Here is a 72,089-nt window from a genome sequence, read left to right on the forward strand (position 1 = left end):
TTTCTTCTTCGTGAAGAAAAAAGGCGGGGAACTTCGCTCCTGTGTCGACTATCGGGGGCTCAACAACATCACCATAAAGAATCGTTATCCATTGCTTTTTACCAACTCAGCCCTGGACGCCCTCTCTGATGCCACCATTTTCACTAAGTTGGACCTTCGGAGCACCTACAACTTGGTGCGCATCAGAGAGGGTGATGAGTGGAAGACGCCCTTTATCACCCCCAACGGACACTACGAGAGCTTGGTGATCCCTTTCGGCCTTTGCAACGCCCCCGCCGCCTTCCAACACTTCATCGACGATGTCCTCTGGGACATGTTGGGGCGGTCGGTGTTTGTCTACCTGGATGACAAACTAATCTACTCACGCACAGTCGACGAGCACATCCAACACGTCAGGGCAGTTCTTAAGAGATTGCTCGCTCACCAGCTTTACTGTAAGTTGGAGAAGTGCGCTTTTCACGAGCGCTCCACCACGTTCCTGGGTTTCGTCATCTCGCCCCAGGGTGTGGCCATGGACCCGCACAAACTTGAGGCTGTGCGTCATTGGCCCCTACCCAAGACCCTCAAGCTGCTTCAACGGTTTCTCGGGTTTGCGAACTTCTACCGTCGCTTCATCCGGGACTACAGTACAGTTGCAGCACTCCTAACTGCTCTGACCCATCCATCTTCTCATCACTTCACCCTCAACTCCACCGCCATCTCTGCTTTCCAGGAACTCTGCCACCGATTCACCACCGCACCAATTCTCCTCCATCCAGATGCTAGCCAACCCTTCGTTGTAGAGGTGGATGCCTCGAATGTGGGCGCCGGGGCTGTTCTCTCGCAGCGAGGTCCAGACCAGAAACTACACCCATGTAGTTTTTTCTCCAAAAAGTTTGACCCCACTCAGCAGCCATACAGGGTAGCGAGCTGCTGGCCAAAAAGTGGGCTTTGGAGGTATGGCGTCACTGGCTCCAGGGCGCCAGGGAGCCGTTCATTGTCTGGACCGATCACCAGAACCTTATCACCATCCGAAACATGAAACAACTCAACCCCAGACAGGCGCGGTGGGCCTTATTTTTTGAACAATTTAATTTCCACCTTTCCTACCACCCGGGGTCCAAGAACACCAAGGCCGACGCCCTCTCCCGACAACACGAGAAAGACGTCCCCCGGGCGGATCCCGCGCCTGTCCTCCCAGCATCCAAAATCATCGCTCCGCTCCACTGGGATTTGGAAACGAGAGTCCGCCAGGCACAGGCCGAAGAGACCACACCGGCAGGTGTGCCGCCTGGACGACTGTACGTGCCACACTCCAGGAGAGTGGAGGTTCTTCAGTGGGGACATTCATCTCCACTCTCTGGACACCCGGGCACTCACCGCACCCTTCAATTCATTTAGCGCGCGTTCTGGTGGCCATCCATAAGAAAGGACGTCGGGGGAACTCCAACCACTACCTGTCCCACGTCGTCCCTGGCGACGTATCTATTAATAGCCGTCGATTTCATCACGGGCCTGCCGGTCCCTGAGGGGAAGAACACCGTCATGACAATCGTGGATCGATTCTCCAAGGCCGTGCACCTGGTGGCTCTCGCCGGACTCCCATCAGCCAAAACAACAGCCGAGCTGATACTAGAACATGTAGTCCGCCTGCATGGGTTCCCGAAGGACATCGTCTCGGACAGGGGGCCCCAGTTCACTGCCCGGTTCTGGAAGGCCTTCTGCCGTCTGATCAATTCAACCTGCAGTCTATCTTCTGGTTACCATCCTCAGACCAACGGTCAGACGGAGCGGACCAACCAACAACTGGAGCGCTACCTGAGATGTTTCATCGCCGATCGCCAGCGCTCCTGGGCCCGCTACCTCATTTGGGCAGAGCTGTCTCACAACCTCCATGTCTCGTCAGCTACCAACCTAAGTCCATTTGAGGTATGCCACAGTTTCCAACCTTCCATGTTCGAACACCAGGAACCGGAGGTTGATGTACCGTCGGCCCAACAGGTGGTTCGCCGGTGTCGACGGCTGTGGCGCCAAGCCAACCACGCCATCCAACAGGCCAATGCTCGCTACACCATTCAACATCGCCGTCGACACCCTCCGGGACGATTGTACAATATAGGTGACAAGGTATGGCTATCAACAAAAAATCTTCATCTCCACTCAGAGGCACGGAAACTTTCACCCCGATTCATCGGCCCATATCGCATTACCCTCCGGATTAATCCTGTCACCTACCGGCTCCAGCTGCCTGCGGCGCTCCGAATCCATCCGGTCTTCCACACTTCACAACTAAAACCCTTCACCACTTCACCTATGATTCCACCCTCCCCCCCTGCTCCTCCTCCCCGAATCATTGACGGTGGCCCTGCCTACACCGTGCGCCTGATCCTCGATTCGCGACCGAGGGGCCGGGGCACCCAGTACCTGGTCGACTGGGAGGGCTACAGTCCTGAGGAGCGATTGTGGGTTCCGGCCCGGTTCATCCTCGACCCCGCTCAGAGCTCATCAGGGATTACCGTCGTCGGGTATCCTCCACCCCAGGACCGTCGGGAGTCGGTCCTGGACAGGGGGGTACTGTCACACACACCCGTTCCGCGAAACAGGAAGCATAAAAGGAGCCAAGATGGCGCCTCACACTCGCTCAGTCATTGAGTTTCGCCCATGTTGGTCCAGATTGTCCGTCAGCCAAATCGTGAGTACTCATTTTCTTGGGTTTGCTTTCTGATCCGAGTTTGTGTTTATAGGACGCGGGTTAAATTTGTGTTTTTCCCTTGCTCCCCTTGTGTGAGAGTCCTTAGATAAAATCGCGTGGTTATCCTGCCTATTCTCTTACTTCCGCGTTTGTGTTTACCATCCACGCTACAAAGGGCTAACCGCTAGTGCTAAAGTCTTCCGATCATCCAGGTTAGTTCGTGACACACACAATATGTTTGCAAAACTATTTCTTCTGTCTGATACCAAAATGAGGATGGGTTCCCTGTTGAGTCTGGTTCCTCTCAAGGTTTTTTCCTAATTGCCATCTCAGGAAGTTTTTACTTGGCACCGTCGCCGCCGCCCTCAGCTTGATCATCAGGGACAATCAGCTCATTATGATTTATACATTATTTTTTCTCACTCATACACGAGAGCTTTTATCATTATAACATGTGTAGACCTAAACCATATTAAAGTCTAAAAAAAAGTCTTCATAGCAAATACGTTATAAAAAATTTAATTTTTATATTTTATTTGCTTAGGCTTCTGTTTTGACATCCCAGAAATCCCCTTTACATAGAACGCTTAAAGCTGGGGATCTAAATCAAACTGCTATTAAAATTTAATCATAATAAAAAATATAACAATGACATAAAACATTTAAAGATGAAAGCCCAAAGGTGGGCCACTACATTATGTACTATAACAGCTCCTAGCACAGCTAAAACAGGCAGCATGTTCAGCACCAAGGCCAGCAACAAGGCTCTTCAGAAAGAGGCAGGGCATTTACTATATGAAAGGTACATTTACAATATAAAAAAGCAAACAAGAATACATTGCATATTGTTTTAAAATATAGTAAATTACACTGGCCAAAAAAAAAATTTGCTTTGCTTAACTTTGACTACAGCAATTACTGTAGACCTTATACTGATGACAGATTTGTTAAATAATTATGTGTTAATCTTTCCAAATAATCTCAAAGTCCCTTAAATTCCAAAAAGTTTTTTTTTTTTTAAACAGTGTGTGTGTGTGTGTGTGTGTGTGTGTGTGTGTGTGTGTGTGTGTGTGCTTAGTTGGTTAGTTAGTTTTAAAAGTGGCATATACTGCAGTATCTTCTGATGCCACTAGAGTGTGTCCTGTTCTCAGTGTTACAGTGGACTACAGTTGAGCATATCACATCATCCTGCAGGAATAGAACATGAATAACATGCTATCATACACACACATACACAAATAAATGTATATACATGACTAAAACCACAAATCATCAAAACATATTATCCTGCACACTCAGACACACTCACCCGTCTGTGTAATGCTGCATAATTAGGTTCAGAGCTGGGTTTAGAGGGTAAAAGACCTACACACACACACACACACACACACACACACACCAAACGTACTGTAAATCTACTTATTAAAGAACATCTCATTAGTGAAAGAGAGTGGTTGTGTGTATTCACCTGCTCCGTCTTCTGTGTTTTCTGTCCTTTTTTACCATCACTAGTCATGGTTTGTTCTTGTCTCTGTCCTATAAAATAAAAGACGGGTATGAGATCTGTGTGTGGGTCTGTGTATGTACAGTATGTATTTATATACAGTCATGGCCAAAATTGTTGGCACCCAGACATTTTTCCAGAAAATCAAGTATTTCACAAAAAGGTTTTGTGTGTTGAAGGTGTGTGTGTGGGAGGGTGTTTGTATACCTCTGTGTTTCCAGTATATGACTCCTCCAAGTATAAGCAGCAGCATCACAACAATGCTGATGCTGATGATTATGATGATGATGAGGAGGAAGATGTTAATGCCGTAAGGGTGCCTGTCTGTAAGTCATTGTGAACAGATACTGTATTGATTAATTTTCTATTAAAGCAGCTTGATAGTAGCTTTTTGGTTCTGTAGGACAGATATTCCAGAATATATACAGTAGGTATAGAAAATCACCCCCGTTAAAAAGAATAACATTTTGTTGCTTTGCAGCCTGAAATGAAGAAATGCACAGTTTTTGTTTTACTCAGTACAACTTTTAACAACCATGGGGAAGATAACATAGAGATGTCAGAAAAAAAAGACTGATTTGGAAAAGAATCACCCCCTTTTAAAATGACTAGTAAATTCAATCAGGTGAATCTAATCACCTTCTTAAGGGCACAAAAAGGCATTTGATTTTCAACGGTGATCAGCTGGTGTCATTTTATAGTCAAACTTTGGCTTATGAGCGTAGTCATTCCAGAAGTGTGCTTGTATATCAAGACACTTATTTATCGAAGTGAATTTCCCCATAAGAAATAATGGAAACCCAGATTATTTGTTCCACAACCCCAAAAACCCATACAAAAATAATTAGTACAAAATATAAATAAAAATAAAACCAAATTTTACTGCACTTTACTTTTGAAAAGAATCCCAACAGAGTAGTGTTTCCATTAATGTGTTTGTTTATGCACAGTGCGCGCTGTGTGTGTTTGTGTGTGTGTGTGTGTGTCTGTGTTTGTGCATGCTTGTGAAGCAGAATTAAGACCAAAGGAGGAAGCTGAAGTAAGACCAAACGACTCTCTCCCTCCCTCCTTCGTCTCATCTTATTTGAGAGGAAGCAGGGGGCTACTGTGGACTTTTACACACACACTAACGGAAACACTGGTCTGTTGGGAAATATCTTTAACAAGGAACCTTTCTAATGATACTCGCACGCGCACACGGAATCACTGTTGTAAAATAAAAATAAAACAAATTAAACTGCACTTTACCTTTAAAAAGAATCCTGACAGAGCAGTGTTTCTGTTAGTGTGTGTGTATGTGTGAAAGCGAGAGAAGAGAATAAGGGAGGGGGCTACGGGGTAGGACGACTTTCACACATAAACACACTGTCATGCAGAAACACTGCTCTGTCGCATGTTTACTCTTGTCAGGATAGAAGGAAAATGGATGGGGCAAAAAAACATCAAATTCTTGAGGAAAATCTGCTGCCCTTTGATGGAAAAGGTCTACCTTCCATCATGACAATGTCCCAAAGCACACAACAAAACTAACCACACAGTGGTTAAAGGGGAAAAGGTGGATGTCCTTGCATGGCCAAGTCAGAGCCCAGACTTAAACCCTATTGAAAATCTGTGGAATGACTTGAAGACTGCAATTCACAAATCATCAAATTTAACTTAATGTGAGCAGTTCAGCTAAGAAGACTTGGCAAATATTGCATAGTCTAGATGTGCAAAGCTTTGTGTTCCATTAAGAAGGTGATTAGCTTCACCTGATTAAGTTCACAAGTCATTTTTAACTACTACATTTCTAATCAATGTTCTTCACAAGACATTTGCATTAGCTTCACATCCTTTATATAAATCATATTATGTTACCTTTTACTTCAATTGAGACATCTTTAAAGTCATTGTTGCTTATCCGACACCTGTACCATCCTCCATCTTCTACAGTCAGGTGTGATATGAGCAGAGAGAGATTTCCTGAAGAGTGATCATTAACCAGCTGAAATCTGTCTTTGTACTGATCACTCTTAGGAGATATATCTACCCAATCATCTACATTTGGGTATTTCTTCCATATCAGTGTCCCAGGTGTGGTGTGGAGGTCAGTGCAGGAGCAGGGCAGCAGTACTGAGTCTCCTGTGTATGCAGTGATGAGTTTTGCATCACCATTTCCTTCCAGTCTGCAGCCTGTAGAAACATGCCAGTTACTGATCTGTTAATGCAACAACTCGGGACAACTACACACAACCTGTAACTCCAACACTCGCTAAGCCAATCATCTGCTAGCTGCATAGAGTCATCACTTAGGTTTGACTATATTAAGACTGCGTCTGTTCCCCGAGCTAAACAAAAATGTAGAAAGACTCAGAAAGTCTGTTTTTAGTCATTTAAATAATATAGAGACAAAAAATTCAAAACACACTAAATACACAACCAGCACTTCTAATCTGAAGGTAGGACTGTTAAATATTAGATCTCCCGCATCTAAAGCAGTTATTGTTAATTAAGCTATCACAGACCAGAATTTTGATATATTGTGTTTAACAGAAACCTGGATTAAACAGGACGAGTATGTAGCACTAAATGAAGCTAGTCCTCCTAGATACAGCTGCGTACACCAGCCTCAGCTAACTGGTAGAGGAGAAGGCGTCGCAGTTATTCACAACGATAATCTGGCTATCGTACAAAAACACAGATTTAAACTTAATGCATTTGAAGCTCTCTATAGTAACATAAAGTCAGCTCTGTCGATTCCGCTAATCATCATTTACAGACCTCCAGGGCCGTACTCTGAGTTTCTCTGTAAATTGGCAGATTTCCTCTCAAACCTTGTCGTTTCTGTAGACAAAGCATTAATTGCTGGAGACTTTAATATTCATTTTGAGAATCCAGAAGACCCTCTGAGAACAGCATTTATGTCCATACTGGACTCAGTAGGAGTAAATCAGTGTTTAGTAGGACCCACTCATAAAGCAGGTCACACTTTGGATTTAATATTATCCTTCATATTAAGTATAAGAAATATAACCACAATTTCACAGTCTGAAGCTCAGACCACTGTCTTGTCTCAATTAAAGTGTGTTACAGTAATAATGTATGCACAGTGCCACACTACCACATTAAACGTACATTCACATCAAATACCACACAGAGCTTTATCAATAGTCTCCCTGAGTTATAAACTTTGATTGGATCGCCATCTGACCCCACAGAACTCGATCTGGCGAATGAATATTTAGAGTTACCATTTCATTATACCTTAGATAATGTAGCTCCAGTAAAAAAAAAATAATTAGAGATAAGAAACTCGCTCCTTGGTATAACGACCACACGCACTTTAAAACAAACCGCTCAGAAATTAGAATGCAAATGGCGTCTAACAGAATAACAGAACCCATGTTGAAAATAATTAACTTTTTACTCTGCAGTGGGTACATTTTCAAATCTTTTAAATTAGCAGTTATTAAACCACTAATTAAGAAACCTGACCTTGACCTTTGTCAGCTGTGAAATTACATGCCGATATCAAACCTCCCCTTTATCTCTAAGACTCTGGAAAAGTTAGTAGCACACCAACTATGTCCATATCTACATAGGAATGGCATAAACAAACTGTATCAGTCAGGATTTAGGTCTCATGACAGCACAGAAACAGCACTCGTTAAAGTAGTAAATTACCTCCTATTGGTTTCTGATTAGGGTTGCATCACTATACTTGTGTTACACGACCTCAGTGCAGGTGTGTTACTTCTATTTTAGTGACACACCACCAAAGAGGCCAACTGCTGCTGAAGGAAGTGTGAACACACCACATTAATAAGTCATTCCATGACATCATCCTCACATTCTGTAAACAGTGTACACAGCTCAGTATTTCAAGCATCTTTACAACGAATGGCTTTCAACCATGTGGTCAACCTCAATGAGTAACAGCCAATGAGAGAGCAAAAGGGAAACTGTAGGGGGACGAGGCAGGAACAACCAGAACACCAATCATGATGAGGGAGACTTACAAGTTCTTGTTTAATAAGTTAAAGACATTTTTTTTTTTTTATGTCAATCATAATTTTCTCATGTTTATATTTATATTTGGTTAGATGGTAAACAGGAAAACTCCAAAATAAATTCACTTTTTTAGTGAGTTTTTTAGAGAGAGAAATAGCAGACTCACCTTCAGTGACATGAAGCTGTATGAGAAGGAGAAGAAAACACACCTGCATTCTTACTGAGGACCCAAACACACATTAATTCAAAGAGAGAATTAGAGCTAAACACACACTGACCAACTGCTGCACTGTGTCTCATAATAATGAACACACTCTACAGATCACACACTGCATGTTCATCCACACCTTCACAGGAAGTCCAACCACAGGAAGTACAAAATTAGAAGAACGTCACTGACCAACAGAACTGAAAAGTCTCTCATGTCTGTTGTACAACATAACTAAGTTCATGCTCTAAAGACAGCTCTAAACACAGACATCCAAACACTTTCTATTTAATCAACAACAAAACGTTCCAAAAAAAAAAACAAAGACAGAGTAAAGATATTTAATGTAGTGTACAATTAAGTGGCATTTATTGTCATTTATTATAAACTACATGGTTCATATCCTGTGTAGCAGGGGACGGAGACGGGGGCAGAAAAGCAGCCTCTGTGGAGCCTGGAACAGGAGTGACATCATCAACAGACACAATTTCTACAAGCCTGGAGGGACATCAATGCAAATACATGAGAGAGATATTTAATATAAAATCAAGAAATCAAGAGACCAAGAACTTTTGGATTTTATAGGCTGGAGTGGTTTTATTTATCAACTTGCCTTGCACCACCAGGGTACGGGGTCAGTTCCAGACTAGGTTCAATTCCCATCTCTGTGTTTATGGAGTCTACATGTTCTCCCCATGCTTGCTGGGTTTCCTCTGGGTACTCCGGTTTTCTCCCACAGTCCAAAGACCTACAGTACACTTTAGGCTAATTGGTGTTCCCAAGTGGCCTGTAGTGTGTTTGAGTGTATGTGTGTGCCCTACGATGGATTGGCACCCTGTCCAGGGTGTTCACTGCCTTGTGCCCTAAGTCTCCTGGGATAGGTTCCAGGCCTCCCATGTCCCTGAATACAGGATAAAGCGCTTAAGACGATGAGTGTGTGAGAGAGTTATCCTAGCCACAGGTGCAAGAGGTATTAAATCCGCGTAAAATTTAAAATACAGCTGAGTATGTATTTTCAAAGCATCTCAGAGTGGGAAATTGCTCCGAAGCAGCAAAAAATTTCAGAATGGCGCCATTTAGGTCAATTTTCATTAGTAGGAGTAAGAGCTATTTATCAGGATTCTTAAAATAGGAAATCACTCCTATTGTATCTCCACTAAAATGTCGGAGAGCTCCGGAGGCATCTTTACTGGTTAGAAGTAGTGAGGAAATGGTGTTCAGGCAAAGACGTGTGCGGAGGAGAGATGTTTTCATAACACTGAGTGAAATAGAACTAAAAAAAAACACACTATTGGACAAAAATGAGATAATTTTTTTTTTTTACATTGTATGTGCTATTTAACTGGTTTATTAATGAACATCATCGTCATATGCTGTCTCCACAGGTTACTGATACTGTACGTTTTTTAGTAGCAGCTTTGAAACCGTGACACAGTGCAGTGGCGCAGTGGAAAAGTGCTCGCCCTATCATCCTGAGATCGCTGTGTGATGCTGTTACCTCTCACAGCCGGAGGCCTAGAGAGAGCTGATTGGCCAAGCTCTCTCAGAGGGGAGGGATGAGAGATACTTTGCGCTCCCACATTAATCACGGCTCTACAGTCAATCAGGGGCGTCTGTGAGCTCACGCACGCAAAAGGAGCGACTAGCGCTTTCCTCCGAGTGTGTTACTCCGCCCCTAATGTTGTGTGAGCGAACAGTTAGAAAAAAGATGCGGTCGGCTGACGTTACGCGGTTCGGAGGAAACACGTGATAGTCTTCAGCCCTCCCGGCTAAATGGTAGTAGTAGCCTTAATGTGGGAGCCCCCTAGTGACGGGGAGGAATTGGACACGACTAAATTATGGCGAAAATAGGGAAAAAATCCCAAAGAATTATAAAAAAAAAAAAAAAAAAAAGAAGAAGCTGCACTCATGGAGCTGTGGGCTTCATTCACGACACACACATTAAAAATAATAATAATCATACATACGTTTTACATACTAAGAGTTTATTCAATTATTTGAATTTAAACAACAAGATTCTTTGTTATAAGCAGCACTTCATCACTTCATTAACTCGATGCATCCGTGTGTTTCACACTCCTCAGAGGTACGTGCGGCAAACTGACAGGTGGCATTGATGCTTTCACAAATTGTCTCCATTTATCTTTGGTCTTTAGACGTAAGAGTGGAACAGAATATTGCTTTTAATATCTTTTTACATCTTACACCAAATAAGAGTAATATAAGAGCAAAACACTCATCCTATCTCCAGTTTCACTTACATTTTGAAAAAAAAAAATTAATTAGATTATGACAGTCCTGCACAGCTCTACTATAGAGGCTTTAAACAGTTGTGATTGGAGCAGTCTGATTAAGATAACGTCATGCAGCCAAGTCACGCATCTATATGTAGCCTGGTGAAAGTGAACCAGAAAAGGACACAGTAATGTCTTTTTATTCTGAAAATAAAAATTGGGGATCAATAAAAATAATTCTGGGAATTCTGGGAATTCTCCCCTATGAGAACAGTTCAAACATGTTTATGTTCAGTGTTCAGTTCAGTTAGTTTAACCTGAGTGGCTGTGCAACTGAGCCTCAGCATCTAGTACAAACAAATTCCAAATTTAGAACCAAAGTTGCTAGTACCAAAGAGTTTGTATAAAATGTAGTTTACAATTAACGCAGAAATTTCCCAAAATACTGACAGTTCAGTACATTTACCTAAGCACGGGTTATCTTGTGGCAGGACACCGTACAGACTTCCCACGAATGATACTTTAAACATATCTCGTCATATCTGGATAAAACAATTAGAACCACTTGAAACATCTAATTTCCTGTTCCCTTTCAAAGGCTACACTCGATGCTGCGTTAAAACGCTATGGGAAACATCTTGTCATGTTGCCGGTTGTGAAGCATGTGTGTATCAAACACGCCAAATTTTGGCTTATATAACCTCGGTCGGGTGACGTCATCTGATGAGACGCACCTGCAGGTTATAAATAGGAGTGAACTGGAAACATTCCTCAGATCTTTTGTCTTCACTGACCTTGTTGTGTTTGCGTGTGTGTTTAAACCAGCAAAATAAGAAAGTGTTTAACTCACCGATATGGTAGAGTTTTAAACGAGATGTCCCTCCGTGTGTATAATCCATATCGGAGGGCGATCTCTACACTTTACTGCTTCGATTAAGTGCATCCGGCAGAGCAGTGAGAGACGGATTTAAAACTCCTTTCTTTCGCGTTCTCATCGGATCGGGAAATCCCTCTGTCCGCTCGCAAGCGCGCGCCGTGCTTCTTGTGAATGGGCAAGGATAAACATCCTCTCTTGCTTTCGCGGAGATGATAATAGCCTCTAAGCACTTAAAAAAAAAAAAAAAAAAAAACCATAGACGGCAGGTTCTGTCGGGTGGCCGGGGGCGGAGCCTCAACGACGCTTTCTCCCCTTTTCTTAGCAATCTCCATATGAGTTAACCCTTTCATGGAGTAAGCTGTATTCATCCCGTGTTTTCCTGCCATCAACTTATTTATTTATTTAAATATAATTGAGGTAGAAACGCGGAGTTATATGATGACACCCAGATAGAAGAGACGCTTCCAGGCTATCTCTCTTCTGGGACATCATCCTTCCTGAAAAGCTATTACTTCCTTTCAAGCTGTGTAGACTTTTTATCTTACCTGGAGGGAAAAGCTTTTCAGGCAGCAGGTCAGGTTGGCGCATTGCACACCATGGCGGTTTTGCACGCCTACCAGGCTGACCTGCTGAGAGACTTGAGTACTGGCGGGGCTCTGCAAGGTAAGGCGTATTGGATTTACGCCGGGCCACAGACTTGTCTCTTCGTGCAACAAAGCAGACGGCTCGTGCTATCGGCCGTTTTATGGCTGCTATGGTCTCCGCGGAGAGGCACTTGTGGTTGAATCTCAGGGGCATTAAGGAAAAGGATCGTGTATTCCTCCTCAATGCCCCATCTCGCCTCCCGGCCTACTTGGCGATGTCGTTAACTCGGTCGCCACTAGGTTCATGAGGCGAAGTTATATAACAAGCCTTCGGGAAATTCCTTCCCCGCCTTGCTCAAGAGTCGGGACTGTCGGCCACCCAGTCTCGACCGGGTCTGACTGTTGCGAGGCATGAAACACACAAGGAGAGTGTTTTTGAGCTGGGCACCCCCTCGCAAGATTGGGGTGCGTCACGCAATCCGCCCCAAAAGAGGTCAGACTGGCATATTGTCTTCACAAAGAAGCCCTGAGGTTCATGTGCCCAGGATCGTGGGGGGTGGCCCCCCAATGGGGAGAGGCACGCAGAATTCATTTTAAAGAATAAAGTGTTCTCCCTGGCACCCCCAGGAGGTTGGTGTTCTTGCTCCGCCACCACTGGTGTTTCAGGCAACTCCAGTCTCCAATAAAATGTTAGTTTGTCGGGTTTTTCCTGCCGTGTTTCAGGATGCCAAACATCTAACATCCCCCCCCCCCGTTTAACCAAGCCGCTGAGCTTTGCCCCTTTCTGAGAAACTGGCAGCGTGGAAGCTACTGCCAAGTATATCTCCTTGGGCACTAAGCACTGTACAGAGAAACTACAGGATTCAGTTCTCACATCACTCTCCGCGTTTCAATGGCGTGGTCTCCACTTCCATGAAACCGGAAAGTGCAAGAGGCACGGGGGGCTGCGTCCAATTTTTTAGATTTTGCGGGCTTTACCGCTATCTAAAAACAAATCAATGGAAATATTGCCACAACACAGGAGGTTCCTGAGGTTCGCTTTCGGGGGCGAAGCTTACCAGTATCGGGTCCTTCCATTTGGTCTAGCTTTTTCACTCGCACATACACAAAATACATGGATGTAGTTCTGGCTCTTACGACTCCAGAGCATCCGTATTGAATTACATGACTGGCTGGCCCAGTCTCAGTAGCTAGCGCTTCGACATCAGCATGTCGTTCTAGCTAATCTTTGTTTCCTAGGATTGAGATCCAATGCCATGAAAGCATGCTCTTTCCTGTTTAGAGGACAACATTTTTGGGTGTCACATGGAATTTGAGCGTAAGCGGGCACAGCTGTCTCCCGCTTGTGTCGAATCCATTCTCAACACCATCAAGGAAATTAAGCTAGACCAGAAAGTGACCATCACTTTCAGAGATCCTAGCTCTCATGGCAGCTGTATCCACGGTGACACCTTTGGACCTTCTGCACATGAGAGCATTTCAGTTGTGGCTAAGAATCAGGGGATTTTACTCTAGGGCCAATCCCCAATAAGGGCTACGCGCCAGGTGCTTCGTACCCTTCCTACGTGGTTCAGACCCCGGTTTCTGGGTCCCACTCTAAGTTCGTCTTGTCGTCGCAGATGCTAACGACAGACGCTTCCCTCATGGGCTGGGGTGCGGTCTTAAATGACCGTCCAGCCCAAGGGAGCTGGAGAGGCCATCTTTTTGCGCGGCACTCAATTGCCTCAAAATCATGGCTCTATTTCAGGCCCTAAAGCACTTCCTCCAGCAGTTGAGACTACCATGTCCTAGTGCGGGTGGACAACACTATGGCAGTCTCGTATATTAATCGCCAGGGCGGACTGTGCTCGCGCCGCTAAATAGCTAGCGCACCAGATTCCTGTCCCTCAGGGCGATTTACATTCTTGGAAAATTTCATGTAGCGTAGGTGGACCTCTTTGCCTCGCAAGATCAGCAAATGTCTCCTTTACTACTCTCTGACTCTAAGTCAAGCTGGTCTTCCAGCCAGCGTAATTAAGACTATTCTAAGTGGTGTTACCTCTCTAAGAGGATCGGACAACTATTGCCCTCTCCTAGCAGGCGCGTGGGCTCACTTCGCCTCTAGGAATCAGGGCTCATTCAACCAGGGGAATCGCCTCATCAATTGCACTAGCAAGAGGTATTCCTTTGCAGCAAGTCTGTAATGCGGAGAGTTGGTCCTCTCCGCACACATTTGCCAATATGCATCCTATTGTTTTGAAGCCTTCTGTCCTCCGCCTTTACAGCTTTGGAGCAGGAGAGACTTCACTTACTGTGTCCAGTACGTGCTCTTCAGATTTACGTCCACCGCATTAGCCAGTGGCGTAAGTCAGAGCAGTTTTTACATGTTTTGAAGCCGCAAGCTACGTGAGAGATGCTATTGCCCTCTCCTATGAGGCGCGTGGGTTCACTTCGCCTCTAGGAATCAGGGTTCATTCAACCAGGGGAATCGCCTCATTAATTGCACTAGCAAGAGGTATTCCTTTGCAGCAAGTCTGTAATGCGGAGAGTTGGTCCTCTCCGCACACATTTGCCAATATGCATTCTATTGCTTTGAAGCCTTCTGTCCTCCGCCTTTACAGCTTCGGATCAGGAGAGACTTCACTTACTGTGTCCAGTACGTGCTCTTCAGATTTACGTCCACCGCATTAGCCAGTGGCGTAAGTCAGAGCAGTTTTTACATGTTTTGAAGCCGCAAGCTACGTGAGAGATGCTATTGCCCTCTCCTATGAGGCGCGTGGGTTCACTTCGCCTCTAGGAATCAGGGTTCATTCAACCAGGGGAATCGCCTCATTAATTGCACTAGCAAGAGGTATTCCTTTGCAGCAAGTCTGTAATGCGGAGGGTTGGTCCTCTCCGCACACATTTGCCAATATGCATCCTATTGTTTGAAGCCTTCTGTCCTCCGCCTTTACAGCTTCGGAGCAGGAGAGACTTCACTTACTGTGCCCAGTACGTGCTCTTCAGATTTATGTCCACCGCATTAGCCAGTGGCGTAAGTCAGAGCAGCTTTTACATGTTTTGAAGCCGCAAGCGGCGTGAGAGATGCTATTGCCCTCTCCTATGAGGCGCGTGGGCTCACTTCGCTTCTAGGAATCAGGGTTCATTCAACCAGGGGAATCGCCTCATCAATTGCACTAGCAAGAGGTATTCCCTTGCAGCAAGACTTCACTTACTTTGTCCAGTACGTGCTCTTTAGATTTACGTCCACCGCATCAGCTAGTGGCGTAAGTCAAAGCAGCTTTTACATGGTCTGGGGCCGCAACGGGGGGTGGCCCTCACTACACTGGGCTTATTGCCCTCTCCTATGAGGCGCGTGGGCTCACTTCGCCTCTAGGAATCAGGGCTCATTCAACCAGGGGGATCACCTCATCTATTGCACTAGCAAGAGGTATTCCCCTGCAGCAAGTGTGTGACACGGAGGGTTGTCCTTCCCGCACACATTTGTTAGATTTTATAATCTGGATGATCATGCCACTCCGGGCTCACAGGTCCTCGAGTCAGCTTCCCAGATATAGTTCTGAGACCTTTTCGGCCTTGTGCGCACACGCCACACAACCTTGGGGTCCAGACACTTGCAGTGCGGCGGCGTTGGTATTCTCGTTCCCATAGCGTTTTCACGCAGCATCGAGTGTAGCCTTTGAAAGGGAACGTCTCGGGTTACTTTGCTGTAACCCTGTTTCCTGAAAAGGCGGGAACGAGATGCTGCGTCCCAATGCCGCACTGCCTATGTGACCGGACGTCCGTTCAGACAAATCAATCTGAGGAATGTTTCCGGTTCACTCCTATTTATAACCTGCAGGTGCGTCTCATCAGATGACGTCACCCGACCGAGGTTATATAAGCCAAAATTTGGCGTGTTTGATACACACATGCTTCACAACCGGCAACATGACAAGATGTTTCCCATAGCGTTTTCACGCAGCATCTCGTTCCCGCCTTTTCAGGGAACAGGGTTACAGCAAAGTAACACGAGACGTTTTTTATTCACTGGTATCCCTCTGTATCCACAAGGGTGCCCCCAAATGGTGGCATACATAAAGATTGCATGTACTATTCCCACCAGCCTACATATAGGATTTGTCTGTGTGCATAAAGCTTTTACACAACTGCTGTTAATTTCACCAGTTCGCTAAAAATGGAACGTCACATGCTATCCTTGGCGCAGTCCTATTCCTCGCTGAAAAAAGAGTGAAAGCTTCATAAAGAGCTTTTATACCTAAATCTCTTAAATTAACTTTGAATCCAATTCCTGTGAGAGATTCTGACATGTTTAGTAAATACGGGCCCTGGTCTGATTTAGATTAAAGGGTCTGGCATGTTACAGTATTTTGTGAAAATAAATGAAAATGTCTGGCTAGTCTAGACTCTAATTGAATTGGAAGGTTCTAACAAAAATAACTGTATTTATCCACTAGGGGGCAAAATGTAGCAAAAAGCTCAGAAAGATAAACCCATACACTCACATATTATGCTAATGATTTAATTCCATATTAGCATGCTAAATCATAAATATGCTAATCAATGCAAACAACTTTAAAAACAGAAAAAGAAAAGAAACATCTAAGGTGTTAACATTAAACTATAGCAAAATAGTTTCAATGTGTGTCTCATCAAAGAAAAAAACAATGAATATGTTAACAATTAATATTGACTAGTGAGGATGCTGTATGTTTTTTGTAGGTCTCAGAATTTTCTTTTAGCATGTATTATTTATTTATGAAATAAACGCACAAAACATTGTTACAGTTAAAAGTAACAATGGTGTGATTTCATTCAAACCTGTTAGCTTTCATCATTTACAAATATGTAGACAAAATCCATCACATCAAAGAGATCTTATAATGTTTTCATATAAATGTAATTTGTTTTCAGGTTCAGTTTTTTCATCCCAGAAATCCCCTCAGCCCCAGTGAGACGGAGCTCCTTCAGCTCTAAATGTTTTCCTAAAACACAACCCATGATACACACACAGTTTCAGCAGAGAGCTTAAAGCTGGAGATGTGGATCAAACTGCTGCTTTAAAGATCTAAACATAACGCAAAATATAACAATGCTATAAAAAGTGTAAAAATTAAGCCACAAAAAATTATATATGATGATGATGATGATGATGATGATAAAGGAGTGTGTCTGTGAGCCATTCTCAGCAGTTAAAATAACACACTGTGAGATGACTGGCTGGACTCTGATTGGTCAGAAGGTGTTGATTAATTTCCTATAACAGCATCTCTGACAGAAGTGCAGCTGCAAATCCCAGTTTATATGAATGAGTTCAGTCACTAATACTCCTGTTTCCACTCAAGTGAAAAGAAAGTATGCTAAGTATATTAAATCCAGGCATATTTAAGTATGCTTGCAGCAGACTAATAACTAGTATACTTGAAGTTTGCTATTTTGGAACAACTAATTTTGTACTAAGTGTATTTAAGCTGTAATTAAAATGTACAAAAGTACAATTTTAAGTGTATTAAGTATACGTTCATGTGCTAAAGTTGAACAACTTTAAGTATACCTAGTACACTTAAAGTATATGCCTGTGTGTGTACTAACATATTGTACATACCTGAGAGTAATTAATACAATGTAAGTATATATTCAATGTATTATAAGTACATTACAGCTATTTTTATTGTGTTACAAACACATGATTAATATACTACGAGTATATTCTTATTGCAGCAGTAACATGCTGTTATACTTCTGGCCAATTACAAATACTAAAAAAGTACACTATGTGGTTAGTACAAATATACTTAATTATATCATACTTTGCACAACCTTCTATATTACAGTATTGCAAATGTATTACCAGTACACTAAAGGTGTTTAGGATAATTTACAAATGCTGAATGCATTTTCTACACTATAACATGTTTTTAAAACACATTACATCAGTTATTATGAGGCAGATTTTATTCATGAGTTCAACAGATTTAATTTGCACAAGGTTACAAAAAAGCACTACTGAAGTTTATTTGTGTTTAATAAATTTGTTTACAAACTACAATTTAAACCCGGTGTGTGGACACAGACAGACATTAGTATTAGAGTATACAGATACAGTATTAGTTTAAACCTGGTGTGTGGACACAGACAGACATCAGTATTAGAGTATACAGGTACAGTATTAGTTTAAACCTGGTGTGTGGACACAGACAGACATTAGTATTAGAGTATACAGGTACAGTATTAGTTTAAACCTGGTGTGTTGATTCTGTTACACAGAGACTGAAAACAGGCCGAGAGCTACGGAGACATTATACCACAAGCAAAGTACATGAGATTTAGCAACAACACATTAAACTATAGAATGTATTGTCTAAAGTATGTACTTAATTTTAAACTACCTAACAAAAACTAATAAATTCACTTTATGTCGATAAAAATAAAATAATAAGTATTATTCACATTATCATTTATATTATTATTATCAATCACAATAATAATAATAATATGAATATGAATATGAATATGAATATAGATAATAATAATAATAATAATAATAATAATAATAATAATAATATGAAAAATGTCAGTAATAATAATAATAATAATAATAATATAAACAATGTGGTTGAAGTACATATGATTTGTGTGTAGAATTGTTTATCAATAGATTAGTTTCACTTAATACAGTTTATTTTAATATAACGTTTAATTCATATTGTGTAAATCATACTTATAATGATAATCTCCCTCTGTGTTTTGTTTAAAAATGCAAAATAAGAAAATAGTCTGTTGTGAGCTTTACAGCTTTTATTATTTATTTATGAAGGAAAGAGGCACAAAAATGTTACAGCAAAAAAAAATAACAATAAGGTTTACTTTATCCAAAGCCAGAAGTTTCTTCTTTATACATGTGTGTGTATAAACTTAAATCAATCATATGATTTTAAAGGAACCTCATAACAATTAAATTTATGAAGTTATTTTCTGTTTTACATCCCAGAAATCCCCTCAGCCCCAGTGAGACGGAGCTCCTTCAGCTCTAAATGTTTTCCTAAAACACAACCCATGATACACACACAGTTTCAGCAGAGAGCTTAAAGCTGGAGATGTGGGTCAAACTGCTGCCTTAAAGATCTAAACATAACGCAAAATATAACAATGCTATAAAAGGTTTAAAGATTAATATGTAAAAGCAAAAAGGGATTATTATTCTTAAAATGGCGTAAATGGAACTGCCTGGCCAACATTACCCAATTAAGGAGATCTGTAATGACTGGAATTGGGTTAAGAACTGTCCAGCACATTATTAAAACCTGTAAGGACCGTATAAATCAGAGTTATGTTTAATAATGAAGATAAGAGCATTTCCACATGCACACTGATCATGTGGTCTGATTAAACAGCTGTGGGTCCATAAAAAACACCAGTTAGTGAGAATAATCAGGGGAAAACCCTTAAATTAGCTCGGGAGTGTAAAGTACTGGACTTTGGAGTGATAGTAATGATCATGTGTTCTGATGAGTCCAGAGTTTATTCCAGAGTGATGTGTGTGTGTGTGTGTGTGTGTGTGTGTGTGTGTGTGTGTGTGTGTGTGTTAGGGTAAGAAGGGAAGTGTATAAAGTGATGAACCCATCATGCATAGTGTCCACTGTACAAGCCTCTGGAGACAGTGTTATGATCTGGGGTTACTTCAGTTACTCAGGTCTAGACTAGGTGTGGGTGTGTGTGTGTGTGTGTGTGTGTGTGTGTGTGTGTGTGTGTGTGTAAGTGTGTATGTGTGTGTTAGTGTGTGTGTGTGTGTGTGTGTGTGACTTTGATTTCACCAGGCAGTGACATTTACTCTATTATTTACTATATGATTTTTATTTTATGTTTTGGACGGTGTGGAACAGAGCAAAGCAATAATCTCAAACTGATTTTATTTTTAAATGTGTGTGTACGTGTGTGTTGTCGTATGTGTGTGTAGGTGTGTGTAGGTGTGTGTGTGTGTGTAGGTGTGTGTAGGTGTGTGTGTGTGTGTGTGTGTGTGTGTGTGTAGGTGTGTGTGTGTGTGTGTGAAGATGTATGTGTGTGTACGTGTGTGTGTAGGTGTGTAGGTTTGTGTGTGCGTATGTAGGTGTGTTTGTGTGTGTGTGTGTGTGTGTAAGTGTGTGTGTGTGTGTGTGTGTATATATAGGTGTGCGTGCGTGTGTGTGTAGGTGTGTGTGTGTGTGTGTGTTAGTTAGTTTTGACGCTGGCGTATACTGCAGTATCTCCTGATGTCACTGGAGTGTGTGCTGCTCTCAGAGGTTTACTGTGGACTACAGTCGAGTACGTCACATCATCCTGCAGGAGGAGAGCATCAATAACATGTTATTACACACACACACACACACACACACACACACACACACACACACACACTGATTTTAAAACGATACACACCTTTTCTTCTGCTTTGTCGCGTTTAGTTTGTGAATTCATAGCTGAGTAGAGAACATCAGAATCATTCTGTACAAAAGAAAACATGGAACATTAGACACAATTCACATACTACACACACACACACACACACACACACACACACACACACACACACACCGGTTTGTATAATTCTGAATGTAGAGGTTTGTGAACATCCTACACAATAACACACACCTTAAACACAAGCCTTCTTGATAAAACACAAGCTGCTAGTGAACCATAGTGGATGTGTTTATTCACCTGCTCCTTCAGCTGTGTCCTCTGTCCTGTTTGTCCATCACCCGTCTCAGTCTGTCCTCGTCTCTGTCCTACAGAATCAAACCAGACAGAGTATGAGTTCCTTCTCTTTCTGTGTGTGTGTGTGTGTGTGTGTGTGTGTGTGTGTGTGTGTGTGTGTACCTCTGTGTTTCCAGTACATGACTCCTCCGAGTATCAGCAGCAGCAGCAGAACCACAATAACACCAAAGATGATGATGCTGGTGTGTTCTGTGTGTGTGTGAGTCAGTGTGAACAGCAAATAAATAAAAATGCAGACGGTGAGTGAATGGATTCTGATTGGTCAGAAGGTGTTGATTAGTTTTCAGTCGCTCTGACAGTAGTGCAGCTGTAATCATGTTTATATGAATGAGTTTATTCATTAATGCTGCTGTTTCTATAGTAACAGTTTACACAGGGACAGCTGTAAGACAGATGTTCCAGAAGATCTAAACTTAATTAAAACATGTTCAATTCTTCCCTCAGGACTTATTTGAACCTTTATAATTTAATGAAATATATTTTATGCTGTTTATACTTAGTAATTTTATATAGCTGGTTTTACTTTCTTAAAATCTGGATGATTGTAAACAGTTTAAAAAGTGTAGTTTTGTTATTTCAGAATTTTCTTTTCCTGTATTGGAAACGTTCACATCAAATATGAATTACTAAAAGTGTTAATGACGTTAATGCAGTGAATTAATCGTTACCTTTTCCAGATGTTTCAGAGTTTGTGGTCATTTTGTTCTTGACCACCAGGGTTGGTTTTGTAGGTGTGACGTCTACAAGAACTAGAAGAAACAGATAAATGTAGTGTGTGAGTGTTGTGTTTGAGTTTGGCTCCGCGCTGATGCATTAACCTGCACTAACTATCCTGACTGTGTGTTACAGTGGTGTGTAGTACCTGCTGTGGAAGTGGGTTTGGTCTTTGGTCTGGGTGTTGAAGGTCTTCTTGTGGCCTCTGCACAGAGAAAAACATTTAATCTGTTATAAATAAATTCAGGAAATGTAGTGTGGATCAGAACACACACTCAGATAATCCATAATCATGAACACACACATGGAAACATGAAACAGAAGCATTTTTCTCTTTTTTGGGAGTAAAATTAGACAATATATTTAGTGTGATTGCTGCCTCACGCGTCTGTAAATGTGTGTTCATTTTATTCGGATTACGTGAATATTATTTCTCTTCACTCTGAGTGTAGATCATTTTACCTTTAACTGTGACTGAGACGTCTTTATAATCATTGTTGCTGATGTGACACCTGTAATATCCTCCATTCCCTACAGTCAGGTGTGATATGAGTAGAGAGAGATTTCCTGGATGATGATCATTAATGAGCTGAACTCTGTGTGTGTAGCGATTTGTCTGGTCCTTTGGGAAGATTTCTTTATAATCAGATCCTTTAATAAAGATCCATCTGAGAGTGTGTGGTTTGGCTTGTAGTTGAGAGCAGGAGCAGGGCAGAAGGACAGACTGTCCCACGTATCCAGTCACACTCACTGTCTGTTTATTCAGGCAACCTGGAGAATGAAGAAACATCAACATATTGCATTGCTGTTACAACATCCAGCCTGTGGTGGATTAACAACATCTAAACTTACATCTAGGGGAGTTTGTGTTCATCTTAAATATCCACAAAGAGAAACTTTACAATTTTAACTCTTGGTTAAAACATTAGATTAGACTGAGCTTCAGTGATATGGAGAAAAGGGAAACACACACACACACACACACACACACACACACACACACACACACACACACACACACACACACACAATGTGATGGGAACACACAGGATTGGGATTGTTGTACATTATTAATGTACTAACTAATGTCTCTTTGGTTAATTTGGTTATCTGGAAGCCTTAACATGACCCTGTTCATGAGGACTTGGGACATTTGTCCTTTCGCCAGCAGAGGTTACAGAATACAGGAAAAAAAGAAGGAAAAAATAGAGCCGGTGTCTCAGTGTGTTAAGGCTCTGAGTTACTGATTGGAAGGTCAGCTGATTGAGCTCCAGCTCTGCTAGGTTGCTGCTGTTGAGCCATTGAGCAAGGCCTTAACCCTGTCTGCTCCAGGGGGGCCATAAAACCACCAACCTGGACCAAGCTGCACTCATGAGTGGCATGTAAGCGGGGCGATACGCTGCACCCCGGGGACTTCAAAGGTGAGCACGCTAGCTGTTGATGCACCAGCTTGAGCACACGATGCTCTCAGTATACCAGCCTGAGTACGCTACACCAGACTGAGCACACAATACCGCCAGTTCACCTGTTTAGGCTCATTTTATCTGAGTGCCACCATTTCACCTTTTGCAGTTTGTTTCATTAAAGGCGAATGGATTAAACGCCGCCGATTCACATGTCTGAGCATGAAAGCAGCATGTAAGAAGAGCGATGCCATACGCCCCAATAACTTCAAAAGAGGAAGCACTGTCTGAGAGCCACAATGGAATAAAACAGAGAAAAGGCCTGCCTCCTCTAAATGGATATGTTACTAGATATGAATATGATACTCTGTTAATACTGATACAAGTACAGTATTTGTTTGTTTGTTTGTTTGTTTACTTGCTTTTAGAAATCTCTCCTGAGAAGGTCACAAATAGGTCAGACATAAGTCCAGTCCATCCAGTCCATGACAGGACCCAGTCCTATCAGACCACAGACACACACACACACACACACACACACACACACACACACACACACACACACACTTAAAGCAGTCCTAGACAGGAGGAGGAAAGACTGAAGGTACACAGGATCTACAATTTGGAACAAGTGTGGTTCTAAAATATTATCAATTGAGTCATTTTTCAGTGTGTTAAGGCTCCGTGTTATGGATCGGAAGATCGGTGGTTCGAGCCTCAGCTCCGCCAGGTTGCTGCTATTAGGCCCTTAAGCGAAGGCCCTTAACCCTGTCTGCTCTATGAGCGCCGTGAAATGGCTGACCCTGCGCTCTGACCCCTGCGTAGTAACATGAAGCTGGGATATGCGAAGAATAAATCTTTAATAAAGATTTATTAAAGATGTGTGACGAATAAAGGCTGACCTTCGAACTTCAAACTTCGTGATATAACAGGTGCCTTCTGGGAAAGCTTTCCACAAGGTTAAGGAATGTGTTTATGAGAATTTTTGACCATTCTTCCAGAAGCACAATCCATCGCAGGACACACACAGATACTCACACACTACAGCCAATTTGGAAACGCCAATTAGCCTAATCTGCAGGTCTTTGGACTGTGGGAGGAAGTTTAGAGTGCCCTGAGGAAACTCACCAAGCACGGGGGGACACGTAAACTCCACGCACACAGAGACGGGAATCGAACCTGGCCGGGAATCTAACCCAGACCCGGAGGTGCATGGCGACAGTACTAACCACTACACCACCGTGCCACCTTCTGCACAATACATGAACATTAAAATGTACAGTATATGACATATAGGGAAATATAGGGACGTCTTCACAATGTGCACCACAAAAACAAAGCGAAATCCACGCCTAACAAAACATAAGGTTTTGTAATTCTTTATAACAACAAAATATTTAGCACCAGAGATTAAGTGCATGTGAGCCTAAAGCTGATACACACTTCTTCTCTTGAGCGGAAAGCAGCAATTTTATCCCAGTCATCAGAAATTTATAGAAAACTGCAGACAAAACCTATTTTTAAATACTCGTAGGTCATAAATGGAACATGAATTTTCAAAATTGTTCATTGAAGTCGCTTGAGAAATGTAAGCATTATCAGGTTTTTTATCCAGAAAAAAAAACACAGCTCCAGCATTTTCTCATATTTGTTTACACGACAGGTTTGCCTTCATCAATATAACAAATGTGTTGATGTATTTTTGAGTCCCAGTAAAACACTGATCTATACTATGGTAACAAGTCAAGTGAACGTGGAGCGCATGGTGTTCATACTGCACAGTATACGCAAACCACAACCTGGACTCGAGATGGTCTCAGTTCGGTTTGTTTTAGAGGGTCTGAGTGTGTTTGGAGGACAGCATATAAACTTACATCTAAGACAGTTGTATTGAATAGTGTATTAAATGTGTTTGTATTAAATAGTCAATTAAATAAAGGGCCATAAAAATATCGTATTTATTTTTTTATTCAATCTGTTGATTCAACATACAAAATCTCACTTTAGCAGCATCAGATCCAAGTGAAATTCCTGACAGCTGCGCGGCGGTCATGCCGTTTCCTTCCTTTTCCAACCTGCGATTCTCATTTCCCTCAGCAGATGGCGCAAGGGATCACGCGTACTAGCTACGCGTCATTCAGTGTGAATATGTAACTATCTCAGGTTTCATTCCATATATGCAGATTGGTCATTTTTCAGGCTGATAACTCTAAATGAACTTCTCGTCTGCGGCAGAGCTAGGTTTTGGATCGAAGTGGATTTTAAGTCTCCACACATCACAACAGTCTAAGTTGAGACAAAAATTATTGAATTCTCCATAAGTGTCTCTTAAAGGCCTTTGAGGGTGTCAGTCTTTAATTGGGCCATTTATACAATTCCAATCACCCCAAATATTAATTTAGCATAGGTGAGAGAGTTCAATAAGGCATTGATTCTGCAAAAAGAAGAGTGTTTCTGTAGCTGTTATTATGGCCATATACATTACCTAAAATAATAACATTCCCCAAATATATTCCACAACTAAAATAATCTTCCTGAATCATGATCTACATTCTTAAAGATCTTTCCTTTAAATTATCCCTTTAATATGGCAAGCAGCAGATTTGCTATTTCTGTACGACATCCATATATTATCCGCCCATTGTTTTTTTTCCAGAAATTAAAATCTGATGTCAAAGCGTGTGTCTCTGGTAAAAATAGAAATCTGCCTTGAAAGACTTGCAAAACAAAAATACAGCTTTCCTCTTAATTTGTTCTCGTGTACCCCTCACATTAAATGAATACAAAGATAAAGAAAGTGTAAATAGAACCAAAAATTAACTCACAACCTCGAGTATATTTTATCATCATTACTTTTACATATCATTAATCCGGGAGTGACGTCATTAATAGAGGTCCGGTCGCACCTGCTCTCTCAGAACAGCCTGTGACTGGGGATAGTCAGGTATGTTTCTGCGGTGCTCTGCATCAAAAGAACAAAAATGTGCTTTACTAGTTGAAGTTTGAGCTAGTATTAATCATAAGGGAGTTATGAAAGTGAAATGAGTAAACTTGTATTTACCTCTTGGGGATTTTAATATATGTCTGAAGTTTTATAAACGCACGTTAGTTTCATGTTTCCGCCTGCACCAAAAAATAAGTGTGGGTTTTTCCGTGTTAATAAGTGCTCTTATATAATTCTTTTTGGTGGACAATGTAAGAAACTTCTTTTAAACTCAGAATGTATCTTTGACAAATCTGTGAATAAGAATTGCAGTTGCTGTTACGGAGGACGGTACTAATGCATTTTATTCTCCATCCTTTAGATGAATCACATCGACTCTGAAGGCATGTGTTAATTGTCTCTCTTCTGTCAATAAACTGCAGACTCGTCTCCAAAAGAGCCTGGTGTCTGTAGTTCATTTGTGGTGCTGAGTGAAGTCCGCTACTGTAGTGTAATGAGTCTGGAGGATCTGGGTCTGGGGCTTTAGTGGGTGTTTATCTGACATTGGGATGGGGTGGAGATGTGGTATGGTCTCTTTGGGCTATGTCACAGCATGGGAGCTGATGGCAGATGGCTCAGGTTGAGTTTCTCTTGAGCTGAAGCCTGATGTGGTCTTCTACTGATCTGATCCAGTCACCTCAATTTTGGGGTGTTGTGCATTCAGAGTCTCCGTGTACGCTCAACAATGTTGGGGAAAGTGCTCAGCTGAACTGTCAGTCCAGCCCAGAGCAGTCTGGTCATTCTGATGTGATCCAGTGGTATTGTAGTCTGAAGTCTCAATACTCACAGGACATGTCTAGGAGTCTGGGAGAATGGGGCTTTCTGGGATATCTGGATGACCTGTCTGGTTATAAAGGTCATGCTGTGCACTGTAAACCCTAATGCTTAAAGTAAATAAACATTAACTGAATTAATTATAATTAGTTAAAATTAATGGACCTTGATAAGTATTTAGAACTTTTTGGTATTTGTGAGTTTGTAGAAATGACATTGCCGGGAGCAGCTGAAAGAAAGACAACATTTTTTTTGATGTGCAACAACTAAAGAAAAAATGATAATTGCTATTAATATTATATGTTAGGCTACTCAATAATGCAAGTAAAGAATAATTATGGATGAGTGATAGGAATGAGTACAACAAACTCAAAAACTTATAGTTCAGTTTACTTAAAACTGGAAACATAATTACTTGATTTGACCTCAATTGTTTTGAGTTTTGCCAACATATTCGGGTTTACAGTGTGGGTGAGGTTATAGGGGCTGCTCTTGATCCATGTCCACATTGTGCATTGTGTTGCTGCCATACGATTAGCTGATTAAAGAGCTACAGTAGGTGTACAGGTACAGTACACCTCCTTCCCTCTACCTGTCTGTCTGTTCTTGTACACTACCAGTCAAACATGCCTTCTAACTTTATGGCCTTTCCTGATTGATATATTTTATAAATTTTTCAAAATATATTTACAAAATATGCAATTTCTACCTTTGAACAGTTAATATTGAGATGTATCTGCTTCTTCTGCTCTATAAAGCCTTCATAAAAGCTCTAATCTGAGGTGCTGTTTGTTAATTGATGGTTTCTGAGGCTGGTGACTCTACATGAACTTCTCCTCTGCAGCAGAGTTAAGTTTGGGATGGTCTTCATGAGACCCAGTTTCATCATGGAGCTTGACGGGTATTGGAAATGCACTTGACAGTATAGTCCTTACAATATATGTTCCAGAACAGATGACCTGATAGACCTAAAAAATTATGTGATTTCTGCTGAGATCATTGCTTGGGAGATGTAGGTGCATTTTTTGCTAAAGGCCAACATGGGATGCATTTAAAATTGAGGGAGATATGGGCCTCTGGGCCTAAAAAAAGAAAGAAAAAGCTATTGGTCTTCACAGCACAATCAGTCCAATGTATGACCTTCTTTAAGTCCCAAAGTTTGTGGACTAAATGAATGCAATAATAATAGTAGGAACAACGAGAAGACAAATGAACACCATTTTAAACACCTCCAACAGCACAACACACTGCATTATGCACAAATACTGTGAAACAGTTTTACACTGTGGGGGTGAGAGCAAAACATATTTAGAGGCCTCGTGACCCAGCCAATAACAAGAGAAATAAATCTGAAATAGATTTCATTTACACAAGTGAAAGAGATTATTGAGTGTCATTTGGAATGTAAATGTCTCTCATCATTTGTCACACTCATGGTCAAGTGTTAATCCACAGAACACAAACTACACAATGCTCACATGTTCTTTTAACTGAAAACAAATCTTATGAAGGTTTTGCAGGAATTTTACTACAATATAACAGGAGATAGAACATGTCTAGTCTGTTTTTATCTTGTGTTTCTCTGCAGCACTGAAACTCTGCATGTATTTCACTCTGAACAGATAAACACACTTCTGCTTTAGTGACACGCAACCAAAGGGACCAACTGCTGCTGGAGGAAGTGACAGTGTGAACACACCACATGGGTGAGCAGTTTAGTGACATCATCCCCACATTCTGTAAACAGTGTACACACCCGAGTGTTTCAAGCATCTTTAAAATGATTGGCTCTAAATCTTGTAGTATAAGCACATGTACGACGCTGTAAGAACCTCCATGAGTATTTTACTGTAGACCAAAGTTAATACAACAAATATTTAGCTGTAAAATATTTTTAATGAATTTAAATTTAGATACTCAAATGGGCTTTGAGAGCAATAAACAGATACAGATACAGTCATAAGAGAGAGAGAGAGAGAGAGAGAGAGAGAGAGAGACTCACCTTCAGTCATAAGGAGAAAAAGGGAAAAATAAAACACACCAGCATTTTTAAACTCATAACACACTACAGTAGGTCCATAAGCAGTGTGGAAATGCCATCTTATATTCACACACACACACACACACACACACACACACACACACACACACACACACACACACACACACCACTTTGATTTCTTTGGTTTCGGCTGTGCTGATGGTGATCATGTCATCTTGTCGTCTCCGCAGCAGTGAGCGCGCCTATAATTCACTTTTCATACGAATTACATAATCTAATAATTTGTTTTGCATTATTTTGTATAAAGGAAATCTTTATTTTACAAAATCATAAAGTTTTTTCGTCATTGTGAGCGCACCTAAATAAAAAATAGTCTATGTAGCTTATATAGTTTTTGCACATTAATCTGACAGTGTTTCAATTTTATAATCGTTTAGTTTCATTTATTTAAGTTAATAAATCTACTACAAATTTAAAGAACACAAAATATAAGATGACACAAGACCCTACACACGTAGCTTTTCTAATTACACATAAAATCTAAAGGCTTAGTGTGGTAACGTTTACGTTTCTTAAATTCGATCCTAAAAATATTTAATTTAATATAAATTATAAACTTGTACTGTAATGTTACTTTTGTGATTATGAATTTGTTGAATTACAATGTTTCACTTGATTTTATCTGCAACTACGTGCGGCTCTAGATGAGCTGCGGCTCATTAATCCTGGAGAGAACGAACTAAGGCCTGTCTGTAGTTATATAGCGCCACTCAGTGGTAAAAGCCAGCAAATGCATAAACGCAAATGCTGTCGCCATACGCCGCCACGGTAAAAGTAACATAGCGCTTGTCCACCTACTGTAGGTGCATACTTCTTTCTTTTTTTCTTTGACAAGCATCAGGACATCACCAATTAAGAGTCAAGACCAAATACTTTTACTGTCATGAGAAGAATGAAATATTCCTGCAAACCTGTACAGTACATATTCACAGTATTATAAATGAACTGTGGTTTATTCTGTAGCATTTTGTAGTCGGACTGATTTTACTAATTGCTTTTCTGTACAAAGTTAGCTGTGCATTTTTTTTCCTGCTTTTCCCGAAACCTCCTCCTATCCTGTAATCGACTAACAGTTCACACTGTTCTCAGGTAATGCAGTGTGATAGCAATATATACCGACTTCTTCTGTTGTCATATGTTTTAAATTTGCAATGTCTTCATTGGTGTATTAACTAATGTCTCTTAAGTAATGTCTCTTAACTAATGTCGAAATAGAGCAATAAAGTGATAATTAAATGTGTAGGTGACGATCTGGTCTGTTAATCAGGTGTGAGTTGTTATCTGGTCGATCTACAACATCAGATTAATCTGTCATGAGATTATCACTGAAGTAGCATTGTGTATAAAAATGAGTCATTTACCTTCAACAGTGAGTCTGACGTATCTGTAATCACCACCTTCAACACTACACATGTAAAGTCCTCCATCCTCTACAGTCAGGTGTGATATGAGCAGAGAGAGATTTCCTGAAGAGTGATCATTAACCAGCTGAAATCTGTCTTTGTACTGATCACTCTCAGGAGATATCACTACCCATTTATTTTCATTTGTTATGGATTTCGTCCATGTGAATGTCCCAGGTGTTCTGTGGAGGTCAGTGCAGGAGCAGGGCAGCAGTACTGAGTCTCCTGTCTCTGCAGTGATGTATTTTGTCTCTCCGGATCGTTCCAGTGTGCAGCCTGTAGGAACACACACATTAACAGACATCAGCATCTGCAACATCTGTACAGAACTAAACCCAACCTGTACTGTTCAAAACTCACTAACGTTCACAAGGGGAATGGAATTAAAATATGAAAATGTGAAAAGATAACATGCTCTAAATAGATATATTGTAAATACAGTTACAAGTGCAGTGTTTGTTTGTTTGTTTGTTTGTTTTTATGAACTTTGCCTTAAAGGTCCACATATAGTTCACACACACATATACTGTAGATGTATCCATTTTAAATGACTGGCCAGTACATGACAGGACCCAAGCCAATTGGTGATGTGTCTCTGCCTGACCCATGCTACCTGTGATGATGCAGTGAATTTAGCCCCGCCCTGTTAACTTCCATATACATTGTGATAAATCATGACTTTGGTCTATAAAAAAATCTGCGCTTGTCTCCTCATGTTTTTTTCCTGTAAATATTGGGGTGAAAGCTTACACAGGATTAATATGAAATGTTGTTCTTGTATATAATTCTTGTTTATTCTTTTTCAATACACTTTACATTTGTACGTGATTACTGTGTTCACTCTTTTGTGCTCTCTTTGTAAGTGTATATGCACTGATTACGATTTTAACACTCATGATACAGTTTTGGTGTTTTCGAGCCATTTTATTTTAAACATTATTGTGTGTGTGTGTGTGTGTGTGTGTGTGTGTAAGTGTGTGTTTACTACCAATAACATTTTAACGTTTTTTTTTTTAAGAAAATGCTTAAAAACAGACCAACAGGGCAAAAAAGTCAAGTGAACTTCAGCATGCAGTTGTACTAAAACAAAAACCCTGAACAGTCAGATAGTATAGACAGGGACAGGGACGTTTTGTCTCTATTCTAGGACTCAACTGTACAATGACATTGTCTCTGGTTTGTCTGCAGACTGTTGGTAGGCTGTGCATTCTGATGCAAAGCACGATGATGCCAAAAACATTTATGATGAATTCTTGTTGCACAATAACTTCTTTTGACACAATAAACACTTGACCTTAATTACATAAATACGCCATATGAATAAACACGCAAATAATGTTTATTATAATTATTGTCTTCATACAAACTGACAGCTGTTAAGACAAACAGTGATGATTGAAGTGATCGTTTTAAAATTTAAATCAGAAAAAAGATTATTATTTCCTCTTCCTCATACGCTTCATTTGAGAAGAACCAGTTTTCATTTAAACATTTCAATTCTTTCTTATACACCACATACTCCAAACTGCCACCAACGACTCATGAAGTGCCACTGGTTGACGCGCTTCTATTGAGGAAATCAGAATGAAACGGTCGCCATGTGATATTTTCCAAAAGATACAAGGCTTAAAGCAAGGCTTCAACTGTTAAATTTAGCACATTCATGCTTTGACAGGAAGAGCTATCACATGAAGTGAAAAATTAGCAGAACAGCATTGACAGGGCAGAAGTGTGAAATACAAAGATGAGCAAAGCATGATGCTGCAGAGACACACACGAATCCCAAACACTTTGCATTTAATAAACAACAAAAAGAGAGTGAGAGAAAACTGATTAGACATTTAAAGCTAAATCAGGAACGAAGGAGACCAAGACATTTATATCTCTTTATGTATAAACTGTGGATTTTATAGGCTGGAGCAGTTTCATATACAGTGGAACCTCGTTAACCTTTTTAATAAATTTTGACTTGGAAAACAAACATATACGAGTAACGATTATAATGTAGCACTACATTATTGTTTTAATGCCGAGCGTCACATGATCACAAAATTTTTTTTCTCTTTTGTGCTGTGGAATTGTGGGTAATCGTCTCCCCTGCTTGGTCTTAGTGCGCGTCTCTCACTGGTATAATCAACATTCATGCACGTGTGTACTGTTTACTATAACACTGGTGCAGTGCAGGTTAATTTGTTTAATTTTCTCCTTTATATTTTGTCTTAATTATTTTTAGCTTTTTAATTTTTTTGGTTGTGAAATGAATAATTTTGACACAATAAACACCAACTTTATTACATGAATATGCCATATGAATAAACATGTAAATAATGTGAATGATCCAGCAGATTTGTGTCTGGGGCTTTAATGGATATTTATCTGTCTTTGGGATGGGGTGTTGGGTTGTAGACTGGTCTCTATGGCTGACGTTACAGTGTGGGTGCTGGTGCCAGATGTATTAGTTTTGGTATTTCTGGAGCTGCAGCCTGATGTGGTCTTCCACTGTTGTGAACCACAACAACACAATCTGACTGACCTGTCTGGTGCTGGAGATTGTGCCATGAGTGGATTTATGTGTGTTGCTGTTGCCCTTCTCTTTGTGATGTTTGGTAGAGACATTATCTGAGCTCTAGCCCGTATCCATATGGGTCAATGCTTTGTGCTGCTGCCTTGTGATTGCCTGCCTGAATGTCTATTTCATTTCTATGTCAATGTCATGTTCCCTATTTTCTCTGTCTTATAACTTCATATTCATCTACACAACACCTTTTAATTGCATTTTCTTTCCTGACTTTTATTTCTTTCTACATTGTAGAATGTATCTGCTACTTATGCTCTGTAACGCCTTCATAATGACTCTTATGTGAGATATTGTAAATTGTTGAGTCTGGTAATTCTAAATGAACTTCTCCTCTTCAGCAGAGGTAAGTTTTGGTCTTGCTTTTCTAGGTTGGTCTTCATGAGAGCCAGTTTCATCATGGTGCTTGATGGATTTTGTAAATGTGCTTTATAATACTGTTCTTGCAAGAACTGTTCCAGAACAGCTGACCTTTGTGTCTTTTAAAACTCAAAAATAGGGTGATTTTTGCTAAGGTCGACTCTTTTTCACAGTGTTCAGGAGACCTAGTTGTATGTTTTGCTAAATGTTTTGTGGGTTGCATGAAAAATTGATGCTGATATGGGCATATAGGCCTAAATCAGAAAAAATGAATGAAATTTTGGGAAAACCATCAGCCTTTACAGGACAATCCATCCAATGTATGATCTGCATTAAATGTCAAAGTGTTTGGACTAAAAGAAGTGCAATGATGAAAAAAATAATTGTAGGGCAAACCTGAGGATGAATAAATACTAATTTAAACACTTTCAACAGTACAACACACTGCATTATGGACAAAAACTGTCAAACAATTTTGCACTGTGGTGGTGAGAGCACAGCACACAGTTATAGCTCTGTGGTTTCCTCAAAAGACGTTTCAACAGAAACAAGCACAAGTATTTAAACTGTGCTTGTCTCACAAACTACACAATGCTCACATGTTCTTTTAACTTTTTTGATTCAACATACAAAATCTCACTATAGCAGCATCAACTCCAAGTGATTTAACTCATGACATGAAGCAGTATGAGGGGGAGAAGAAACACACCTGCATTCTTACTGACTAACTGCTGCATTGTGTTTGATCATAAAGAACACACTCTATAGATCACACCCTGCAAATTTAGCAATTTTAAACAATTATGCTTTATACAGGAAGTGAAAAATTAGCAGAACATCACCAACAGGGCAGAAGTGTGAAATGCAAAGAAGACCAACGCTGCAGAGAAACACACAAACCCCAAACACTTTACATTTAATAAACAACAAAAAGAGAGAGAAAATAAATCTGACTAGACATTTAATATGATATCAGGAAATAAAAAACAAGAGATTGATATCTTTCTATGCATTATCTGTGGATTTTTTACGCTGGAGCTGTTTCATGTATTAGGTTTACTTTTCTCGGCTGCATGTGGGTATTAAAGGGGTTCTATTATGCCATTTTAAAGGTAAAGAGTCTCTAAAAACAGGTTTACATGTATGCAAGGTCAAAAAACACTTTAGTTTTCTCTAAAAATAGATTTAATTTTACCCCATTTCTAAATGATTCGTAAACGACTCGTGTGAAGCAGGTCGAAGATTCAGTCTGTATAAACCCCTCCTTTCCCGTGAGCCCTCACTGCTGTGATTGGTCAGATGGCGCAGTGATTTATGATTGGTCTACCGCTACAGCGTGTGTCGGAAAACTAAACGCCTATTACCATAACTGAATGACGGCTCTGGAGACCCGTTAATACATAGAAATGATGGCGTCGGTTTTACCATGTAACAACCAGCTAATTTTATATTAACTGTGGCTACAAAAATCGAGAGGTCTTTTATCTTTGTGTCGTGTTGCGTTAAAAGGCCGGTGAGCAAAAAGGACAAACACAAACAAGTAGATAAAGCAAACGTGTATTATACAAAACTACATAAAGTAAACAAAAAAAGTGCACAACAACCAAACAAAGATATAAACAATACTTACAAACTACATATAATAAATGGTATGTGTATGTGTGCGTGAACATGCGTGAGTAGAAAATGTCCGAAGTCCGTGTTTATTGTATGTGTGTTAAATGGGTATGGTGTATACTGTATATATGCTGAAGGCATGAAAAATATGCAGTTTCTCCTTTGAGCATACCTTCTTTTAAACAGTTGATGTTGAGATGTATCTGCTACCTATGCTTTTTTGAGTCTTTATAACAGCCCTGATCTGAGGTGCTATAAATCGATGATTTCTGAGGGTGGTAACTTTAAATGAACTTTCTCTCTGCAGCAAAGGTAAGTTTGGTCTTGCTTTCCTGGAATGGTCTTCATGAGAGACAGTTTCATCATGAAGCTTGATGGGTTTTGCAAATGCACTTGACAGTATTGTCTTTGCAAGAACTGTTCCATAACAGATAACCTTTGTGTCTTATTTCTGCTGAGATCATATTGCTTGAGAGACGTAGGTGCATTTTTTATGAAAAGTTTTGTGGAATAAATGGAAAATTGAGAAAGATGTCGTCCCCTAGGCCTAGGATGTGGAATCCCATTTGTCTTGACAGTTCATCCAATGTATGACCTGCGTTAAATGCCAAAGACTGTAGACTTAAAGAATGCAATGATGATAGAAGAAACAACCAGAGAACAAAAAAACACAATTTTTTCAACAGTACAACACACTCCACTATGGACAAAAATATGGGTGTCATTTGGAATGTAAATATCTCTCATCATTTGTCACTCTCATAGTCAAGTGTTAATCCACAGAACACAAACTACACAATGCTCACATGTTCTTTTAACTAAAAACAAATCTTTTGGTTTTGCAGGAATTTTACTACAATATAACAGGAGATAGAACATGTCTAGTCGGTTTTTATCTTTCATTTATCTTTATCTTTTTTAACTCATCTTCCCCATATTCTGTGAACAGTGTACACACCCCAGTGTTTCAAGCATCTTTAAAATGATTGGCTCTAAATCTTGTAGTATAAGCACATGTATAACGCTGTAAGAACCTCCATGAGTATTTTACTGTAGACCAAAGTTAGTACAATGAATATTTAGCTGTAAAATGAATTAACTAAATTTAAATCTGTTCTCTTTCAAAGGCTACACTCGATGCTGCGGGAAAACGCTATGAGAAACATCTTGTCATGTTGCCGGTTGTGAAGCATGTGTGTATCAAACACGAAAAATGTTGGCTTTTATAACCTCGGTGGGTGACGTCATCTGATAAGACGCACGTGTAGATTATAAACAGGAGTGACCTGGAAACATTCCTCAGATTCTTGTCTTCACCTAGTTGTGAGCGTGTTGTGTCTAACCAGCAAAATAAGTGTTTAACTCACCGATAATGGCAGAGCTTTAAACGAGATGTCCCTCCGTGTGTATAATCCATATCGAAGGGCGATCTCTACACTTTACTGCTTTGATTAAGTGCTACGCGTGCGCCTCCCATTCCTTGAGAAGCTTCGAGCCGCCGCGCATTCCTGGGGCTTAAACTCGCGCATCCGGCAGAGCAGTGAGAGACAGATTTAAAAACTCCTTTTTTTCGTGTTCTCATCGGATCGAGAAATTCCTATGTCCGCTCTCAAGCGCGCCCTGGTGCTTCTTGTGAATGGGCAAAGATAAACTTCCTCTCTTGCTTCCGCGGAAATGGTAATAGCCTCTAAGCACTTAAAAAATAAATTAATAAAAATAAATAAATAAATAAATAAATAAATAAAAACATAGACGGCAGGTTTTGTCGGGTGGCCGGGGGGCAAAGCCTCAATGACGCTCTCTTCCCTTTTCTTAGCAATCTCCATATGAGTTAACCCTTTCATGGAGTAAGCTGTATTCATCCAGTGTTTTGCTGCCATCAACTTATTTATTTATTTAAATATAGTTGAGGTAGAAGCGCGGGGTTATATGATGACACCCAGATAGAAGAGACGCTTCCAGGCTATCTCTCTTCTGGGACATCATCCTTCCTGAAAAGCTATTACTTCCTTTCAAGCTGTGGGAAAAGCTTTTCAGGCAGCAGGTCAGGTTGGTGCTCCATTGCACACCATGGCGGTTTTGCACGCCTACCAGGCTGACCTGATGAGAGACTTGAGTACTGGCGAGGCTCTTCAAGGTAGGGCGTAAGTCCGTGGCCCGACTTACGCCGGGCCACAGACTTGTCTCTTTATGCAACAAAGCAGACGGCTCGTGCTATCGGCCGTTTTATGGCTGCGATGGTTTCCGCGGAGAGGCACTTGTGGTTGAATCTCAGGGGCATCAAGGAGGAGGATCGTGTATTCCTCCTCGATGCCCCATCTCGCCTCCTGGCCTACTTGGCGATGTCGTTAACTCGGTCGCCACTAGGTTCATGAGGCGAAGTTATATAACAAGCCTTCGGGAAATTTCTTTCCCGCCGTGCTAAAGAGTCGGGACTGTCGGCCACCCAGTCTCGACCGGGTCTGACTGTTGCGAGGCGTGAAACACAAAAGGAGAGTGTTTTTTAACTGGGCACTCACTCGCAAAATTGGGGTGCGTCAAGCAATCTGCCTCAAAAGAGGTCAGACTGGCATATTGTCTTCACAAAGAAACCCTGAGGTTCATGTGCCCAGGACTGTGGGGGGTGGCCCCCCAATGGGGAGAGGCATGCAGAATTCATTTTAAAGAATGAAGTGTTCTCCCTGGCACCCCCAGGAGGTTGGTGTTCTTGCTCCCCCACCACTGGTGTTTCGGGCAACTCCAGTCTCCAATAAAATGTTAGTTCTTCGATTTTTTTTCCTGCCATGTTTCAGGATGCTAAACATCTAAAATCCCCCCCATTTAACCAAGCCGCCGAGACTTTGCCCCTTTCTGAGAAAATGGCAGCGTGGAAGCTACTGCCTAGTATCTCTCCTTGGGTACTAAGCACTGTACAGAGAAACTACAGGATTCAGTTCTCACATCACCCTCCGCTTTTCAATGGAGTGGTCTCTACTTCCATGAAACCGGAAAGTGCGCATCTGCTGACAGAAGTTGCTGGGAAATGGGGCCATGTAACATGTTCCCGTACCAGACAGAGAGTCAGGCTACTAGATTCAGTATTTTTTGGTTCCCAAAAGGAACTGGGGAGCTGCGTCCAATTTTTTTGATTTTGCGGGCTTTACCGCTATCTAAAAATAAATCAATAGAAATATTGCCACAACACAGGAGGTTCCTGAGGTTCGCTTTCGGGGGCAAAGCTTACCAGTATCGGGTTCTTCCATTTAGTCTAGCTCTCTCACTCGCACATACACAAAATACATGGATGTAGTTCTGGCTCTCATGACTCCAGAGCATCCGTATTTGAATTACATGACTGGCTGGCCCAGTCTCAGTAGCTAGCGCTTCGACATCAGCATGTCGTCCTAGCTAATCGTTGTTTCTTAAGATTAGGATCCAATGCCATGAAAGCATACTCTTTCCTGTTTAGAGGACAACATTTTTTGGTGTCACATGGAATTTGAGCGTAAGCTGTTTCCCGCTCGTGTCAAATCCATTCTCAACACCGTCAAGGAAATCAAGCTAGACCAGAAAGTGACCATCACTTTCAGAGATTTTAGCTCTCATGGCAGCTGTATCCACGGTGACACCTTCTGCACATGAGAGCATTTTAGTTGTGGCTAAGAACCAGGGGATTTTACTCTAGGGCCAATCCCCAATAAGGGCTACGCGCCAGGTGCTTCATACCCTTCCTATGTGGTTCAGACCCTGGTTTCTGACTCTGGGTCCCACTCTAGGTTTGTCTTGTCGCCGCAGATGCTAAGGACAGACGCTTCCCTCATGGGCTGGGGTGCGGTCTTAGCTGACCGTCCAGCCCAAGGGAGCTGGAGAGGCCATCTTTTTGCGCGGCACATCAATTGCCTCAAAATGATGGCTCTATTTCGGGCCCTAAAGCACTTCCTCCAGCAGTTGAGGTATGGGTGAACCTAGTGCGGGTGGACAACACTATGGCAGTCTCATATATTAATCACCAGGGCGGACTGTGCTCACGCCGCTAAATAGCTAGCGCACCAGGTTCCTGTCCCTCAGGGCGATTTACATTCTGGGAAAATTTCATGTAGCGGAGGTGGACCTCTTTGCCTCGCAAGATCAGCAAATGTCCCCTTTACTACTCTCTGACTTCCAGCCCCTGTGTCTGGACGCCTTGGCAGTCCCTGAACAGGACCAACTAAGTCAAGCTGGTCTTCCAGTAAGCGTAATTAAGACAATTCTAAGTACTAGGGCTGCCTCCCCTAAAAGAGCTTATGCCCTCAAATGGAATGTATTTGAAAGTTGGTGCATGACAAAGCGGGTAGACCCAGTCCACTGCCGAATTGTTTCAGTGCTGGAGTTTCTGCAGGAAAAATTTGTCCTTGGGCTTGTGCCCCCTTGTTGAACCACTAGAGTCAGCGCCTCAGGTTTCTGACCCTCAAGATATTTTTTCTAAATGGTGTTACCTCTCTAAGAGGATCGGAGATCTGTCAGTCTCCCCATCCTGCCTGGACTTTGCCCCTGGGCTAGTCAGGGCCATTTTGCATCCTCACTAACTATCTTCCAAAAGTTCCATTCCCAACATGCACCCTATTGTTTTTGAAGCCTTCTGTCCTCTGTCTTTACAGCTTCGGAGCAGGAGAGACTTCACTCACTGTGTCCAGTACATGCTCTTCAGGTTTACGTCCATCGCATCAGCCAGTGGCGTAAGTCAGAGCAGCTTCTACATGTTCTGGGGCCACAAGCTGCATGAGAGGGCTCACTTTGCCTCTAGGAATCAGGGCTCATTCATCCAGGGGAATCGCCTCATCTATTGCACTAGCAAGACGTATTCCCTTGCAGCAAGTGTGTGACATGGAGGGTTGGTCCTCTCCGCACACATTTGCCAATATGCATCCTATTGTTTTGAAGCCTTCTGTCGTCCGCCTTTACAGCTTCGGAGCAGGAGAGATTTCACGTACTGTGTCCAGTACGTGCTCTTCAGATTTACGTCCACCGCATTAGCCAGTGGCATAAGTCAAAGCAGCTTTTACATGTTTTGAAGCCACAAGCTGCGTGAGAGATGCTATTGCCCTCTCCTATGATGGGCGTGGGCTCACTTCGCCTCTAGGAATCAGGGCTCATTCAACCAGGGGAATCGCCTTATCTATTGCACTAGCAAGAGGTATTCCCCTGCAGTAAGTGTGTGACACGGAGGGTTGGTCCTCTCTGCACATATTTGCCAACATGCACCCTATTTTTTTTAAGCCTTCTGTCCTCCGCCTTTACAGATTCGGCGCAGGAAAGACAACGGGGGTGGCCCCCACTACACTGGGCTTTTTTTACATTTATAGTCTGGATGTTCATGTTACTCTAGGCTCACTGGTCCTCGAGTCAGCTACCCAGACACAGTTATGAGACCTTCTCGGCCTTGTGCGCACACGCTACACAACCTTGGAGTCCAGACACCTGCATTGTGGCGGCGTTGGCACTCTCATTCCCATAGCGTTTTCACGCAGCATCGAGTGTAGCCTTTGAAAGGGAACATCTCGGGTTACTTTGCTGTAACCCTGTTCCCTGAAAAGGCGGGAACAAGATGCTGCATCCCAATGCCGCACTGCCTATGTGACCGGACGTCCGCTCAGACAAATCAATCTGAGGAATGTTTTCGGGTCACTCCTATTTACAACGTGCAGGTGCGTCTTATCAGATGACATCACCCACCGAGGTTATGTGTTTGATACAGACATGCTTCACAACCGGCAACATGACAAGATTAAATTAAACACAGCAGCATTTTTAAACTCATTATCTTTTATCCTTTGAGCTCTTTTGTCACTACGCTTTTCTGGCTCACAGCCTCATGGCCCTGTTCATGAAGACATTTCTCTGCTCTGCCAGCAGAGGTCACTCGCTTACATAAGGCAAAAAATAAACATGTTAAAACCAAGTACAGTGGAACCTTGGATTGTGAGCAAAATTCGTTCCGGATTTAATTTCCTGAAGTGTTCTCGTATATCAAAACAAATTTTTCCCAAAACGTGTTCTACAACCCAAAGTATAATTTATACAAAATATAACGTAGAAATAAAACAAATTAATCATAATTTTACCTTGAAAAAAGTCAAAATAAATCCAGACGCATAAAGGTTTCCTTTAGTGTTTGCAGGTGCTGTGAATGTGTGTGCGTGTGTGTGTGTGTGTGTGTGTGTGTGTGAAAGAGAGAGAGAGAGAGAGAGAGAGAGAGAGAGAGAGAGAGAAGGCAAGCAAAGGAGGAAAGAGACATGCTTGTTACACACACACACACACACACTCTAACAAAATCAGTGCAGGCTGAGAAAGAAAGAGAGAAAATGGATCATTAACCTCTCTAATGAGACTTGCTTTTGCTTTAAGCACGTGTACACGTGTACACGTGTGTTATAATAAACACATATGCGAAAGGACAACACACACACACATACTAAATAAAAGATGCTTTACAGGCACACACGTGGTCACAGTGTTATAGTAAACAGTACACGCGCGCACGGATGTTGACTATATGAGTGAGAGACACGCACTAAGACCGAGCAGGGGAGACAATTACCCAAAATCTGTAGCGCAAAATGGAGTGTGTAAATTCGCAGTGGTGATCATGTGACGTTTGGTGTCAAAACAAGAAGCACATACATGATACATGATACTCCATAATGCTTGGTAATCGTAAGTCAAGGCACACTCGTTTTTCAATTCAAACTTAATAAAAGAATTTTGGTCGCCTTGAGGAACACTTGCAATCCGAGGTTCCACTGTATGTATAAAAGTTGATACAGAAGATATTTTATATAACATTTATGAGAGGAGTTTACAGAAAAGTCTCTAGGACAGAAAAGTTTGTGAAATAACCTGCTTTTGTGTCACTTTAATTTTAAGATTAATTCTAAAGCTTTCCTCTCTTGGCTTATGCTATTCATTAAGGAACTGAGTCCTAGACTTCCTGACCAACAGATCTCAAACTGTCAGGATCCATGACACCATCTCCTCCACCATGACCATCAGCACAGGCTCGCCTCAAGGTTGTGTGCTGAGCCCCCTCCTGTTCACTCTGTTGACGTATGACTGCATAGCGAGACACTTCAGCTGTCATATAGTCAAATTCGCAGATGACACAGCAGTAGTGGGACGCATCACTGACAACGATGAATCCTATTACAGAGAGGAGGTAGAACAACTGGTACAGTGGTGTAGGGGAAATAACCTCTGCATCAATGTAAAAAAGACCAAAGCGTTGGTGGTGGACTTCAGAAAGAACAAGTGAACTCCTCTTCCCCTACACATTGATGGAGCAGCTGTGGAAGTGGTCTCCAGCTTAAAGTATCTAGGCATCCGTATACTGTAGCTAAGGACTTAAACTTGAGCGTCAACACCTCGGGCCTGATTAAAAAGGCCCACCAGCGCCTCTACTTCCTCAGGAAGCTAAAACGACCTGGGCTTGGAAGCCTGGTTCTGAAGAGTTTCTATCAAGGAGCGGTTGAAAGCATTATCAGCTCCTACATCACTGTGTGGCATGGCAATAGCACCGTAGCTGAGAGGAAAGCCCTGCAGAGAGTAGTTAAGGCTGCACAGAGGACAGTGGGGAGCAGGCTCCCCCCTATCACAGAACTGTACACTCCAAGATGCAGAGAAAGAGCCCTCCGCATTATTATAAACTCCACCCACCCTGCACATACTCTATTTTAACCTCTTCCCTCGGGCTGTCACGCACTAACCGGAATGATCGGAAGACTTAGCACTTAGCAGTTAGCCCTTTGTAGCGTGGATGGTAAACCCAAACGCGGAGGTAAGCGAGTGGGCAGGATAACCACGCGATTTGGTCTAAGGACTCTCACACAAGGGGAGCAAGGGAAAAACACAAATTTAACCCGCGTCCTATAAACACACACTCAAATCAGAAAGCAGACCCAAGAAAGTGAGTACTCACGATTTGGCGAACGGACAGCCTGGAACAACATGGGCGAAACTCAATGACTGAGCGGTGTGATGCGACATCTTGCCTCCTTTTATGCTTCCTGTGTTGCGACCGTACTACTTCCGGGTCCTAATGCCGGTCGCGGAGCGAGTGTGTATGACACGGGCAGAAGGCTGAGGAGCCTTCAGTGCAAGACCACCAGGCTCAAAAACAGCTTTTACTCTGAAGCAATTAGACTGCTGAACTCTAGCCATGCTCTGTAGGTCCTCTCCCATTAAACACAATTAAACCTTTAGTGTAATATATAACTCTATGGTGCAATACATATATATAACCCTATAAGTCGAATATACAAAGTGTGCAATACAGCCTCTGAAAATGTGCAATACACTATGTATAGTTTATGTCTAATTTCCTGCATAATATATCTCTGACTGCTTTTATTTGTATTCATGTATATACATATTTACACCCTCATACTGTATTTATACTACTATGCTATCTCTGTGGCTTAAACGGGACCTGGGTCCTAATTTCGTACCAGCACATGGAAGTGTGCTGGTATGACAATAAAGCTCCTTGAATCCTTGAATCCTTAAAGATGAAGAAAAAAGTGAGTCTGGTTAGGGAATGACTCTTACTGGCTAAAATCCACACACACCACATACAATACAACACACACAGGCCTACACACACTACACACACTGAGACTGGTACAGATTAAATGTAAATTATACCCAAACTAATACATTTATAATCAGTGTTTAAATCATATTAAGGACTATAACTGAGTGGAAAGATCAGAAAAAAACTATGTTTATCACACTAGGGGGCAAAATAAAGCAATAAAGTGCTAACATAATTAAATGTGTAGGTGACGATCTGCTCTGTTAATCAGGTGTGAGTTGTTATCTGGTCGATCTACAACATCAGATTAATCTGTCATGAGATTATCACTGAAGTAGCATTGTGTATAAAAATGAGTCATTTACCTTTAACAGTGAGTCTGAAATATCTGTAATCACCACCTTCAACTCTACACATGTAATCTCCTCCATCCTCTACAGTCAGGTGTGATATGAGCAGAGAGAGATTTCCTGAAGAGTGATCATTAACCAGCTGAAATCGGTCTTTGTACTGATCACTCTCAGAAGATATCTTTATTGTATTTTTCCCCCATGTGAATGTCCCAGGTGTTCTGTGGAGGTCAGTGCAGATGCAGGGCAGCAGTACTGAGTCTCCTGTGTATGCAGTGATGGGTTTTGTCTCTCCGGATTGTTCCAGTGTGCAGCCTGTAGGAACACACACATTAACAGACATCAGCATCTGCAACATCTGTACAGAACTAAACCCAACCTGTACTGTTCAAAACTCACTAACGTTCACAAGGGGAATGGAATTAAAATATGAAAATGTGAAAAGATAACATGCTCTAAATAGATATATTGTAAATGCAGTTACAAGTGTAGCGTTTGTTTGTTTGTTTGTTTGTTTGTTTGTTTTTATAAACTTTGCCTTAAAGGTCCACAGATAGTTCACACACATATACTGTAGATGTATCCATTTTAAATGACTGGCCAGTACATGACAGGACCCAAGCCAATTGGTGATGTGTCTCTGCCTGACCCATGCTACCTGTGATGATGCAGTGAATTTAGCCCCGCCCTCTTAACTTCCATATACATTGTGATAAATCATGACTTTGGTCTATGAAAAAATCTGCGCTTGTCTCCTCAGGTATTTTTCTTCTAAATAATGGTGTGAATGCTTACACAGGATTAATATGAAATGTTGTTCTTGTATATAATTCTTGTTTATTCTTTTTCAATACACTTTACATTTGTACGTGATTACGATTTTAACACTCAGGATACAGTTTTGTTGATTTTGAGCAATTTTGTTTTAAACATTATTGTGTGTGTGTATGTGTGTGTGTGTGTGTGTGCGCGCGCGTGTGTGCATTTACTACCAATAACATTTTAAGGATTTTTTTTTAAGAAAAGCTTTTATTTTTCACAAATACATTCCCATTTTTGTAGTTTATTAGTACATTTTCTCTCAGAATAAAGCCCTGATATATTTAGATTTAAGATGTTTTGACTTAAATAATCCCTGCACTGTAATACTGTATTTTTTATGCATTATTTTTTATTCCTACTTCAGTGGGAAAAGCAGCTCTCCACACTACCCTCCCTTATGTCTGACAGGGGATTTCACCCTTACATTGCTGTCAGAGCATTAGTCAGAGTGAGAGGTGCGGCCCCTTGATGCCAGGGTGCTGTAACACTCTTAGCATCCCTACTTTCCCAAGTTATTGCTTAGAATCTCAACCATTACACCAGAGAATTTCCTCACTGATACAGATACAGAATGTGTCGTTTTCTCTAGCATGATTTTTCTGTCTAGGCGTTTATTCAGATTCAGACAGACTAAATTTAGGAACGCATCCCTATGTACTAAAGCACAAACACACACATCAGCACAATATTGTGGGAAGGAAAAATGAGTCAAACAAAAGTGTGATCATTAATTGGTACTTTAAAATGTTTATTTTATTTATTTTTTTTTTATCAAAGTGAAAGCACAGCATATTGAGCTAAAGCACAGGCAAAGCTACACTGATGGAGATGTAGACGGAAAATACTAAACTCTTTTCTATTATACATGGCTCATACAATGAACATGAATATAAAATGACTCTTTGCTTGAGAAATGTAAACATTATCATATTGTTTTCTGCAAAAAAAAACACAGCTCATGCATTTTCTTACATTTCCTTACAGGCCATGTTTGCCTTCATCAACATAGCAGACTCGCTGATGTATTTTGCGGCTGTTCAACAACACATGAATTGTCTACAGCAGACCAACAGGGCAAAAAAGTCAAGTGAACTTCAGCATGCAGTTGTACTAAAAAAACCCTGAACAGTCAGATAGTATAGACAGGGACAAAGATGTTGTGCCTCTATTCCAGGACTCAACTGTACAATGACATTGTCTCTGGTTTGTCTCCAGACTGTTGGTAGGCTGTGCATTCTGATGCTAAGCACATTCTGATCACAAAAGCATTTATGATGAATTCTTGTAAGGGCCATGTTTCATTTTTGTGATTTGTTGTTATGTTTATCTTATTTCAGTTTATTAGTTAAGCATTAAGCATTAAGTATCATACATATAATTTGTATTGTGACATCACTTCATGTGTTGTTCTGTGACATCATCCCACAGTTATGCAGTTCCATGTCTATCACGCACGTTAGTTGTAGTTGTTGTTAAGACACGGAAGGATACAGAAAGGTGTGGAGCACACAAGCTTTTGACCGTGAGACAGTAAGCTAAAAGGAATACAGTAAAATAAGTTGTTGTAACTGTAATCTATCAAAGCTACAGAACACAGCAAGCGACTTGTCGTGACTACAGTGGATTTATGCAAGAAACTGTAACAACCGTTGTTTTTGATGTTGAAAATAAACAAGAGACAAAGAAATCAACGAAAGTCTGAGGTCGTCAGTGAAACTGTGTAACAAAAGACACGCGTCAGAACTTGTGAATAACATGCACGTACAATTCTTGTTGCACAATAACCTCTTTTGACACAATAAGCACTTCACCTTAACACTAGAACTACCAGGTTTTTCTGACCCCCCCAGCCCTACCGGAGGTAGGCCAAATGGCCCCTTGGTTTTAAATCAACAACTTACTCACCGACAATTGACTCCCATTCATTTAAGTAAGTAATTAAGTAAGTAATTGCCACATTTACAGAACAAAATCAACTGTTCACTTGTGATTAAGGATATTAGGTAAAAACAACCGGGCCAAATGGCCCCTCTCTGGTAGAGCTAGGGGGATAGGGCCAAATAATGTTTATTATAATTATTGTCTTCATACAATCTGACAGCTATTAAGACAAACAGTGGTGATTGAAGTGATCATTTTAAAATTTAAATAAGAAAAAAGAATATTATTTTTTCTTCCTCATATGCTCCATTTGAGAAGAAACAGTTTTCATTTAAACATTTCCAATTCTTTCTTATACACCACATACTCCAAACTGCCACCAACAACTCATGAAGTGAAGTGTCACTGTTTGACGCGCTTCTATTGAGGAAATCAGAATGAAACGGTCGCCATGTGATATTTTCCAAAAGATACAAGGCTTAAAGCAAGGCTTCAATGGTTGAATTTAGCACATTCATGCTTTGACAGGAAGAGCTATCACATGAAGTGAAAAATTAGCAGAACAGCATTGACAGGGCAGAAGTTTGAAATACAAAGATGAGCAAAGCATGATGCTCCAGAGACACACATGAATCCTAAACACTTTGCATTTAAGAAACAGCAAAAAGAGAGTGAGAGAAAACTGATTAGACATTTAAAGCTAAATCAGGAACGAAAGAGACCAAGACATTTATATCTCTTTATGTATAAACTGTGGATTTTATAGGCTGAAGCAGTTTCATATACAGTGGAACCTCGTATTGTGAGTAATGCGGTTTGCGAGTGTTCCGCAAGACGAGCAAAAATTTTAAATAAATTTTGACTTGGGAAACAAACGTATACGTGTACCGATTATAATGTAGCACTACATTATTGTTTTAACGCCGAGTGTCACATGATCACAACATTTTTTCTCTCTTTTGTGCTGTGGAATTGTGGGTAATCGTCTCCCCTGCTTGGTCTTAGTGCGCGTCTCTCACTGGTATAATCAACATTTGTGCACGTGTGTACTGTTTACTATAACACTGTGACCACATGTGTGTGTGCGTGTAAAACATATTTTATTTTGTGTTTGTATGCGTGTGTGTACAGCGAGCATGTACTGTCTATTATAACACGTGTGTGCTATAATAGCATGTAAAGCTAAAGAAAGTGTTATTAGAGAGGGTAAAGATCCCCCTTCATTAGACACTGTGCCCCTCCCCTCGTCCTCTCTCCTTCACACACACACACACACACACACACTCTCTCTCTCTTTCTCTCTCTCTCAGCCTGCATTGATTCAGTAAGTATGTGTGTGCACATCATTGTATAGCGAGCGCCTCCCCTCCTCTTCTCGCCTTCACACACACACACACACACACACACACACACACACACACACATGCGCGCGCGCACACACATACAATGCTCTGTCGCAATATTTTCCAAAGGTAAAGTGCAGGTTAATTTGTTTCATTTTTACTTTACAGCAGTAACTTCATGTGTGTGTGTGTGTGTGTGTGTGTGTGTCTGAAATTCGTCCCGCACAGTAGTCCTCCCCCCTCTCAAACACTAATGGAAACAGTTATCTGTCAGGATTTATTTTTACTTTTTTCAAACGTAAGGTGCAGGTTAATTTGTTAAATTTTCTCCTTTATATTTTGTATTAATTATTTTTGGGTTATAAATGTTTTGGGTTGTGAAATGAATCATCTGAGTTTGTATTATTTTTTATGGGGATATTCGCTTCCCCCCTCGTGTATTGATATATGAACACGCTTCCAAAACGCATTTTGCTCGCAATCCAAGGTTCCACTGTATTAGCTTTATTACAAGCTGCCAGGTGGACACAGTATTAAATTCATGTGATGACCAGCAGAGGTAATTTTTATTGGAGTGGGCACAGAAATGTTAAGACTTTTGTTTTTTCTCATGCTATTCTCTTTTTATTTTTTCTTACTTCCCCCTTAATTAAATTTCCTTTCCCTTGCTAATTAAGCTTCACTTGTGCATTGTAAAGGTTAACCCCTAGAGGGCGCCAAAGCGCCCAAAGTCTGTTTTTTGTTATGTTATAGTTTGGTTAGAGAAACTTCATTTCCCAGGCTGCACCTCGGTCAGGGGACGCAAGCATTCACCTGAACCGTGGAAAGTAATTATGTTAATTATAAATAGCCTGACTGAAAGCCAATCAGGCGTCTAGCTTTTGTTGTTCTTATTAGTATGGTTTAGGTCAGTGGTGGTTTTTCGTTAAGCTGTTTACATTAAAGCATCATATGTGCTCTACAGAAAGAGCTATAGCCTGATGTGGTCTTCCACTGTTGTGAACCAGCCACCTCTATTTGGGTGTGTTGTGCATTATGAAATGCCTTATCTACTCTGAGGAGAGTGTTCATCTGAACTGTCAGCCCACCCCTAAGCTGTCTGGTCATTCTGATGTGAGCTGTCAAATGGTATTGTTGTCTGTAGACTCAACACTCACAGGGCATGTCTAGGATCCTGGGAGAATAGGGCTTTCTGGGATATCTGGCTGACTTGTCTGGTGCTGGAGATTGTTCCATGGGTGAATTTACGTTTGTTGTCGTTGCACTTCTCGTTGTAATGTTTGATAAAGACATTATCTGAGCTCTAGCCCGTGTCCATATGGTGCTGACTTGTGATTGGCTTCCTGAATGGCTATGTAGGTACACCCCATTTCCTCTATCTGTATGACTTTCTATTCATGTAAAGTATACAACACCTTTTAATTGCATGGTCTTTCCTGACCTGTATTTCTTTTTACATTGTAGAATGTATCTGCTACTTATGCTCTGTAACACCTTCATAACGGCTCTAATCTGACCTGTCTGTAAATTGTTGAGGCTGGGAATTCTAAATGAACTTCTCCTCTTCAGCAGAGGTAAGTTTTGGTCTTGCCTTTCTATGATGGTCTTCATGAGAGCCAGTTTCATCATGATGCTTGATGAGTTTTGTAAATGCACTTGACACAATAGTGTTCTTGCAAGACCTGTTCCAAAACAGCTGACCTTTGTGTTTTTTAAACTAAAAAATGGGGTGATTTCTGCTGAGGTCGAAACTATTCCACAGTGTTCAGGAGACGTAGGTGCATGTTTTGCTAAATGTTTTGTGGGGTGCATGCAAAATTGGCTGGGATGTGGACATATAGGCTAAAAAATAAAATCTAAAAAAAAAAAAAAGTTCTGTCTTTACAGGACAATCCATCCAATGTTTGACTTAAAAGTGTTTTAGCTAAAATAAGTGCAATGATAAAAAATAATAGTAGGGGCAACCTGAGGATGAATAAACACTAATTTAAACACTTCCAACAGTGCAACACACTGCATTATGGACAAATACTGCCAAAAAATTTTGCACTGTGGTGGTGAGAGCACAGCACACAGTTTTAGCTCTGTGGTTTCCTCAAAGAACGTTTCAACTTAGACAAGTGCAAATATTTAGAGGCTTGTGACACAGGCGATAACAGGGAACATAATCTAAAATTATATTTAATTTACCCAAACGAAAGAGATTATTGAATGTTGTCTGTAAATGTAAAGAGATCTCAACATTTGTCACACTCATGGTCAAGTGTTAATCCATGGAAAACAAACTACACAATGTTCACATGTGCCTTTAACTCAGAACAAACTTTTTTTTGCATCGAATCAACTGATATTTATAAGAGGATGAATTTTACATTTATGATAAATTTAACTGTAAAAAAAAGTCTAATCCAAAGATCTTAAATCTACAACATGTCTAGTCTGTTTTTATCTTGTGTTTCTCTGCAGCACTGAAACTCTGCATGTATTTCACTCTGAACAGATAAACACACTTCTATTTTAGTGACACGCAACCAAAGAGGCCAACTGCTGCTGGAGGAAGTGACAGTGTGAACACACCACATGGGTAAGCAGTTTACTGACACAATCCCCACATTCTGTGACCAGTGTACACACCCCAGTGTTTCAAGCATCTTTAAAATGATTGGCTCTACATATTGTAGTATAAGGATATGTACGACGCTGTAAGAACCTCCATGAGTAACAGCCAATGAGAGAGCAAGAGGAAACTGTAGGGGGACGAGGCAGGAACAACCAGAACACCAATCATGATGAAGGAGACTCAGCGTTCTACATGAACCCGGACATAGACGGGGATTAATAAAGCTCTGGCACAAAGTTCTTATTTAATGAAAGTTAAACAGATTTGATAAAAAAGTAGTAAAAAAATAGATTTACTAGATTTTAAAAAAGTAGTAATGATAATTGCCTTATGTTTACATTTATATTTAGTTTGATGAGTTTAGTGTGCACGTTACTTTTCGCCAATATGACGTATATTACTGCAAAATGTTCATAGTGTAAATTGGAAATTATTACACAGTTATTACACAAAGTGTTTCCTTACATACTGTTTGAAATAGAAAGAGAGAAAGAGAGATAAAGAGGTAAATTCTTACATACTGTATAGTGTTTCCTGGTATATTACTACAAAGATATAGAGAGACATATAGATACTAAAGAGAGAGAGAGAGAGAGACTCACCTTCAGTGACATGAAGCTGTATGAGGAGGAAAAGAAAACACACCTGCATTCTTACTGACGACCCAAACACACACATTAATCCAAAGAGAGAATTAGAGCTAAACACACACTGACCAACTGCTGCAGCGTGTCTCATCATAATGAACACACTCTACAGATCACACACTGCACGTTAAGCACTTTACGCTATTCACGCGTCACAGGAAGTGCAGCCACAGGAAGTACAAAATTAGCAGAACATCACTGACCAGACAGAAGTTAGAAAGACTCTAATGTCTGATCTACAACTTAACTAAGTTTATACTCTAAAGAATAATAAATGATAAAATATTCTATTCCAAATAAACTTTCAACTATAACTCATTTCAAATTCCACCATAGTTAACACAGTTAGTGCAAAGTTAGGAGCACTATTCAAAGTCCCTGCAGAGCCTGGAAGAGGAGTGACATCATCAACAGATGCTACACTATTTGTGCCCTCAGCACTGGAGCCCCCTGCTGTCATCATTGTACACATATGACTGCGTGGCCACTGCCAACACAAGCACCATCATCGAGTTTGCTGACGACACTGTCGTGGTGGGCCTGATCACTGACATCGATAAGACAGCTTACCTGAAGGAGATTAGGAATCTGGAGATCTGGTGTCAGAGGAACAACCTCCTCCTGAACATCAGCAAGACAAATGGGTTGATAGTGGACTTCAGAAGAGCAACTACCACACCCCCATCATTAACGAGAGTGGATAGAGTAGACAGCTTCCAATACCTTGGTGTTTTCATCACGCAGGATCTGTCACAGTGATGACACATCAACACTGTGGTGAAGAAGGCCGTCAGTGGTTCTAAAACCTCAGATGTGTGAGGGACTTTAGACTGGACTCCAAGGTGCTTAGGAACTTTAAATCCGGCACCATAGAGAGCATAAAGAAGGTAGACAACACAACCTTGTTTGGGAACAGCATCATGTAGGTCGGACGAGCTCTGCAGAGGGTGGTGTGATAAGCTGAGCGTATCATCAGCACCGAGCTCCCTTATCTGCACTTAATCTATAGCAAGCGGTGCTGGAACAAGGCCTAGAAGATAGTGAAGGACCTCACCCACCCAACAATAGACTGTTCTCTCTGTTGCAGTCAGGAAAGTGCTTCTGCTCCCTGAAGGCCAATATCACAACCTGAAAGACGACTGAGGAGAAGTTTCTTCCCAAAGGCTATACGAGCTCTCACCCAGAACATCTCACAGAACTAAATGCTCTAATCTGTTTTCTTCATTATTCTTATTTAAAAAAAAAAACCTCACTCAACATTTACACACATTTGCACATGGCTTACAGTACATGTAACACACATAATTATTTTTAAATAAAATCAAAATGTATTTGTTTTTACCCCTACATTGCATATTTTATAAGCTGCAAATGTTTAATTCATGAGATTAGTTGCAGGTGCACTACATTAAATCCATGTAGTGATGATTAACACTAGAAGCGCCGCACCAGTGTCACCTACTTATAACGCAGTTCAGCGGTCATTTGACCGCCTATTGTTTTGAATGGGAAGCTGCTGCTGACACACAATGATCGCTAGATGGCGCTTTCACCCAAAGCAAATAGTTTAGCTCCAAGGTCAACTTGCACTTGGACAATGCGCCATTCATTCCTGCGTTGATAATCAGCGGTATCTTTTTTTCATATTGAACTGAGAAAACCTACTACAGAATCTCTAATGGGACAAAGAAAGAGGGAAAAAATGGCAGAAAAAAAACAAGTCATGTTTTGGATTATAACCCAAAGTTTTTTGCATGACTTTTTTCTGCCTTTTTTTTCTCCTCCTTTGTCCATCTAGGGGCTTCGTACTATAACAAAAAGGAAAGCTCTACTTAATTTTATATCGTATGGAGAATATTTATTAGTTTGTTTCTATTTGAAGCTTCTGAACATCTCGGAGCAGCGATTTAGTTCTGAACTCGCTTCCGTGAAATTATCGCTAAAACAATATTAAATTTGTATAAATCAGATCTACCACAGCAGATGATAAACTATGCTATGTCATACCCGAAGCAATGACCATGATTATTCCTCGTTTCGTTCAGTGTTGCTAGGCAACGGACCACGCGCCTAATCGGCGGGAACGTGGTTCACTTTGCCGCGGTGTATTATAAACCTGCGGAATGTTTCACTGCTTATGCTCATGCAATAAAAGCGAGGGAAATGTGGAAGTGATGTGTGGCCACTGAATAAGAACTAAATCAAAGATTTCGGTAACTACACTGAGTGTAACATCTGCATAGTGAAACTAAACAGCTGAACACCTTCACTTTTCAGTTTACCTCTGAGAAAAAAAGCTGTATTTTGTTTGTTTATATTCAGAATAACACCTTCCAACCACCTCTCATAGTCTATTGTTAGTTTTAGTGATTTGGCAGAAACTAATTATCACTACATAAATACCCCAACACCATTGATCATGAGTTTCAGCTAAACCTAATTCTATATATGCAACAGAAAATGTAGATGCAGATTCCAAATGTATAAAGATGCATGCTATGTGTGTGTGTGTGTGTGTGTGTGTGTGTGTGTGTGTGTGTGTAATCAAGGCTGGCTCTATTCAGGGGCAAGAGGGGCAGCGCCCCCTCAACTAAATGTCTGCACATGTTAATATATTTCTAAAATTAATATATTACAAGTTGATAAACTGATCTGCGGTGGCAGAAAAATCAGCTGAAAAAGGGACACTACACAATACGGTATTAGATGTCCCTCATGTCTCTGTCCCTCTGCTGTGCGTATCCATTCACAGGCTGTGGCGCACGCACGCGCGCACGCACGCACACACACACACCTCCCCTGAAGCAGTTACAGCGTTTTTTCAGTTACAACAAGCACAGCGATGAGTATAAGAATACAATAAGGTAACAGTTTGATCTGTGTAGTTAGTGCCCTTGTATAGAATAAATAAATGAATAACCACCTCTTAGGAGAGTGCCATAGTTTTGCAAAAATACTTATACAGCATATATTGGAGGGAACTTCTGAGGTGGTCAGTGATTGATGGCACGGTCGTTCGGAGGGGGTTGTGATCACACCTACAGTTCTTTTGTTCTAAGCTGTCGGTCAAATATCTCTCCACTTAAATGGAAGCACAAAATTGAGGGGCAACATGCAAGGGATTTCAGCATCTCGCCGCACAGTATAAGCTGTTTATAAAGAAGTTTTACACTTTGTTTTTTTTATTTTGTAATCTTCCTCGTGTTTACCTTGTACTGTACAATGTATATTCATTTTATTAATGAATTGCTGTAAATAAACTACATATGCAGTTAATTTACCAGAAGGGACTTTTCAGTTTTTTGTGTGCTAAACTAAACTTTAGGGTCAAGTAATAGCGATTTTATTTGAAAAGTATATATATATGGGGAAAGATTAAGAAACACACTGAAGCGAAATCTGAACGAAACAATGTTGATAAGTTCAAGCTTAGATTAATATATAAACTGCTGTCACGATGTGGGTGTAATGGCTGATGGTACGCCGTGGGCTTACGAAGGGCAGGCATAAACGCAGAGGGTTCTTTTCAAAATAAAGAGTCTTTTATTGACAAACAAACTAATCACATGAAGACTAAAACATAACACTGGCTCTGAAAAACGTCACACTCGGGTGTTTAGGAAACACACACAGGGAGTCAATAACTCACACACTCAGGGATTCCATGAAACAAACTCAGAGAGGGATGCGGGAAACCTTTAGCACTTCACACTAACCTAGAGTGGGGACAGAGACTCTCACAGTCAGGCTCTAATACCTGAGACATACATACACTAGCTCTGTGTTGTGACACAGGCTCTATTACACACAGGCTCTAATACCTGAGACATACATACAATCGCTCTAGGCTAGACATATTACCCTCGGAGGGCTGTGACAAAGGCTTAAAACACATCTCATACACGTAACCATAGCCCTTGCTGGTGGAATGAAACCTCGTCTGCTACTACGAGCGCCACACACTCACTCGCTCTTCAGAACCCTACTCACACTCGCTCCTGTGTATGAGCGGTCCTCAAACACACACCACAACACACACCCGCGCTCCTATGAGCGGCACACACACCCACGCTCCTATGAGCGGCACACACACCCGCGCTCCTATGAGCGGCACACACACCCGCGCTCCTATGAGCGGCACACACACCCGCGCTCCTATGTCTGAGCGGCCCTTGAGCGGCACTCACCCACGCTCCTATGAGCGGCACTCACCCACGCTCCTACACACACACACCTCATGCACATCATACACATCATACACATCATACACACTTCTACACATCGCACACCTCATACACATCCTACACATCATACCCACACACACCTCATGCGCATCCTACACATCGCGCACCTCATACACACACACTTCTCTGCACATCATACCTACCTCTAAGAGCAATACACACACACACACACACGCACACATCCACACACCCACGGACTCGTAGAGCAGACCCAGGCTTAGAACTTAGATTAAACACAGGGAGATCTTCTAAGGAAAAGGGGAAAGACACCAAAAACCAAAGATGCACTTAATCACATTTAACATAACAAACAGAGCCAGTTCAACACAAAAACTGAATTCAAACAAAACAAAAGCCCACTAGACATTATTAATGCTCGACCCAGTTTCCCAGAACTAACAGCTTTTTATAATGTCCCTAATGAGCCACCTTGGCTCAGGTGAACTTCGTCATCACCTGACCGAGGTGCCTTCTGGGAAACTGGGTCTTCTAACAAAACTACAAACAAAAAACAGACAGTCACAGTGCCCTCTAGGGGCAGTCCCTTACAACTGCTTCAAAGTCTTTTCACTCCATGACCGCTGAGTGTGGATACAGACCAAATATTTCTATATATAGCATGCATCTTTATACATTTGGAATCTGCATCTACATTTTCTGTTGCATGTATAGAATTAGTTGGTGTTGGGGTCAGGGCTGGACTGGGACAAAAAATCGGCCCGGGCATTTTGACTAGAGACCGGCCCACTAGGTATTATTGGCAAAGCCATAAAGCCTTTGAATGAAAACAAACGCTGTTCTGACAGCGATGTACACTGTCCTGTTGGTATATAGGTATCAATCTAATAAACTTAAGCCTACACCATCCTCCCTATTCTGGTATTCTAAACAGTACTTAGCGGAAAACAAAAGACTGCTTGGTCGAGTTAACCTCCTGAACTATCTACAACACATGGTGGAAACCTGAAATTAAGACAGAGAAGACTAAAGGTGAGACATGATCATTAATGAGTATTAAAATTAATAAATTAGAGATTTAGTGATATTTTCATAAACTATTTATTTACCAAATCAACAAACAGCATGGCAGCACAAAATATTTTTTTTAAACATGGCAACCTTTAAAAAGTGATAGGAGACAGAGAAAGAAAATTGAGAAAGAATAACACTTAATTGAATTTTTGATGCCATTTTACACACAGTACATGGCACAAGAACTAACAACACAACAAAACACAGAGATCATGATCGCTGGAGTGTCATCCAGAGACCTGGGCTGCCACAACCAGCCAGATTGTAACACAAATGCACAGAAATCAATTATTTTTCTACAATAATTAAATAGATTCAACATCTTTCTTTGACATAATTTCAGACTGATGGTAAGATTACTGGGCTTACAGAGACTTAATATATTTAGACTTAATATTTACTATAAACGATAATGGATTTCTATACATTTAACATCAAATGACCACTTTGGTTGTAAGATTCAGATAATTATTTAAAAGCTAGACATTTAAAATGAGAATAAGAAAGAAAAGTATTTCTGTCAGCTATGTAGAAACGGATCCTGGTGTTATTTGTCTCTCAGAAACAGTTCATAACTTCCCTTCAACTCATTCATGTCACCTAAAAGATAAACCTGTTTCTCCATCACCTGTTCAACTCTGATGATTCAATAAGGACATCTCCTGGTTTCACCTTTATGTTTCTCTCTCACATATCCAAACCGATCATGACTAGCAGCTTTTATGGCTGTGGCTCCAGCAAACAGCTGATAAACCGATCAGCTGATCAACAGGAGAAGGGGGGGGAAAGAATGAGAGAAGCCGAGGCAGTTGCGCAGCGTAATGACACACGATAACTCCAGCTTTGTGTGTTTTTTTATTTTATTTTTTATTCTAGCTGAAATACAGGACAAATCGCGTTCCTTTTCACCTCAATACGTAACGCGTAATATTTTCTCTGAATACAGGACGATTACGTTTTTTATGTTTGGCAGCCCATACTAACTAACCTTATCAATAATTCACTCTCAGTAACATCATAGCACCAGCATAGAAACTCTGTCATCATGCTAACTAGTACACAGTAGGAGTTATTGTAACTGACTGTAAAAAGTTAGCAAGCACAACGAAAATAAGCTACACCTACTTGGTTTATAAGTTTTTTTATGGCTTTACTTAGACTACCTCAAGTTCAGTTCTGCCACTTGGACCGGCGGCCGCCTCGGGTCTCTCCTCCTCCTGCCTCCCCTTTCCCTCTTCAACCTGCGGCTGCTGGCCTCCATCACTTGCTAATTTTACTGAAGTGGAAGCTCCACTATAGCCACCAAACAACTGTGATATTTTAGCACATTTGGCAGCATCTGCCTGAAGGGCTATTTTCTTTTTGGCCCAAATTTTTTCGACTCCTCCTGCTCCTTTGCATTTTTTGTTCTCCATTTTTGTTTAGAAATGATATGTGATTGCTGAGCCGTTGCAAGGGGGAGGGTGCATCTGACCTCCTCGGCTGTAATTGGTCCAGGCCAGAGTCGATCATGACCAATTGGCCAATCCGCCACCTTTAATAGTGAAAAAAAAAAAAAAAAACATCGGCGGCCGGTCCACAAAAGACGAAAATCACCATCGGCCCACCGGGCAAATGCCCGGTATGCCCTATGGCCAGTCCAGCCATGGTTGGGGTACTTATGTAGTGATAATTAGTTTCTGCCAAATCATTAAAACTAACAATAGACTATGAGAGGTGGTTGGAAGGTGTTACTCTGAGTATAAACAAACAAAATACAGCTTTTTTTTCTCAGAGGTAAACAGAAAAGTGAAGTTGTTCAGCTGTTTAGTGTCACTATGTCATAAACAGTGAAACAACGTGGACTCATCGCTGTGCTTGTTGTAACTGAAAAAACGCTGCAACTGCTTCAAAGTCTTTCCTCTCCGTGACCGCTGAAATCCAACACGACACCACGTTAGGCTACGTCTTGACTCATTTGCATATCGACGATGATTAGATGTTGACCGAGGGCTCAGGGGAGGTGTGTGTGTGTGTGTGTGTGTCTGCTTGTACTGTTATAAAAATTCTAAATATAAACAAACAAAATACAGCATTTTTTTCAGGGGGAAAACGGAAAAGTGAAGTTGTTCAGCTGTTTAGTGTCACTATGCAGATGTTACACTCAGTGTAGTTACCGAAATCTTTAATTTAGTTCTCATTCAGTGACCACACATCACTTCCACATTTCCCTCGCTTTTATTACGTGAGCATAAGCAGTGAAACACTCCGCAGGTTTATAATACACCGCGACCAAGTGCACCACGTTCCCGCCGATTAGGCGCGTGGTCCGTTGCCTAGCAACACTGAACGAATCGAGGCATAATCATGGTGTTTGCTTCGGTTATGACATAGCATAGTTTATTATCTGCTGTGGTAGATCTGATTTATTCAAATTCAATAATGAGGCTTTATATCCTCAGGAGGGGTCATTACATATGTATAATGTAAAACAATATAGTTTTAAAGATAATTTTACGGAAGCTTATATATATATATATATATATATATATATATATATATAATAAACTGGATATATGGAATGAAACCTGAGATAGTTACATATACACACTGAATGACGCATAGATAGTATGCACGATCCCTTGCGCCATCTGCTGAGAGAAATGAGAATTGCAGGTTGGAAAAGGCAGGAAACGACATGACCAGCGCACAGCTGTCAGCGATTTCACGTAAATAAGAGGAAAATAGCTTTATACTGGCTTTTACTGGTGCGATTTTGAAAATGTATGCATACAGTGTGATTAAGCTCACAGAACTAGGAAAAGTCATGAAAGGAGGATCCTGGAATTTGATCGAGTGTGAAGTTTTTTTTTTTTATCCCCTTGCCGTCAAATGGCCGCTGCTCAGCGCTTCTAGTGTTAAGGACATTTGTCCTCCATGCCAGCAGAGGTCACACTAATCTAGTGTAGAGTGTAACCTCTGCTCATTACTTTACTTGCATTAAGAACTTTCTTCTGGTCAGGGTTGTGATGGGTACATAGTCCATAGTAAAAAGACAGGGAATAAGGCAGAAATACGGCCTGACTGGGAGGCCAGACAATAACAAGGCACCATGCTCACACACTCATTCACACCTAAAGATGATTTCGAGCCACCAATCCATCCACCTGCATGTTTTAGACAGTAAGAAGAACCTGAAGAACCCAGATGAAACCCACACAGAGATGGGAGATCAGGGGAAACTTTACACAGGCAGTAACATGAGCTCAGCGTCAAACCAGAGAGCCTGAAGTTGTTAGGACTGGAGTACTGAGCTTCAATATATTAAAGGGGAAATGTTTAAACTGAGAATGCAGGAGGAATATATGCTGAGAAAAAAGAGCTTCATACTGTAGAAATAGAGCAAATCAGAGATAATGAACTAATCATCCAGCTCTATCAGGTGACATAAGGACAGGATTGTGGCTGAGGGAGGTGGAGGAAGGTTTTGGGAGATGGACTGGACATCTGGCTTTGGAAGAAGAAGAGGGACTCAACAGATGAAGATGATCAATGATGGGAAAATTGTTTACAATCACTAATGTGACATGGATTTATTAATTATGTTAAATTTGATACAAAAGAATGAAAATAATCAAGTTTTTATAATTATTTAAACTTTAAACAAAATCCGTAAGTTCTGAAAGCATTTACAATACAGGACTAGTACATGTACAAAATTATGTGAGAGAATGTATACAATGTGCAGAGATTTAAATGGTGTATATGTTGTGAAAGTGAACCAAAAGCATGTGAGTATCAGCAATAAAACTATAAATGATTTACTCACATATTGTATGAATTTGATAAAATATTATTATTAAAAAAATTGGGAGCTGAAGGTCTAAAAAAAGATTAAAATAAAAAATATCAACACAAATGACACTACAGTAATTTCCTGATTTCATGTGAAATACAAGAGTCTTTTATGCATAACTAAATTTTATATTTTGAATCTATTTCAGTTATAAGCCTTATTTTTCAAAGCCACAGGTGGATGATGTAATACACTCATGTGATATAAACTCATGGAACTATCTGATCTGTTAATCAGGTGTGTTGAGGGTCGCTGCTGTTAAACATGTGTCTCTTCTGCTGATGATGTTCTCTACTGCAGATTCACTTTTCCATCTCCATCAGCTCTGCTGTAATGAACTCTATCAGGACTATATGGAGAGTCTATATGGAGAGTAAAATAGACAAGAAACATTCAGTCAGTTCAGCAGATAAACTGGAGTCATGGATGTTGAATTTCTATGAAATAGTAAAGCAAGTGCTTGAGATGCTCCTGAGATGCAGACGGGTCACTGGAGTTTGTTATTAACTATGCAGTCCTGTCCTGTTCATGTAAATATCCTCAATATCTGAACTTAATAACTAAAATAAATTATACAACAATTTAAACTAAATGTGTACCTTTCTTTCTGGTGCTGCAATAGACCACAGCTACGATGATGTGCAGAAAGATCACAGTCACCACAGCGAAGGGGACGAAGGGGAGAGACTCTGGAGAGATGTTATTAATAATATCAACATTAGACATGAACATTTTTATAGATGCTATAAGAGAATATTACATATGCACTGACGTATGAGCATTTTCAGGTAAACCACAGACGTGTTTATGTAGAATGAATTAACACTATATTTGAAATAAATGTAATGAAATATTTCATGCTGAATGCACTCAGTGATTTTATTTATAAAGTTGTAAATACAAAACATCTGGATCAGTTGTGGTTTGAATATCGAATTTAAGTGTAGTTTTTTTTTTTCTTTTATTAATTCATTCTCTAAACCGCTTATCCTGTACAGGTTTGAGTCTGGAGCCTCTCCAGAAGACTTAGGGGACAAGGCAGGGTACACACACACACACACACACACACACACATACATTCACACCATATGGGCAATTTGGAAACTTTGGACTGTGGGAGGAACCCACTTAGCACAGGGAGAACACACACACACACACACACACACACACACACATACTCCATGCACACAGAGACAGGAACCAAATGTGGATGACAATTGAACCCGGACGCTGGAGGTGTAAGGGGACAGTGCTAACCACTAAGCCACTGTGATGCTGAGTTTAATCAAATAGAAAACACTGTATTATTAAGAAGGAAAGCAAAAACAAAGCTAAAACTACTTACTACTACTACTATTACTAATGATAATAATAATAATAATAATAATAATAATAATAATAATAATAGGTGAAGAAAGTAGAAAGAATAATAATTATTATTAAAAACAAAGGGAGAAGAACAAAAGGAAAAAAGATAGAGAATATAAAGTGTAATTGTGCTGCATGTATGATTGTAATTCTCTCTGTTTCTTTTCATGTGTGTGTGTGTGTGTGTGTGTGTGTGTGTGTGTGTGTGTGTGATTCTGTATTAATCCCATTTGTTTGAGTGTCTTATGACTGTTCTTGTATTATGAAATCTCCAGCAGGGGGCGTAGCTTTTCCTTTCAAAGCCCCAAAGTTATGGGATTAATGTTTGTGACGTTCAGGAGCTTAAAAACCTAATTATTTATCCAAGTATTTTTGTGAATAGATTTGTCTCAGGTAAAGGAGCAGATCTGGGGGACTCATGGACGTAGAGTATTATGGTGAACTGGTATGTTTAGACGCCGTCTTCCCCACTCTCAGTGGTCACTCAGGTTTGTTGACGGTGGAGTGACTGGTTGCTTTACTTCCCAGGGAGTCGCTCTGACAGTAGTGCAGCTGTAATCATGTTTATATGAATGAGTTTATTCTTTAATGCTGCTGTTTCTATAGTAACAGTTTACACAGGGACAGCTGTAAGACAGATGTTCCAGAAGATCTAAACTTAATTAAAACATGTTTAATTCTTCCTTTAGCACTTATTTGAAACAATTTTAATGAAATATATTTTATGCTGTTTATACTTAGTAATTTTATATAGCTGGTTTTACTTTCTTAAAATCTGGATGATTGTAAACAGTTTAAAAAGTGTTTTGTTATTTCTGAATGTTCTTTTCCTCTACAGAAAATGTTTACATAAAGTATCAATCAGTAAAAGTGTTAATGACGTTAATGCAGTGAATTAATCGTTACCTTTTCCAGATGTTTCAGGGTGTGTGTTCATTTTGTTCTTGACCACCAGGGTTGGTTTTGTAGGTGTGACGTTTACAAGAACTAGAAGAAACAGATAAATGTAGTGTGTGAGTGTTGTGTTTGAGTTTGGCTCCGCGCTGATGCATTAACCTGCACTAACTATCCTGACTGTGTGTTACAGTGGTGTGTAGTACCTGCTGTGGAAGTGGGTTTGGTCTTTGGTCTGGGTGTTGAAGGTCTTCTTCTGGCCTCTGCACAGAGAAAAACATTTAATCTGTTATAAATAAATCCAGGAAATGTAGTGTGGATCAGAACACACACTCAGATAATCCATAATCATGAACACACACATGGAAACATGAAACAGAAGCATTTTTCTATTTTTTGGGAGTAAAATTAGACAATATATTTAGTGTGATTGCTACCTCACGCGGCTGTAAATGTGTGTTTATTTTATTCGGATTACGTAAATATTAATTCACTCTGAGTGGAGATCATTTTACCTTTAACTGTGACTGAGACGTCTTTATAATCATTGTTGCTGATCTGACACCTGTACCATCCTCCATCCCCTACAGTCAGGTGTGATATGAGTAGAGAGAGATTTCCTGGATGATGATCATTAATGAGCTGAACTCTGTGTGTGTAGCGATTTGTCTGGTCCTTTGTGAAGATATCTTTGTGATCAGATCCTTTATAAAACATCCATCTGAGAGTGTGTGGTTTGGCTTGTAGTTGAGAGCAGGAGCAGGGCAGAAGGACAGACTGTCCCACGTATCCAGTCACATACACTGTCTGTTTATTCAGGCAACCTGGAGAATGAAGAAACATCAACATATTGCATTGCTGTTACAACATCCAGCCTGTGGTGGATTAACAACATCTAAACTTACATCTAGGGGAGTTTGTGTTCATCTTAAATATTCACTAAAATAAAGCACAAAAACAATCCACTAGATTTAAAACATCCACAAAGAGAAACTTTACAATTCTAACTCTTGGTTAAAACATTAGATTAGACTGAGCTTCAGTGATATGGAGAAAAGGGAAACACACACACACACACACACACACACACACACACCAGCATTTTTAAACCCACACCACACTGAGTTAGAGCTCACTATTTAAAATATCTATTAATATCAGATTCTAATCTAAGTGACTATAACTCACTTTCAGTAGCATGAAGCTGTATTAAGAGGACAACAAAACACACACTGCCTCGTCACAAATTTACAAAATTTCAGAATGGACTATTTGTTGTCCTGAATCAAGCAAATAATATTATAAAATTATTGCAATTGGTTTAAGAATCATCCAGCACATTATTATAAACTGGACGAATAGTTCTGAACCGTCAACTTCACTGAAGATAAGACTCAGATTTATTTATTTATTTATTTATTTAATTAGTGTGATTAGGGTTATATTAAATTTGCAAAAATGAGAATCAGAGCCATGTTTATTAGTCAAAGTAGGAGCATTTACACACACACACACACACACACACACACACACACACAATGTGATGGGAACTCACAGGATTGGGATTGTTGTACATTATTAATGTACTAACTAATGTCTCTTTGTCCAATTTGGTTATCTGGAAGCCTTAACATGACCCTGTTCATGAGGACTTGGGACATTTGTCCTTTTGCCAGCAGAGGTTACAGAATACAGGAAAAAAAGAAGGAAAAAATAGAGCCGGTGTCTCAGTGTGTAAAGGCTCTGAGTTACTGATTGGAAGGTCAGCTGATTGAGCTCCAGCTCTGCTAGGTTGCTGCTGTTGAGCCATTGAGCAAGGCCTTATACAAGTTGTTTGTTTGTTTGCTTGCTTGCTTTTAGAAATCTTTTCTGAGAAGGTCACGAATAATTCACACATAAGTCCAGTCCATTCAGTCCATGACAGGACCCAGTCCGATCAGACCACACACACACACACACACACACACACACACACACACACACACTTAAAGCAGTCCTAGATATAAGAAGGACAGACTGAAGGTACACAGGATCTACAATTTTCACACTTTTATTAGCCCCAGGTCCAGTGGACCTGAACATCCTCTATGTAACATTAATGTGTAGGGGGGTGTACAGGGTGTGCTCTTCGAAAATGTTTACTGATATATGATATTCTCTGAAAATGAGCAAAGGCCGATGAGACTGAGTTCGAAAAAATTATCAATTGAGTCTTTTTTCAGTGTGTTAAGGCTCCGTGTTACGGATCGGAAGATCGGTGGTTCGAGCCTCAGCTCCGCCAGGTTGCTGCTGTTAGGCCCTTGAGCGAAGGCCCTTAACCCTGTCTGCTCTATGAGCGCTGTGAAATGGCTGACCCTGCACTCTGACCCCTGCGTAGTAACAAGAAGCTGGGATATGCGAGGAATAAAGATTTTCACTGTCCACTAACGTATGTGTGACGAATAAAGGCTGAACTTCAAACTTCGCGATCTAACAGGTGCCTTCTGGGAAAGCTTTCCACAAGGTTGAGGAATGTGTTTATGATAAATTTTGACCATTCTTCCAGAAGCACAATCCATCGCAGGGCACACACAGACACTCACACACTACAGCCAATTTGGGAACGCCAATTAGCCTAATCTGCAGGTCTTTGGACTGTGGGAGGACGTTTAGAGTACCCGGAGGAAACCCACCAAGCACGGGGGAAGATGCAAACTCCACGCACACAGAGACGAGAATCGAGCCTGGCGGGGAATCTAACCCGGACCCCGGAGGTGCATGGCGACAGTACTAACCACTACACCACCGTGCCACCTTCTGCACATTACATGAACATTAAAATGTACAGTATATGACATATAGGGAAATATAGGGATGTCTCCACAATGTGCACCACAAAAATAAAGTAAAATCCACGTCTAACAAAACATAAGGTTTTGTAATTCTTTATGTGGCAGGATGAGTAAAATTCTTCCTACCTGTCTCTGGTTGGCTGTGTTTCTAATTGATTGTCCTATTGGGGGTTGGTCCAATACTATTTAAGCTGGGGGTAAGGTGGCCTGGGCTTACAGGTCCCGCCCCCTAGCTTTCATTGTATGTCGTCACACCCAGAACAGAACCAGGAAGTCGGAGGTGATTGTGTTGCAGGTAAGGGTGTCAGTTGAGGTGTATGTGTTTGGTGGGTTTTGTATATTATAGCGGTGTTTTGTCTGTGGTATTTACACAGTTTAGCAAGCCTGATTTAAGTCAGCGGGTACGGGCATTCACCTGTTGTGGAAGTGATTGTTCCTCCCAACAAACTGGCAGTCTTCCTGTAGAACTGATTGAGCTTTCAGCTTCCTGGAACCTGGCTTAAATGCCCTTCTGGTGAGACTTGGTGCCACATTGCACGGTATGTAATTAAGTTGCTTATGTTTATGCAGTATGCTTTGCCGGTAATGGTCTTAATTGTCATTTTCATGCAACAGATTGGGGTGGCGCGACGTGTGCTAGCTTCCTGAGGTGCTGCAACGCAAAGAGCATTATCGGCGGGCGCTGCTGTTTTGTTTTAGACTGTTTTATTCTGTTTTATGTTTGTTTGTTACAATTTGTTTGCTAACATTGTTAGCCGTGTCGCTTGGTAGTAGCGGCGGTTGCAATTTCTAATTTATTAATTTTTTTTTTTTTTGTTCAAGTTTATTTACATTGTTTAAAGTATTTGGTTTTTGTGTTTTTCTTTTGGGTGCGTTTCTCTTGTCTTGTGTGCTTCCAGGCTCTGAATTGGGGCTTAATTGTTACTTTCTGGGCCGGAATTTACAGCCTTTGGGTTGTAAGACACTGTGGGTGTGTGTGCGCGCATGTGCATTTTTTTTCCTTTTTGTTTTTGTGAATAAGTGTGAGTGAGTATCGGGTTGTTATATGTTGGATGTGTGTAGAGAAAACGCATTCCGAATAAGACCGTGGGGAAACCTTATTGGCCTTCGGCCAAGGAGATTTTCTTGTAGGTCTTTGTATGTAAATTTATTTTTTTGTTTAGATTAATGTATTGTAATCCTGGGCCAGCTGTGAGGGTGGGCAACCTTTGTTCACTATTTGTGTGACTGTATTTGTCTAGTGCTTTCATCAGATTCTTTTTGTACAGGATGCCGGGTGCTTATGGCAGCGGTGGAATTCTAGTTTTTCCTATTTGAGTGGTTGGAATACGAGCACGTGTGTGTGGTGAGTCACTTGTGATTGCAAGTTGCTGTGCTGTGTAGGCCGATTGCGCCCTTAGGCCCCGCCGCCCGGCCTCGGTTCCTGAACTTGAGGCTCTGGATTAGATTCAGGTTACTCATGAGTGCATTTTATGTGAACCACTGGTCCCAGTCATTTTATGTTATTGATTTTCTTTTTGTTTTTGTTATAATTAAGTTGTTTAAAATATGTGTAATAAAATTTTATACTTTTGGATACCCTAGTCTCCTGCTTTATCTCGTGAACTGACCTGTGTGCCTTTTGACGAGATTTACTTAATTATGGTCCCTGGCCTTTATCCAGGGTGGCGTAATCGGAATTCTAATAAACCTTTTCTTGCCTCTGCGCTCCGCCACATTCATAACAAAATATTTAGCACCAGAGATTAAGTGCATGTGAGCCTAAAGCTGATACACACTTCATCTCTTGAGCGGAAAGCAGCAATTTTATCCCAGTTATCAGAAATTCATAAAAAACTGCAGACAAAACCTATTTTTAAATACTCGTAGGTCATAAATGGAACATGAATTTTCAAACTGGTTCATTGAAGTCGCTTGAGAAATGTAAGCATTATCAGGTCTTTTATCCAGAAAAAAAAACACAGCTCCAGCATTTTCTCATATTTGTTTACACGACAGGTTTGCCTTCATCAATATAACAAATGTGTTGATGTATTTTTGAGTCCCAGTACAACACTGATCTATCCATGGGAGGCCTAGAAGGTTAAAATTTAATGGTAACAAAGTCAAGTGAACGTGTAGCGCATGGTGTTCATACTCCACAGGATACGCAAACCACAACCTGGACTCGAGATGGTCTCAGTTTGTTTTGTTTTAGAGGGTCCGAGTGTGTTTGGAGGACAGCATATAAACTTACATCTAAGACAGTTGTATTGAATAGTGTATTAAATGTGTTTGTATTAAATAGTCAATAAAATAAAGGGCCACAAAAATATCGTATTTATTTTTTTAATCTGTTGATTCAACATACAAAATCTCACTTTAGCAGCATCAGATCCAAGTGAAATTCCTGACAGCTGCGCAGTGTTCATGCCGTTTCCTGCCTTTTCCAACCTGCGATTCTCATTTCCCTCAGCAGATGGCGCAAGGGATCACGCGTACTAGCTACGCGTCATTCAGTGTGAATATGTAACTATCTCAGGTTTCATTCCAAAATGCAGATTGGTCATTTTTCAGGCTGATAACTCTAAATGAACTTCTCGTCTGCGGCAGAGCTAGGTTTTGGATCGAAGTGGATTTTAAGTCTCCACACATCACAACAGTCTAAGTTCAGACAAAAATTATTGAATTCTCCATAAGTGCCTCTTAAAGGCCTTTGAGGGTGTCAGTCTTTAATTGGGTCATTTATACAATTCCAATCACCCCAAATATTAATTTAGCATAGGTGAGAGAGTTCAATAAGGCATTGATTCTGCAAAAAGAAGAGTGTTTCTGTAGCTGTTATTATGGCCATATACATTACCTAAAATAACATTCTCCATACATTCCACAACTAAAATAATCTTCCTGAATCATGACCTTCATTTTTAAGGATGGCAACACCAGCAGATTTGCTATTTCCGTACGACATCCATATATTATCCCCCCATAGATTTTTCCAGAAATTAAAATCTGATGTCAAAGCGTGTGTCTCTGGTAAAAAATAGAAATCTGCCTTGAAAGACTTGCAAAACAAAAATACAGCTTTCCTCTTAATTTGTTCTCGTATACCCCTCACATTAAATGAATACAAAGATAAAGAAAGTGTAAATAGAACCAAAAATTAACTCACAACCTCGAGTATATTTTATCATCATTACTTTTACATATCATTAATCCGGGAGTGACGTCATTAATAGAGGTCCGGTCGCACCTGCTCTCTCAGCACAGCCTGTGACTGGGGATAGTCAGGTATGTTTCTGCGATGCTCTGCATCAAAAGAGCAAAAATGTGCTTTACTAGTTGAAGTTTGAGCTACTATTAATCATAAGGGAGTTATGAAAGTGAAATGAGTAAACTTGTATTTACCTCTTGGGGATTTTGATATTATTAGTTTTATAAATGCACGTTAGTTTCATGTTTCCGCCTGCGCCAAAAAATAAGCGTGGGTTTTTCCGTGTTAATAAGTGCTCTTATATAATTCTTTTTGGTGGACAATGTAAGAAACTTCTTTTAAACTTAGAATGTATGTTTGACAAATCTGTGAATAGGAATTGCAGTTGCTGTTACGGAGGACGGTACTAATGCATTTTATTCTCCATCCTTCAGATAAATCACATCGAATCTGAAGGTGTGTGTTAATTGTCTGTCCTCTGGCAATAAACTGCTGGGATGTGTAACAAAATAAGAAAAACAACCACTATCACTGAGAAAATGAAATATATGACCCATGATATCAAAGTATGTATTGTTTATTAAGCTTATTTTTGTCATTTAATTTGTTCTGTGTGGATTTCAATTGTCATAAGTAAGACACAGAAAGGTAATGTTAATCGTTATATAAAACAACAAACTCAAAAACTTATAGTTCAGTTTACTTAAAACTGGTAACATCATTACTTGATTACCTCAATTTTTTTGAGTTTTGCCAACTTATTTGGGTTTACAGTGTGGGTGAGGTTATAGGGGCTGCTCTTGATCCATGTCCACATTGTGCATTGTGTTGCTGCCATACGATTAGCTGATTGAAGAGCTACAGTAGGTGTGCAGGTACAGTACACCTCCTTCCCTCTACCTGTCTGTCTGTTCTTGTACACTACCAGTCAAACATGCCTTCTAACTCCTTGGTCTTTCCTGATTGATATATTTTATAAATTTTTCCATCAATGCTGAAAGCATGCAAAATATGCAATTTCTACCTTTGAACAGTTAATATTGAGATGTATATCTGCTTCTTCTGCTCTGTAAGGCCTTCATAACAGCTCTAATCTGAGGTGCTGTTTGTTAATTGATGGTTTCTGAGGCTGGTGACTCTACATGAAGTTCTTCTCCGCAGCAGAGTTAAGTTTGGGATGGTCTTCATGAGACCCAGTTTCATCATGGAGCTTGACGGGTATTGGAAATGCACTTGACAGTATAGTCCTTACAATATATGTTCCAGAACAGATGACCTGATAGACCTAAAAAAATATGTGATTTCTGCTGAGATCATTGCTTGGGAGATGTAGGTGTATTTTTTGCTAAACGCCAACATGGGATGCATGTAAAATTAAGAGAGATATGGTCCTCTGGGCCTAAAAAAAAAAAAAAAAAAAAAAAAACCTATTGGTCTTCACAGCACAATCAGTCCAATGTATGACCTTCTTTAAGTGCCAAAGTTTGTGGACTAAAAGAATGCAATGATAATAGTAGGAACAATGAGAAGACAAATAAACACTATTTTAAACACTTCCAACAGCACAACACACTGCATTATGCACAAATACTGTGAAACAGTTTTACACTGTGGGGGTGAGAGCAAAACATATTTAGAGGCTTGTGGCCAAGCCAATAACAAGAGAAATAAATCTGAAATTTATTTCATTTACACGAGTGAAAGAGATTATTGAGTGTCATTTGGAATGTAAATGTCTCTCATCATTTGTCACACTCATGGTCAAGTGTTAATCCACAGAACACAAACTACACAATGCTTACATGTTCTTTTAACTGAAAACAAATGAATCTTATGAAGGTTTTGCAGGAATTTTACTACAATATAACAGGAGATAGAACATGTCTAGTCTGTTTTTATCTTGTGTTCCTCTGCAGCACTGAAACTCTGCATGTATTTCACTCTGAACAGATAAACACACTTCTGCTTTAGTGACACGCAACCAAAGGGACCAACTGCTGCTGGAGGAAGTGACAGTGTGAACACAACACATGGGTAAGCAGTTTAGTGACATCATCCCCACATTCTGTGAACAGTGTGCACACACCCCATGAGGGCAGGACTGGGACCAAAAAACGGCCCTGGCATTTTTGGCCATTGCGGCCCACCATGATTATTTAAACCATACACATGAAAGGATGACACATCAAAGGATATATGTGCTCACTGTTTTGTTTCAAACATTAAACCACAGTGACCTGCATGGAAGTGAATAACCTTGGTAAAAAATTAATTTCGCACATAAAGTGATTTTCGCACATTTTGCTGCTTCCACTTTTGCATCTTTTCCCCTGCAGCTCTGCACCCCCTTACTCTTTTCTCTCTTTTTCTGGTTTATCCATTGTTATAGATGGACTCCGGTCATACTCTAAATAGCAGATTCTGTCAAGGGGAGATGAGGGTTGGCCAGAAGGAAGGCAGGGAGACCTTCCCCGACGCATTCATAATCATTACTCTACTTCTGCCGGTGGGCTCTGAAAAACTTTATGCGCTTTATGTAAGGAAGGTAGGAAATTAAAATGGAGGATCACGACGCTCAACGCCCCGTGCCCAAACCTTGTTTAAACTAAAGTAACAAATATTTGAAGAAGATAACAATAGCGCATGCTTATAAAAGCATTTTTATTTAGACTATAAAAAGTAATCCTTCATTTATTTTTAGGTGTGCCCGCTGCCACTGTTCTTATACTGCTCTTTATCGGAGTAAATCATTCAGTAACAATCGAAGCATTCGGGCACACACATCCAGACTGTGCTTATTTCCACAAGCTATCCAACTCCTGAGCAAAAAGGGACTGGACTGATAAACACACACACACACACGCACACACACACACACACACACACACACACACACAAACATTATTACTCAGCTTAACTCAACTACCTCAAAACATCGAGACTGGACTGACTAATCAACACAAGCGTAAACACACTGACCTACACCACCAAACTATCGTACACACCAACCTGTAAATGCTCTTTTGCACAATTTTATTACTGGACTACTTTTTGCATTAACTTTTTAACTTCTTAATTCTTGCTGCTATGTTAAGTTAAGGAGTGTTAACTCAACTCATCACCTCAACACGTTATTATTACGTCATGTTGTCGCACTGTCACTTTGTTGCTTTTGTTTGCACATTTGCGCGTGCACTTTATGTTGTCTGTTGTCTGTAAAAACCCTGTAGATAATTTTCCCTAGCTAGTTAGTTTTTGTTAATTTATGTTGTAAGTTTATGTTGCATGTAGCACCTTGGTCCTGGAGGAACGTTGTTTCGTTTCACTGTGTACTAACTGTATATGGTTAAAGTGACAATAAAGCCTACTTGAACTTGAACTTGAACAGTAACAAACCTGTAACGTTTCATGTAAAACAGGTAAATCTGTATGAATAAACTGTTTAAATGTATGTGTCATGAGCTATTGATCAGTGATTTATGTAAACGACTCAGTTCAGATGTAAGTAAATGCTCATTGCTGCGCTGTTTGGGGGAGGGATGTGCTTTGGTGTGTGTGTGTTTTGGTGTGTGTGTGTGTGTGTGTGTGTATGTGTGTTGAGAGGTGTTAATAGTGGATTATTCAGTGAAACAGAAGCTCTGCTGAAAAAAAGGTAGGCACATCAGTCACTTTACCCCAAATAAAAGGGGGTATAATGAATAAACCGAGATGCGTGTTTCTTAGCCCCACCCCCGTGAACACAGCGTATTCAGAGGAAAGTCATCATAACATGCCTTCTATTGTTTTTAATCACTC

General features: G+C 40.6%; 4 long non-coding RNA genes across 4 annotated transcripts; 1 reads left to right on the plus strand and 3 right to left on the minus strand.

Annotated features, from left to right (window-relative positions):
* Positions 1-3,771: 3,771 nt before the first annotated feature.
* LOC128539339 (uncharacterized) lies at positions 3,772-4,209 on the minus strand. Its single transcript, XR_008364587.1, has 3 exons — positions 4,140-4,209; positions 3,981-4,036; positions 3,772-3,859 (listed from the first exon to the last, which is right to left on the minus strand). It is a non-coding gene; the product is annotated as an uncharacterized LOC128539339 (long non-coding RNA).
* Positions 4,210-21,488: 17,279 nt separating this feature from the next.
* On the minus strand, positions 21,489-22,271 carry LOC128544979 (uncharacterized). Its single transcript, XR_008365823.1, has 3 exons — positions 21,975-22,271; positions 21,661-21,717; positions 21,489-21,547 (listed from the first exon to the last, which is right to left on the minus strand). It is a non-coding gene; the product is annotated as an uncharacterized LOC128544979 (long non-coding RNA).
* Positions 22,272-59,862: 37,591 nt separating this feature from the next.
* On the minus strand, positions 59,863-62,972 carry LOC128515242 (uncharacterized). The gene is made up of 3 exons (XR_008356603.1): positions 62,786-62,972; positions 60,608-60,697; positions 59,863-60,370 (listed from the first exon to the last, which is right to left on the minus strand). It is a non-coding gene; the product is annotated as an uncharacterized LOC128515242 (long non-coding RNA).
* A 2,320-nt stretch (positions 62,973-65,292) lies between these two features.
* Positions 65,293-65,819, plus strand: LOC128515238 (uncharacterized). Its single transcript, XR_008356602.1, has 3 exons — positions 65,293-65,396; positions 65,476-65,640; positions 65,717-65,819. It is a non-coding gene; the product is annotated as an uncharacterized LOC128515238 (long non-coding RNA).
* The last annotated feature ends 6,270 nt before the right edge of the window (positions 65,820-72,089 follow it).

Source organism: Clarias gariepinus, chromosome 2 (assembly GCF_024256425.1).
Source record: "Clarias gariepinus isolate MV-2021 ecotype Netherlands chromosome 2, CGAR_prim_01v2, whole genome shotgun sequence".
NCBI classification, from domain to species: Eukaryota; Metazoa; Chordata; class Actinopteri; order Siluriformes; family Clariidae; genus Clarias; species Clarias gariepinus.